At 46.0% G+C, this 71,738-nt stretch overlaps 3 protein-coding genes across 5 annotated transcripts; all 3 read right to left on the bottom strand.

Moving 5' to 3' along the window:
• Positions 1-35,106: 35,106 nt before the first annotated feature.
• Positions 35,107-39,660, bottom strand: LOC136475242 (protein BTR1-like). Its single transcript, XM_066472800.1, has 8 exons — positions 39,429-39,660; positions 37,989-38,227; positions 37,820-37,920; positions 37,318-37,511; positions 36,923-37,044; positions 36,071-36,202; positions 35,688-35,749; positions 35,107-35,616 (listed from the first exon to the last, which is right to left on the bottom strand). The coding sequence occupies exons 1-8, from the start codon at positions 39,526-39,528 to the stop codon at positions 35,529-35,531; spliced, it is 1,038 nt and encodes a 345-aa protein (XP_066328897.1). The 5' UTR covers positions 39,529-39,660; the 3' UTR covers positions 35,107-35,528.
• Positions 39,661-46,058: 6,398 nt separating this feature from the next.
• On the bottom strand, positions 46,059-49,237 carry LOC136478414 (ubiquitin carboxyl-terminal hydrolase 2-like). 3 transcript variants are annotated; one of them, XM_066476861.1, is made up of 6 exons: positions 48,976-49,237; positions 48,633-48,702; positions 48,094-48,140; positions 47,359-47,405; positions 47,173-47,275; positions 46,059-47,087 (listed from the first exon to the last, which is right to left on the bottom strand). In XM_066476861.1, exons 2-6 carry the CDS (start codon positions 48,661-48,663, stop codon positions 46,329-46,331), a joined length of 987 nt encoding a protein of 328 aa, XP_066332958.1. In that variant the 5' UTR covers positions 48,664-48,702; positions 48,976-49,237; the 3' UTR covers positions 46,059-46,328. The 3 variants fall into 3 exon arrangements, with proteins under 3 accessions (XP_066332958.1, XP_066332960.1, XP_066332959.1); XM_066476863.1 differs by having other exon boundaries at positions 48,633-48,695; positions 48,976-49,157; XM_066476862.1 differs by lacking the exon at positions 48,633-48,702 and having other exon boundaries at positions 48,976-49,236.
• Positions 49,238-50,651: 1,414 nt separating this feature from the next.
• On the bottom strand, positions 50,652-53,245 carry LOC136478413 (silicon efflux transporter LSI2-like). Its single transcript, XM_066476860.1, has 2 exons — positions 51,181-53,245; positions 50,652-51,065 (listed from the first exon to the last, which is right to left on the bottom strand). The coding sequence occupies exons 1-2, from the start codon at positions 52,484-52,486 to the stop codon at positions 50,797-50,799; spliced, it is 1,575 nt and encodes a 524-aa protein (XP_066332957.1). The 5' UTR covers positions 52,487-53,245; the 3' UTR covers positions 50,652-50,796.
• Between the last annotated feature and the right edge of the window lie 18,493 nt (positions 53,246-71,738).

Below are 71,738 nucleotides of genomic sequence, written 5' to 3'. Positions count from 1 at the left end.
ATATCATCATACCTCCTTGGTTTGGAAAACTTCCTTGCTTTGTCCGTTGTTGCTATGGTGTTGTCTAGTCCACGCTTTCTTTCCTGATGTCTATTGTTTCGATGATTTTGCTTGTTCGGGTTATCTTGGTTGTTTCTATCCGGGAACCTTTCTCGTGTCTTCTCTTCTGCAGTGATCATTCTTTCCACTGTGCGTTTGAATTCTTCATTGTTTTTTGGGTTCTCTTTGCAGAAGTCCTAAAAATGTCACCTAGCCATGATTCCGTGAGAGAAAGCTTCAATTACTTCTCGTTCGGTGATGTCATGTACTTGAGCTCGTAGTTCGTCAAATCGTCGATAGTAATTTCTAAGACTTTTGCCTCCTTTCTACTTGAGTCCTTTTAACTCTGCGTGGGTGATTGGGTGTGTAATGATACCCGCAAAATTTTCACAAAAAGATCTTTGCAAGTCTTCCCAATTTCTGATCGATCATGGGTTCAATTTGTCGAACCATTGGAGGGGCGTGATCTCCAGGGCCATTAGGAAGAATAAGGTCTTGATGTCGTCATCTCCTCCAGCTAGTTCGATTGATTGTGAGTAGATCCTGAGCCACTGCCTTGGTTCAGTCTTGCCATCATATTTAGAGTGGTTGGACGGCTTGAACTTGTGAGGTAGTCGTATTGAAGCGAGTTTGTTCGCGAAATAGAGGAATCTATCGTGCGCTCTGGCTTCTTTGTATTCTGATTTGCCACCTCCTTCTAGCCAACTGTTGTCTTATCGAGAGTAGTTCTGCATGGCTGTCTAAATGGGTACTCTGCATTCCTAGGTTGAGGTTACCATAGGATTGACCCTCAGTCAGGCCTCCGATTCCAAGGAGTTGATTCAGCAAGTTCCCCGTGCTACCCCGCGGGAAGTCTAATCGGATCAATCGGTGGTTCCGTAATGAGTAGTCGAATACACATTGAGGGGGCCTTGCCTCCTCCTTCCCGCCCACACCTTCATTCTTTTCCTCCTCTGATCTTAGAAAGCATACTAAACTTCACTCCAATCTTTCTCCATTAGCAACAAGAGCTGCTCTATCTATCGGCCCTTAATGAGTAAGCTTAGCTATACCGCTTAGGTTGCAAAGCGGCAAGCTCCCTTCTAATGCGCTTCTGATTTTTCTTGGTTGTTCGACTCAGTGGTTTTGACTATGGTCTCTTCTACTTTCCCCGCAGTGACTTCCACTTGGACCAAGTCTCTCGAAAGCGGACTTCCTTTGATTTTGATCTTCTTGCGCATGAGATGTCGATCTGGTAGGTAGTTTTGAATAGGTTCTTCCATCGTGCGTCCTTAGGGCTGCTGACTGGAGATAGTCCTAGAGTTGTTCCTGCCTTTCACTAGGATGTGAGGTTGCTCTGAGTTCATCTAGTGCTTCTCGGATCCTGTCAAAGGGTGTATTTGCCGTGCATCTTTCTTTGACTTCTTGTTCTGATTTTCTTATATCGTACTCGGCTAGATCTGACTCATATCTGACCCATGCTTCCTTGCATTGTCTAGCACGACTTTGGTGTCCTTGTTTCAATTTGTTTTTTCTTTCTCTGGCTTGTTTTTTATTTTTGGTCTCACCGTCGTGCCCTTGGATAAAGAGTGATATGTTGGACTCAGATTCATCCAATGACCTGATGTCGGGTGCTTCTGGGGGGCCAATGGTGATTGAGGATGGCGAATCATGAATACTTCTCGTGCGTGAGTTGTTCTATCATCAGCATTGGTTTCCGTACTGTCAGAGTTGTTGATAACTTTAGTAGAGGCTTCAAGGTCGCAGATTGAGTCTCCTTCTTGGTAGGGTAGAGTTGTTGTCGTTGTTGTGTCAACTAGCCGGGTACTGCTATCTTTAGGAATAGAACCTGGCCAGTGGATGATATAGTCTTGAGATGTTATGGTTAGTACGAGACCTTCTTGAGCTCCTGTCAGTGGTATTCTGAGCATTGGATTAAGAGATCTTTTGAGTCGTGCCTGATAGGACGTTGCCATGTTGCGGAGACCGAACGGAAAAGGACCCGTCAAGTGTACTCTGAGTTGTATTCTTGGTAGGTTGATGTCGTGTTCTAGAGCCTTGTCGGAAAAGAACTCGATTTTCCAAAAGAACTCAGATAAGACTCTGTCTCGAAAGCGGAGCCTGAGTTTGAATCGGATGCGTAAAGCCGCAAAATATGAATTGGATTAGAGATCACGAGCTGCGTGAATCCTCCAGCAAGCTGATCTATCGTTGTCGCCGAAATGGAAAGGTCTTGATGATGATCCAAATCTTCAAGGAGACAGCCTTGGAGCTTGCCATCATCGCCTACCTCGCAGATCCACGAACCAAAGATGAAGGTTGATCCCTTTGAAAAAATCATGTTGTCGAGGTCCGTCGAGCTCTCGAATGCAAAGTCACCGAAAGCCCCTACCTAGCGTGCCAGCTGTCGATGTTTGACCACAAATAGCCTGCCACGTGGGTCCCCGGGATAGTATGTTTGAGCTTCAACGTATGCTGAACTCGACGGTAAATGCAAGAGACAGCCGATTTATCCTGGTTCGGGCCCTCGATCGTAGATCGAGTAATAGCCCTATGTCCAGTCGGCCTTAGCCTTTTGCGTTGGATTGATCATAAAGTGTTGTTCCAAAAGTCGTCCTAAAGTCCCATCTCTAGGAACCCTGCCCTCCCTTATATAGTCAGGAGGTCAGAATCCTAGTCGGTTTACAATGAGAGTTCCTAGTAGGATTACAGAATAATACTACTACTAAGATTACATGGGAAGAATCCTAGTTAGACTAGATCTTCTCCCTTCCTTGCGGGGTATCCCATGGGTCCCACACCGATAATAACCTCATCAGTCAGACCATTGAGGCTTATGTGGATGACATCATAGTCAAATCCAAACGCACCGACGAGCTTGTAACGGACCTTGAGTTAACCTTTGTGAAACTCCGAGTGAATGGCATCAAACTCAACCCCCGAAAATGCATCTTCAGCTTTCCGTGGGGCATGCTTCTTGGGTTCATCATTTTTTAGCATGGCATCAAAGCCAACCCAGAAAAAATCTCGGCCATCATGAAGATGGGCCTGATACAGAACATAAAGGGGGTACAACGGATCATAGGGTGTCTCACCACACTCAGTTGCTTCATCTCATGCCTCGGTGAACGGGGCCTCCCCTTTATCGGCTCCTAAAGAAAGCTGACCGCTTTGAGTGGACGCTCGAGGCCCAGGAGGTGCTTGACAAGCTCAAGGAGCTCCTGATAAGGGCCCCAATCCTAGTACCCCTGACCGTCGGGGAGCCTCTCCTGCTCTACATCACGACCACCACATAGGTGGTTAGCGTTGTGCTGGTGGTGGAGCGAGGAGAATGGGCATGCCCTCAAAGTACAACGTCCCGTGTAGTTCATCAGTTAGGTCTTGTCTGACTCCAAGACCCACTATCCCTAGATCCAAAAGCTCCTCTATGCCATCCTCATCACCAAGCAAAAATTGCGCCACTACTTTGAGTCGCACCCAGTGATGGTGGTGACATCCTTTTCTCTCGGTGAGGTCGTCTAGAACCAGGATGCGATGGGAAGAATCACCAAGTGGGCTCTCGAATTGATGGGACAAGGCATCTCGTATGTCCCTTGGACCACCATCAAGTCCCAAGCGCTGGCCGACTTTGTAGTAGAATGGACCGAGATCCAAATGCCACCAGTAGTCATCGATCAAGAGTACTGGACAATGTATGTCAATGGCTCGCTGATGAAGAAGGGCGTCGGCGTTGGGCTAGTCTTTGCCTCACCCATTGGGGTGCGCATGAAGTATATGGTTCACCTCTACTTCCCCGTGTCAAACAATGTGGTAGAGTACGAGGCTCTTATCAACGGTCTGCGTATCGCGAGAGAGTTGGGCATCCAACGGCTCGATGTTCGGGGCGACTCCCAGCTTGTCATTGACCCAGTCATGAAGGAGTCAAGATACCACAACCTCAAGATGGCCACATACTGCTAGGAGGACCACAAGCTAGAGGACAAGTTTGATGGCCTTGAGCTCAACCACATCCCTCGATGGCTCAACGAGGCGGCCGACGAGCTAGCAAAAATGGCGTCTTTTCCAGCGATCAACACAAACCCTCGATCCAATATGAAGAGCTAGGGCAGGCTGGTGGCAAGCCGCCCATTTCAGACCCGGGAGCTAGGCGTTCGATAGCTTCGCTCGACCCCTCAACCTAGGGCTCGGGGGCTGGGCAACCGATGACCTCTTCTGACTCCTCTAGCCTGGGCTTGGGAGCTAGGGCCGACAATGCGCTGCTCGCCCCAGGCTCGAGAGTCGGCCCTCCATCGGCCCCATTTGACCTTGAAGCTATGGAGGTTCATGAAGATCTAGTGATGGAGATTGACATCGACCCAGCGGTGGAGCCCGACCCTCTTGTCGATTGGAGAATGCCTTACCATGACTACCTCCTCCGAGAGGTGTTGCCAGTAGACAAGATGGAACCTTGGCGGCTCACGCCGCACCAAATTGTCTATCATCATTGAGGAAGAGCGCTATAAACATAGCTACATCGGGAACCTACAATGTTGTATCCCGATCAAACAAGGGAAGCAGCTGCTGGACAACATCCACGGTGGGGTTTGTGGGCACCACGCCGCACCTAAGACCTTGGTCAAGAACATGTTCCAACAAGGCTTCTACTAGCCGACGATAGTGGCTGATGTTGAGCAAGTTGTATGCACCTATGAAGAGTGCTAGTACTACGCTCGACAGACCCACCTGCCTACCCAGGTGCTCAAGACCATCCCCATTACATGGCCGTTCATGGTCTGGGGGCTCGATATGGTCAGGCCTCTTAAAAAACACTCGGGGGCTACACGCACCTACTTGTCACCATAGACAAGTTCACAAAATTGATAGAGGCTCGGTCGATCTCTATGATCAAATTTGAACAAGCCATGCTATTTTTCCTCGACATTATCCATCATTTTGGAATCCTGAACTCTATCATTATGGACAACGGCACGCAGTTTAATGGGAATAAGTTCCTCTAGTTCACCAATGAGCATTATATTCATGTTGATTGGGCCACTATGGCACACCCCCATACGAATGGGCAAGTCGAGCATGCGAACGATATGGTCCTTCAAGGCCTCAAGCCTAGGATTTTCAACTGGCTAAACAAGTTTGGTGGTCGATGGATCGCGAAGCTCCCCACAGTGCTCTGGAGCCTAAGGACAACCCCCAGCCGGGCCACTGACTACACTCCCTTCTCCATGGTCTATAGCTCTGAGGCCATCCTCCCGACTGACCTCGAGTATGGGGGCACCGAGGGTTACGACGTACAACAAACAGGGAACCAAGGCATCCCTCGAAGATGCCATGGATCAGCTCGATGAAGTATGTGATGTAGCCCTCCTCCGCTCAGGTAAGTACCAGTAAGCGTTGCGCTGGTACCATAGCCGTCGGGTGCGGGGTTAGGCCTTCAACATCAGAGACTTGGTACTCTACCTCATCTAGAGCAACAAGGATCGCCACAAGCTATCGCCGCCATGGGAAGGACCATACGTCGTCGTAGAAGTGCTCCGACCGGGCACCTACAAGCTCAAAACCATCGATGGCCAAATCTTCACCAACGCGTGGAACATTGAGTAGCTACGTCGCTTTTACCCTTAGGTTTTTTCCAAGTCATTGACATACTTGTGTAAAATCATGTTTCTGAAATAAAAAGTACCCTTCCTTATCAGTTTTAATTCGCTTCCCTGTTTCTTAGTGACACCCGACCCCTACAAATGGCCAGGGGTCAGGCCTCACTCGGGGCCTTACAGGGGGATGCTCTCACTCAAAAACTCGCATCCGACCTCTTCCTATGTTAAGGCCTAAAAAGTAAGAGTCGTGGAAATGAACTATGAGTAAAACCGGGTGGACTGCTAAAAGGCCTACACCCCAGCGGCTACGGCGCTTTTGCTCCCCATCGTAATCAAAGTTTTTTCACCGGCTCGAGCTGAACAGAACCAACGACGGAAGGGGATGGGTCACGCCTACTCGCTTTACAATTGAAATAAAAACTTGTTCATCACAAGTTTGCATCACACTCCTTTTTCACCTTTGGAAAAGGACAAACATTTAAGAACGATGAAAAATAATTGTTCATTACAAAACTGTTGGCTCCACGGCCCAAATTCACCCAACTAACTAGCCCCTCCGGGGGAGTACTATGTCTTCAATCTTGTCCGCCAGGTTCTACGAAAGGGGAGCCACCACTGTTTCCATCTTCTCTAGCTCATGGGCTTCATAGCCAGGCGCATAGCCATGGCTCATCGCCTCCAGATCGATGTTGTCCGCATAATGAGAACGAGCAATCGCAAAGGACTGATTGACGCCAGTGTGAAGGGCATTTCTCTCGAGCTGGTGCACTCGAGCCTTGATATCAACAGCATGGGCTGCAAATGAGCTGGTCTCCTCTGACTACACCACTTGAAGGTCATCACAGACCACTCCGAGGGCAACGCTCAGGATACCGAGCTCAACACTCTCTGCCTAAAGATCTCTCCTCACCTTGGCGAGATCTATAGCCAGCCCAGCAGAGACGCTCTCGGCCTCTAGCTTCCGGTTTGTCTCCCTTTCAAGCTCAGTCTAGAGTGAGCCGGCCTTTTGCTGTGCATCATCATGCTCTCGAAAAGCCTAGTCGTGCTCTTAGAAAGCCTGATCATGCTCCTCGCGAGCCGCACCATGCTCCAAGCGGAGCCTCTCTATGGTTTGGGTCAGCTCATCCCACTCCTTGCATAGCTGCTCGATCATTGTGGCATCTAGGCTCGCCTTCTTCTCTAAGGCCATGAGCTTCTCCTTGGCCCCCAGCTTCTACTCTCTTTCCCTCTCAACCTCACCGAGGAGGTCAAGGATCTATTGGTGGGTCTCGACATCCTTTTGGAGCAACTTGTCCCACGCTTTCCTCACCCTAGTGAATTTGTCATTGTCCTTCCACAACCTCGCCGCTAGGGGCTCGAATGCCTGCTCAGCTTGGTTAGCATCTTGATGGGCCTCGACCACCCATGACCGAAGATTGGCCACCTCCTTGGCGAGGGAAGTCAGCTTGGCCGCCCTCTATTGGGCAGTAGTGAGCTGCGTCGTCACCTCCCCGTGCAACCGTGCCTCCTCGACGAGGCGGTCCTAGGCTTCCTTCTAACGATAGAGGAACTAGGATTTCCCTTGGCTATGAGCTATGAGGGACTGCAGGGAAACAATGGTCAGAAAGCAAAAAATATATAAAGGAAGAAGAAGACAAGAAGCAAGATCGAGCAATACCTGGCCAGAGGGAACGATGACTTCGTGCAGTGTGCTCATGGCGTTTTCTAGGGCCTCGAGCATGGTCGCGACCCCCAAGTCAAGACTCTCCCGCTCCATGCTCTCTGTGGCGTCATCAAGAGTGAAGGACACCGATGCCGGATCCTACAGGTCCATCCACTAGAGCAGGGGCGTGCCCCACGCGGGTGAGCCACTGCCTACCAAGGTTAGGGTCAGGAATGACTCCCCACTGGCCTCGAGCATTGCCGACCCCTCTTGGCAACATGCCTCCATCAGAACGTCCCCTCTGGTGGTGGAAGAGGTCAGTGGTGTGGATGCAAGCCTCTCCCCTAGCACCGTGACTTCCGGGGATCCCTCGGCGGCATCCCCATCCATCCAACCCACGTCTGGCGCCGCTGCTTGGGCTACCAATGGTTCGTGCCAGGTTGATACCTCGGTCGATGCTGCGGTCACACCTGGCTGTGACCCATCCATCACGGGCATTGCCACCTCCACCTGCGTTTGTGGAGTCACAACTGGCTGCATCGCACCTACCACGGTCGACGCCACGAGCGCGGTCGGTAGCCCTATCCACCCCATCATCAGCAGCGGTATTGAGGCCATCACTGGCTACTCCACAACTACCGAAGGCGCACCTTGTGTGCCCGTGTTCGTGTGTCCCACCGAGGGCACTAGTGATGCCATGGGCGGCGCTTGATTGGCTAGCAATGCGGCCACACCATTGCTCTTTCTTCCACCGCCTCGTTGACATCATCATCATCATCATCGTCGGTGTCCTCCCCTCGGTCCCATGCCCACTGCCTCCTTTGCTGCTTCCTCTTCTTGTCCTCCTTGGCCTTCTTCCGCTGTTCGGCCTTGACGCTATTCACCACCCTCACTGCTAGATCCCTCGGTAGCGGCGCTAGGTGATCCATGAGGATGAGGCCCCTCAGCTGGTCCTACCCCTCTCCAAAGTCAGTCTTACGGGGTTGGGAAATCAATTGAAAAAGAGGCCAAAGAAAGGGGAACTTACGAAGATGATGTAGCCTGGTTCCAGGTGTGTCAGAGGATGCCCCGGCACCGGGTAGACGTAGTTGAGGGTGGCGCCTACATCATCCTGTAGAGGCTCCATCACCTCCTTGATGTGTTGCATGATCTCAGAGTTGGGAAGTGCTCCCTCGGTGAGTGTCATTCCGTCGCATGATGCCTCGGGCGCCATCGCATATAGCAGGAGCGCGCGCGTCATCAATAGCGCCACCCTCCTCACGTGGTAAGCCCTGATGATGCCTGACCCCTTTAGGCCGCTCTTCTTCAGGATGTGGATGGTAGTGATATGGTCCCAGATTTTCTTCTTGTCCTTCTCTGGGATGCCCCACTTCCTCCACGGCTCTGGGGCCTCCTCGATTAGGCGCCCAATGAACTCCGGCAGAGGGGTGGCTATGTCATTCTTGAGGTAGAACCACTGTGAGTGCCACCCCTTATTGGACGTCGAGAGCCGCATTGGTAGGTACTCGCTGACCCGGTTGTTCCAAAGCTGAATGCTGGCTCATCCCATCGGCATGTGTAGATTTGGCTTGCCGCCCTTCTCCCTCTTCTTCTAGAGGTTGATGGCGAAGAAGTACCTCCATAGATCAAAGTGAACGCTAATCCCTAGGAATCCTTTGCACAGAGCGACGAATGCCGCCATGTGCTGGATGCCATTGTGAAAGTGCATCTAGCCCTTTAGTGGGTTTTGGATGATTGAATGACAACGTGATTAAAGGACTAACCCGTTTGCTAAGTGTAGACAGGAAATTGATTATCTCACAGATACTTGATGAAATTGTATAAAGCCAAGAATTGATGTATTGTTGTATAAACAATCTAGTTCAAGCATAAGACAACAATGCAAATGGAATTCATGTGAAGGCTTATTTATTGTGGGATTTCAATGATCTATGTGAAAGCAAGCACGATAAAAGTTAATTAATGAGACATGAGGGATTGCATATGGAATGGTCTCATATTTGAAGCTTGCTAAATTGAAAAGAAAAAGACAACAATACAAATGAATGGATGATTCAACACAAGATGTGACTTGATGGCTTGAGATGGTGAAGATAGCAAGGAAAGGCTTTGAGGTACTAAGCAAGGGTGAAGGGCAAGCGACGGCTTGGCGGCCGAAGAACCTAGCTAGGGTGAAGAAGGAAGTACTTGCATTTAGTTGAGGTACTAATCAAGCTGCGATAGTCATATTGATGTGGAGGATCAAACCTATATTAGACAAAGCGTTGGAAGTGACTTGATGCATTTGGAGTTATTCATATTTGATGAATGGAATCAAGTCACGTGCTCAAGATGGCTATGCTCAAGTGAAAAGATCAATATCAACATGATTGGCACCCTCACTTGATGAAGATTGGAAAACACGGCTTCGGTTCAAAGAGATCAACTCAAAAGGTTTAATTTCCTTATACTTTTAAATTTGAGTTAATAGGAATGCCGTACTATTAAGAGGGATGCAAGTTTAGGTGGTCTGAGGAAGATAGAGTGCTCAAGCATAATAACTAAATCAATAATGAGACACTCTAGCACTTCACGAGCACATAGAATAATTTTCTGTGACTGTCGGTGTCGGAAGTCCCGACGTAAGCCGGAACTCCCGACAGTCGGAAGTCATGACTCTTGCCGGAAGTGCTGACTCTCAGTCACAGCCTGCGCGGTGACTGTGGATGTCGGAAGTCCCAACGTGTGTCGGAACTCCCGACAGTCGGAAGTCCCGACGTGTGTCGGAAGTCCCGACAGTCAGAAGTCCCGGCCTCAGCGGTGTTGGCTGTTTGTTTAACTGTGCCCGTCGGAAGTCCCGACGTACGTCGGAAGTGATGACCGTCGGAAGTCCCGACGTACGTCGGAAGTGATGACCGTCGGAAGTCCCGACGTTTGTCAGAAGTTCCGACACTGACTTGCACACATGGACTTCTGACCTGTTGTGAACAGTGTTTTCTTCATACGTCGGAAGTCCCGGGATCTGCGTCGGAACTTCCGACGTAGATCTGAACGGTTCGATTTTCACTTGGGGTATAAATACCCCTCTCCTCACTTCTAACCGTTGCCCACTCATTTCATTGCGACAAACACTCGGCCAAACAGCCCCCAAGCATTCTAGGCTCCCCTCTCTTCACTCCCTTACTTCCAACTTCGATTCCCAAAGGGTTTGAGTGATTGGAGAGTGGATTGAGTGAGAAAAACACTTGGAGCAAGCTTGAGCACTTGATTTCTTCGTCAAGCCGGTTTGATTTGCATTTGTTACTCTTGGGGATTTTCCCCTAGCCGGCTAGCGTCGCCCAAGAGCTTCCATCTTGTGGAAGAGCCTTGGGAAGTTTGTATTACCCTTGTTTTCTAGTGAAGAAACTCAAGTGACCTTTGTGGTATCCTTGAGTGAGGCAAGGAGGTGGAAGAGACTCCGACCAAAGTGGTCACCTCAACAACGAGGACGTAGGAGCTCCTTTGTGGGGCTGCCGAACCTCGGGATAAATTCTTGTCTCCCGCGTGCTTGTTGTTGTTGTGATTTGCTCGAAATTACTTGTATTTGGTTGTCTCCCTCTCTCTAGCTATTTCTTAGGGTTTGGGATTCGATCTACGGATTGGTGGCTTATCAACGTCAAGAGAGTGACCCAACACCTTACCTTACCACTAGGAAGTGGGTTTGTAAGTTATCGGCATCACAAAGTTCATTTTAGCACTTGTAGTTCATTTCCCGCAGGGGTCGGAAGTGCTGACAGTTTGCGTTGGAAGTTCTGACTCAAACTGTTGGGACTTCTGACACGTCGGAAGTTCTGACCCAATTGTCGGGACTTCCGACACGTCGGAAGTTCTGACCCAAACGTCGGGACTTCCGACATTAACAGACTAGTGCATTTTGATTCAACTCTTTGGTTGCCGCTGTTTGGCTCCCTAGGTTTATCTAGTATCTTTTATACACTTTGTGGCTAACTTGTGAGGGGTTGTATTACTTTGATTTGGAGTTTCTATTTTGGAAACTCCTATTACTAATCGTTTCCGCATTTAAAGGTGTTGATTTTTTAGAAACGCCTATTCACCCCCCTCTAGGCGACATCCTAGATCCTTTCAATTGGTATCAGAGCGAGGTTCTCACCTAAAGCTTCACCGCTGTGAGAAAAGGATGTCGACGCCTATCGAGTTGGAGCCGGTGCTTCTCCAAAATGATGGTTCAAACTTTTTACCTTGGTCAATTCATGTACTCAATGCTTTTAGACATATTAGTCCTATTGTTGAGCATATTGTGTTTGTAAGCATACCTCTTCCTATAGTTGATTGGAGCAACTATAAGAATTTATCAAAAGAGGAAGAGATATGCGTGCAACTCAATGCTCAAGCTATTAATATCATTTTGAGTACATTGAGTGCAGAGGTTCAAGATGAGGCAATATTCAATGGACAACCACCTCCGGAGAGTGCTCATCTCATTTGGACCAAACTCGTTGAGTTATATGGAGAATCCAAATGCGATGATGCACTTGAGGTCGAGTCAATGGAAAGTATGTCCATTGTGTCTTCATGCAGCAAAGAAGCCTCACAAGACCTCATGAGCACCAAGCCGGAGCAAGAAGTGCAAGCAGCACATGACGTGCTGTCTGCCTGCACATACCGGACGTGTCCGGTATGCCTACCGGATGTGTCCGGTATGGCTAAGGCAGCCGAACAGCAGGCAGTCTGTGATGATGAGGCTCAAGCTCGGCGGCGGCCAAGTGATGAGTCAACCTCAGTATCTCATGATACTCATCACTTGTGTCTCATGGCCAAGAAAAGCAAGAAGAAGGCTAGCAAGAAAGATCAAGCCAAGGAGATAGCACGAGTAGATGATCAAGAAGAGAGTGATATTGAAATTGAAGATAGCTACACTCTTGATCATCTAAGCAACAAAGACAAGCTCATTCTCATGAAGCTAGTTGAGAAGAATGATGAGCTAGAGGAAGAGAATGAGAAACAAGAGCAATCACTTCAAAATCAAGAAAAGTTTCTCATCTCCAAATTGCAAGAGCTAAAGGCCATAAATGAGAGGTATGAAAAATTATCAATTGAGCATGCTTTAGTTACTAACTCCTCTTCTAGTGTTTCACAACTAGAGAAGGAAAACTTTGAGCTCAAGGCAAAATTAGATGAACTCTCAAGCAAATATAATGTGCTACAAGCAAACTATGTTCATCTCAAGTGCTCTCATGAAGAATTAGTAGAATCAAGCATCATGCTTGAGGTGGCTCATGAGGTTGTGATTACAACGGTAAAATCATCTCAACCTCCCACTCACACACTCACTTGTACACAATCTCAATTGAATATTTCTTGTGCTAATGAGTGTGCTTCTCAAGCAAGCCAATCTTCGATTGAGCAAAAATTTATAGAAAACATAGAGCTCAAAGAAGAGGTGAAAAGATTAAAGAAAGATGTGATTCGATTGAAGGGTAAGGAGAAAGCACAACCTTCTCAAGATAACCGTGATAACATGGTGAAGAAGCTTGAGAAGGGTTCAAACCTTGCTTCCTCCAAAACCCAACAAAAGAATCACATTTCAAGCAAGGCCAACACAACCAAGAGCAAGAAATATGAAAAAAGGATGTGCTATGGTTGTGGATTGTATGGACATGAGTGGGCTACGTGTCCACATAAGAATTGGGCCAACAAGGTTGAAGCCGCCACTCAAAAGGTTTCAATCAAAGAGGCCAAGCAAGTGAAGAGTGATGGACAAAGCGCTTGTCTCATGAGCAAGAAATTGGAGCATCCTATCAAGAAATGCCCTATATATCAAGAGTCAAGAAAGGAAGCCCAAGTTGCAACAAGAAGATGCTATGGATGCAATGAGATGGGCCACAAGGTTGATGGATGTCCATACAAGCAAAACAAGCATAGAGCAAACAAAGGTCGCATATGCTATGCTTGTGGAAGAAAGGGGCATCTAAGCTATGATTGCCCAAAAGGTAACGTCCCTAAGCCGAACACATTTGTTTATGATAATATGCTTAGGAAGACCTCAAATGGAGTTAGCACTAGCAAGGTGATGTGTTCACCACAAACTAGTACTAAGGCCATTTGGGTGCCTAAGCACTTGTTGACTAACCCAAAAGGACCCAACAAGAGTTGGGTACCAAAATGTGCTTAGGTTGATAATATAGGTACTTGGTGGTGAGATGAAAGCTTCGGGGTGGTTGAGCAAGCAATTTGAAAATATTCACTCAATCTATCAATCAATTCTTATCATAATCTCATATATGGTTGACCCGAAGATAAATCAATGACCATATCGTTTGCTTCATCTCTACCATTGGTAACAAGTACCTAAAGACCTTATAGGATAGCCACTTTGTGTTTAGTACTCAATGGCTCACAAATAAGCATATTTGTGAAAGAATTGGAAGTGACTAATTAGTTTTATTTAATCATTATCATATTTGCCATGTGATGCTTTTAATGGCTCTCTAGTAGAGCAATGCATTTGTTCAGATGCAGGCATACAAGAAGTACTAGAGCTAAAACGAAGAATCACAAGCAACGCTTCAATTGTTTCTATCCTGCGCCTACTAGCCATGTCCGGTATGGCCAGGGCAGAAAGGAAAAGTGTTTATGTTCTTCACATGCCGGACATGTCCGGAATGTCTACCGGACGTGTCTGGTATGGCAAGAACCAGAGCACTAATTGGAATGTAATTGAGGTTTGATCCATATGATTTCATATATCCTTAATTTGCTCAGAAGCTTGTGATCTATCAAACCTAAGTGGGTTGTGAGTATGTCTCAACGAAATTTAAATATGGCAAATTACTTTGTGTGGGTCAAAATAGAAAATTGACTCCCAAATTCTTAAAAAGAATAAAGTGCTTATTGAAAGTCATTCAAATTACTTGTGGTACTTATTTAGGGGGAGCTCAGTTTCTATTTTGCACCATTGTGGACTAACAAATTTATCTAGCATTACTTGTAGTCCTTTAGATGAAAATTGATTTCATATATGGTATGATTATTTAACAAGTAAGGTCAACATGATGTTGTAATGCCATGTATTATCTCAGTGGTGATACTGTGGACTAACAAATTTATCTAGTATTATTTGTAGTCCTTTGGATAAAAATTGATTTCATATATGGTATGATTATTTGACAAGTGAGGTCAACATGATGTTGTCATGCCATGTATTATCTCAGTGGTGATATTGTGGGCTCAAGGCAAAGGTATGTATTTACATATATGCATTGTAAGTGCATCTAAGGCCCTTTATATGCTAGTGTGTGCATTAGTGTGATATAGGATAGATGTTTTTCAAAGTCCCTAACTAGCATGTGTAGGTGGTGTGGTTTTTGAAAATCATGTGGTTTTTGGGTCTTTGTGACCTAGTCATGTCATATTGTGATTGTTGCTACCCTTGGTTGATTATTTGCCTAATCACATGTGACATGGTTCTCTCAAGTCCATAAAAATCCCTATGTCCGTCTAAAATCTCTCTCAAGTTTTTGAAAATCATAAATTTGCCAAATATTCAAAAAGGAGAAAATCAATTCTTGGCTAATTCATGTCCCCTAAGTGAGAATCCTAAGCCTATTTCAATTGATGCAAATATTATGCCTAGGAAGGTTTGTTATTGTACCTTATTGGTTAGTATTGCAAAAATTCCGCTATTCATACTAAGGCTATGCCTAAGTATGTTGCGTCTAACATGGGAGGACCCAAACTAGTTTGGGTACCATCGAAAAGTGGATGATCGTTTGTAGGTACCATGGCATTGGAGACTTGATTCAATGGAATTATTATTGTTCATCTTATGTTGAGTCAAGTATTGAAGCCTAGTGCAATTCTATCCCAATGCCAAGTCAAAATTGAGTGAAGTCCATATGCTATCAACATACAAGTGTCATATTCAAGTTGTGGGAATTTATTGATATATTTGAAGGCATGCAAATAAGTGGAGTTGAAGCTTGCAAAGATGATCATAAGCTATCAAGGTATATCTCTTGTTGATCAAAGTTTATTTGAGTGCATATGAGTTAATTGAATTGGATATATATGCATATGTTGCTTGCTATGAGATGTTTGAATGGATTAAATGCTTAAGTAATCAAGTTTGAAGTTGGTTTGATTGAATATGTTCATAAGATTTCTTCTAGTAAGTGGTTTGAATGGACATATGTCTTGTGAGAGTATTCAAACAAGTTGATTTCAAGTTTGGTTCAATTTGGAGAAAAATGGCTCAATTATTGAAATCTATCCAATATTGAAAATCTGAGCTAGCAGTGATCATAGACATGTTTGAGTAATCAAATCTATTTGTATTGGCTTGAAATTTGGTCTGCATGCTCTACACTTATGGTATTAGTTGCTGTGCAAATTTCATGAGATTTGGATGAGTGATACTTCGGATTTGGAGTAGATCTTGTCAGCTATAGTGCAGCAGTTTTCAGCATGTAGCAGTGTGAAAAGATGTGAAATCTGGTAGCAATATAGAAGTCAAAAGAAGCTAAAATTTTTACAGCTACTAGAAGACTTAGTGTGTCACATCTTCACCAAATTTCATGGTTTTTGGATATGTACTTTGGGAGATATGATTTATTCTTTGAAGAGTACAGAATCTATCAGGAAAGTGATAATTATTGGATTGATCAAAAGTCACTTAGATTCAAAGGTCCTCAAATTAGAATCATATCTATAAGTGATTGAGGTACCTATGTTTTGGTTTTGGTTTGAGATAGAAGCATGACAAATGATGAGTATAAGACAATTTGTTTGAAGAGTATGTCTGTTACACATTTGGTACTCAAGCTAGAGATCAAGACCAAGATCAAGATAAAGATGGAGTTTAAGTTCTAGTGATAATTGGAGATCTTTTGATAGAAAGAAAAGGACTTAAACAAGTAGAAAGAAAAGGACTTAAAGAATGATTTAAAGTTATTCATCAAATTAAGTCCAACAATATGGATCAATCAAACAAAATCTTTCAAGTGGATCAAGTGATTTTCTTTCAAGTTATTTCAAGTGAGTATCAAGGATGGTTCTTTGGAGAGAGGTCACTTCGCTCTAGGCTTGGATGGCTAAAATCTAAGTGGTAATCTAAAGGGACATTTGAGGTACTTGGTTGAAGAAAATCAAGACATTGGTCTAAAAAGCAAGCAACACCCAAAAGAAAACAAGTCATAAAATTTCAAGTGGTATCATGAAATTTCAAGTGGTATTACAAGTGGTGCATCTTTTAGTTCTCTCAAGCAAGCAATGATCAAAGAAGAAGCAAGCCAACCACAACAAGAAGAGTGCACTTGATCATTAGTGATTCTCAATTCATATGGGTTAAGAATAGGAATTCAAAGAATTGGTATCTATTGGTCTTCACCAAGCTTATAATTGGACTTCATGGTGCTATTGGAGAAATGAATTGAAATCTATATGACTATCTTCCTCTCCAACATAGCAAAGGTATCATTGTATTGTGCATGATCATTTTCATCCCTTACTAGTATGCGGTTAGTGCATATAGTACATGCTTATAAGATCATGCATTACAAATGAAAATTTTTAGATTCATAGACTACCACTATTGCTTGAATGATTATATGATCTAGTGGTTAGTGTATGAGTTTGTTCATGAGCTAGTGAACCCATGTACTTGATCTATTTTGAATTGCTAACAAGTGACAAGTGACAAGTACAACCTCTTTAAGATGACAAAGGGGGAGTGACAAGTAATATGACCCACGCCATGACAAAGGGGGAGAGTTTAATACAAAGGGGGAGAGATTAGTACTAAGTTTGAACCTTAAGCACCCTTTGTGCTTTGTGTGACCCTTTTTTGGCGATAGATGACAAAGGGGGAGAGATATGATTAAAGCTTAAGGAGGAGAGAGATGAAAGCTTAAGGGGGAGAGATATGTTTAAAGCTTCAAGAGTGCAACCTTGTGTCTAGCTATGAAAGGGGGAGACTAGCTATGACAAGGGGAGAGATATGACTTGAGAAATCTTTGTGATGAGTGCTATGTGTGTGATATATATGATGTATTTACTTTCATAAGGACCATGCATGTTTTAGAGTGACTTTGTATGGTGTGATGCTTTATGTTTAGTCTTGTGTGATATATCATGTCATATGCATCACGGGTTTTTTTTTATTTTGACACACACTTGCACCCCACGGATGCAATGATTTAAGAGGGGTCTCCTATGTGCTTTAGTATGTGCAAATTGACATTTGAGGTCATTTATGAATTCAATTCATATTGCACACATTAAGGGGGAGCCTCTCATATATCATTGAATCCAAAAGTTTAAATGTTTATATCATTTTGTAAGCTTTAATCAAGTTGTCATCAATCACCAAAAAGGGGGAGATTGAAAGTGCATCTAGCCCTTTAGTGGGTTTTGGATGATTGAATGACAACGTGATTAAAGGACTAACCCGTTTGCTAAGTGTAGACAGGAAATTGATTATCTCACAGATACTTGATGAAATTGTATAAAGCCAAGAATTGATGTATTGTTGTATAAACAATCTAGTTCAAGCATAAGACAACAATGCAAATGGAATTCATGTGAAGGCTTATTTATTGTGGGATTTCAATGATCTATGTGAAAGCAAGCACGATAAAAGTTAATTAATGAGACATGAGGGATTGCATATGGAATGGTCTCATATTTGAAGCTTGCTAAATTGAAAAGAAAAAGACAACAATACAAATGAATGGATGATTCAACACAAGATGTGACTTGATGGCTTGAGATGGTGAAGATAGCAAGGAAAGGCTTTGAGGTACTAAGCAAGGGTGAAGGGCAAGCGACGGCTTGGCGGCCGAAGAACCTAGCTAGGGTGAAGAAGGAAGTACTTGCATTTAGTTGAGGTACTAATCAAGCTGCGATAGTCATATTGATGTGGAGGATCAAACCTATATTAGACAAAGCGTTGGAAGTGACTTGATGCATTTGGAGTTATTCATATTTGATGAATGGAATCAAGTCACGTGCTCAAGATGGCTATGCTCAAGTGAAAAGATCAATATCAACATGATTGGCACCCTCACTTGATGAAGATTGGAAAACACGGCTTCGGTTCAAAGAGATCAACTCAAAAGGTTTAATTTCCTTATACTTTTAAATTTGAGTTAATAGGAATGCCGTACTATTAAGAGGGATGCAAGTTTAGGTGGTCTGAGGAAGATAGAGTGCTCAAGCATAATAACTAAATCAATAATGAGACACTCTAGCACTTCACGAGCACATAGAATAATTTTCTGTGACTGTCGGTGTCGGAAGTCCCGACGTAAGCCGGAACTCCCGACAGTCGGAAGTCATGACTCTTGCCGGAAGTGCTGACTCTCAGTCACAGCCTGCGCGGTGACTGTGGATGTCGGAAGTCCCAACGTGTGTCGGAACTCCCGACAGTCGGAAGTCCCGACGTGTGTCGGAAGTCCCGACAGTCAGAAGTCCCGGCCTCAGCGGTGTTGGCTGTTTGTTTAACTGTGCCCGTCGGAAGTCCCGACGTACGTCGGAAGTGATGACCGTCGGAAGTCCCGACGTACGTCGGAAGTGATGACCGTCGGAAGTCCCGACGTTTGTCAGAAGTTCCGACACTGACTTGCACACATGGACTTCTGACCTGTTGTGAACAGTGTTTTCTTCATACGTCGGAAGTCCCGGGATCTGCGTCGGAACTTCCGACGTAGATCTGAACGGTTCGATTTTCACTTGGGGTATAAATACCCCTCTCCTCACTTCTAACCGTTGCCCACTCATTTCATTGCGACAAACACTCGGCCAAACAGCCCCCAAGCATTCTAGGCTCCCCTCTCTTCACTCCCTTACTTCCAACTTCGATTCCCAAAGGGTTTGAGTGATTGGAGAGTGGATTGAGTGAGAAAAACACTTGGAGCAAGCTTGAGCACTTGATTTCTTCGTCAAGCCGGTTTGATTTGCATTTGTTACTCTTGGGGATTTTCCCCTAGCCGGCTAGCGTCGCCCAAGAGCTTCCATCTTGTGGAAGAGCCTTGGGAAGTTTGTATTACCCTTGTTTTCTAGTGAAGAAACTCAAGTGACCTTTGTGGTATCCTTGAGTGAGGCAAGGAGGTGGAAGAGACTCCGACCAAAGTGGTCACCTCAACAACGAGGACGTAGGAGCTCCTTTGTGGGGCTGCCGAACCTCGGGATAAATTCTTGTCTCCCGCGTGCTTGTTGTTGTTGTGATTTGCTCGAAATTACTTGTATTTGGTTGTCTCCCTCTCTCTAGCTATTTCTTAGGGTTTGGGATTCGATCTACGGATTGGTGGCTTATCAACGTCAAGAGAGTGACCCAACACCTTACCTTACCACTAGGAAGTGGGTTTGTAAGTTATCGGCATCACAAAGTTCATTTTAGCACTTGTAGTTCATTTCCCGCAGGGGTCGGAAGTGCTGACAGTTTGCGTTGGAAGTTCTGACTCAAACTGTTGGGACTTCTGACACGTCGGAAGTTCTGACCCAATTGTCGGGACTTCCGACACGTCGGAAGTTCTGACCCAAACGTCGGGACTTCCGACATTAACAGACTAGTGCATTTTGATTCAACTCTTTGGTTGCCGCTGTTTGGCTCCCTAGGTTTATCTAGTATCTTTTATACACTTTGTGGCTAACTTGTGAGGGGTTGTATTACTTTGATTTGGAGTTTCTATTTTGGAAACTCCTATTACTAATCGTTTCCGCATTTAAAGGTGTTGATTTTTTAGAAACGCCTATTCACCCCCCTCTAGGCGACATCCTAGATCCTTTCACATTGGGATTGAGGTGTTGTAGCTCGATCTGATAGTAATGCAGCAGCCCCTAAAGGAATTTGTGGGCGGGGTTCATGAGCTCACGCTTGTGGAAGTGGGCAAATGACACCATGTAGCCATCGGACGGTGATGGCACATCCTCATTGCCTAGAAGCAACCACTCCTAAGCCATGGTCCACGCACGGAGGAGGCCACGGCGGACGAGGCCCTCCATGCGCGTGAAGGTGATGTTAGAGCGGCACCATGGATCCATCGGAAGCAAGGGAAGATGAATGCGAGCGTGGTGGTGGCGGAGAAGCAGAAGCAGGAAACCCTAGCTTGGTGGTGGCGGAGATGCAAAGGCAGCAAACCTAAGAGATTGGCGATGGTGGCATGGTTGTGGAGGTAAGGATGCAGGCGTGCGTATGAAACATAAGGGGCTAACCCTTTGGTTTTATAGGGGCAATGGGTGCGAGGAAACCAATCGCCTGCTAGATCTCCACGCCCACCACGACCTATCGTGGAGCGTACGCACGCAAAACTCTGGCCGTCCCCTCAAAAAATGCGTCGGACGTTTTGCCTCCCCAAATGGACCATGACCCGTCATAGGTAATAGGGATATGGACATGAAAATACTCCTACGGCCCATCTAGGCCCAGGAGTTCGAAGGTTGGCCCACCAACAGGTTTAACAACTGCTCCGGGCACCTTTAGAGTGAGGGTGGAAAGGGATGGGCCCGCTAGCGGCCAGCACCTGAGCGCATGAGCGCCGCAGGCATCTCGGCCCGTGTTCGAGTCTCGGCTGGATACAATCCATGGTTTTTCCTCAAAGAAAGTCAGAGAGCCCTTGGGACCATCGAATGGACCCGAGAACTATATGGATTGACCACTGAGAATCTAGAGTCAGTCACTAGCTGACCCAAGCCGGACCCCCACGAATAGGATGTCGGGACCCCACTCAGACTAGCCCATTAACAACTCACCGAGCACCATGATTTGCCCATAGAGGAAAATCATGGCACGGCTCAGTCCCTTCATTTTTATCAGAAAAAATGCTTAAGGGAAGACGATCACAAAGACGAGTCGACCCTCGATTGGACCCTAGCTACGTGCGAGAGCTCAAGGAAAGTTGGACTCGCAAGGAGACCAAACACGTAGTTGCAGAATGATGGAAGGTTAGTCAGACCCCCGTAGGGGTTAGAATCAGGAAAGACCTTTTTCGACCCACAAAATCTCATAGCTATACCCCCGAGAGGTCCAATCACGACAAAAGGGAGTCACCGGCTCTGGGACACGCCATGGGCGACGAAAGAAGGCCAAGGCCCTTAGTGTCCTACCGTTCAAAAAAGCCTCCAAAGGAGTATTCTACTCCTCTGTGAGCTTGGGGGCTACTATCGAGGACCAATATAAGGGTACCCAACGAGGAGGAGCTAATGGTCATCAACATTGATTCTCCCAAGCTATCAAGTGTGTGACTATAGCTCCAACCGACCCCAAGTGCATGGGTTCCGCCTCGCCCAACCGCTAGGGGCAGGCTTCGCCTCGCCCGACCTCTAGGGGCAGGCTCCGCCTCACCCAACCACTGGGGCCAAGCTCTGCCTTGCTTGACCTCTGAGTCAGGGGCTCTGCCTTGCTTGATCACTGGGGCTAGGCTCCGTATCACCTGATCTCTAGGTCAGAGGCTTTGCCTCGCCTAACCCCTCAGGCGTGGCTCCCAATGGAAGCCCATACCGCCGCCATCCACTACGACCAGAAAGTATGACCCAAGGTCAAACTTCTGGCACCGTGCAGTGAGCGTGCGCATCTCATCATGACCCATGCTCATGATATGTCACTCCAGGGAACTCACATCACCAATAGTGATGGACGCATGGTCGCTATGTTGCCTACTCCCTGTACGGTCGCTGACCAGAACGCCGGTCCACCGAGACAGGATGGGACGCCATGACCCGCTGACAAAGCCAGGCCATGGCATCAGCGGCGATCAGGCACCCAGCGTAGAGCCATCCTTGTCACCTTTTGTAATGCCGACAGGACCTGCATAAAGGAAAAGAAAGGCCCAGTGGTCTAAGAGGCCTTCTTCCCCTTGACTTTTACCCCTCTATCCCCCTCTCTCCTCCTCTGTAACATGCTCATCCCCTTGGACTATAAAAGGGAAAGCAGGACGCCCCATAAAGGACACTGTCAATGAAATATGGTCGGCAGTCTACCTAGGGGTATGCCCAAGGTAGTAAATTATCGGTAGACAGGTGCGCAAGCTACGAACGAGATGGTGATGTAAGACAGACACAAGGTTTTATCTAGGTTCGGCCACCGTGAAGGCGTAATACCTATGTCCTACGTCTGATTGTATTGCTACATGTAAATGAGATGATTTTTGAGAGGGGTCCCCTACCCGCCTTATATAGTCTGGGGGGTAGGGTTACAGATCTGGAAACTAATCCCAACCAGTTACAATTGTCATAGGTGGCCGGATAAGGATTCCTATTCTAACCGACCAGGATCTTGCTTGATCTCCAAGTCTGCCTTGATTCCTTGCGCGGGACTCCGAGCAGATCGGTTGGGCCACGCGTCATCTTCTAGTGGGCCAGACCCCCTGGTCTAGGCTGGCCCAAACCTAGCCGTAAGGGTATAGGGGTTAATACCCCCACAGCTAGTCCCCGAGCACCATGTATTATGTTGCGACACGCCGTTTGATCTTCTTCGGCTAATGCGGTCTGTCTTCATGTCATCTCCAACTGGTTGAAACATTGACCAAGCAAATGTGCTAGTATTCTAGTTAGCACAGAGAGTAGTAGACCATGATTATAGCCAAAGATTCCGGTTGTCCAAAGAATGCATGGTGCTCTAAAGAAAAAAGAAAAAGATTTCTTTCCTAATCAAGTGTGCCCACTTGTATTTCTAAAAAGAAATGTAAGTGACCCTTGTACAGTAGTAGTTATGGCCAACAGTCAGAGCGTAGGGGTCAATAAAATAAGCACATTCACCGCAAGGTGAAGTGTGCCCATATAGTCCCTGAGCCTGGTAGTAGGTGACGTAGGCACGTGGTGCCAGGGTCTAAAAAGAATTCCCAGTTAAGTTGAGGATCCAATCGTCGTACAAGCGATACAAGCTGCACCGGCAGGTGCATCGTACCGATGTAGTCCCCAAGCTTACTGGAAGGCGAGGTGTCAGCCTTGTAGCAAGGTCTAAGTGAGAAAAAATAAATGTCTCTCAACTGTATGTGAGTACAAATCACATGTAGCCGAGGAGAGCGGTCCCCGAGCAATGGTCGGAGAGTGGTCGGGGAAGTCCCCGAGTGCAGCATGGGGAAAATGTCGAATCCCCAAGAATAACATAGTCAGGACAGTCCCCGAGCACAAAGGTAGTCGGGATAGTCCCCGAGCACAAGGGCGGTCGAGATAGTCCCAAGCATGAGAGTGGTCAGAACAGTCCCCGAGCACAATGGTGGTCGGGATAGTCCCCGAGCACAAGGATAGTCGCGATAGTCCCCGAGCACGAGGTTCAATCTCAAGCGCCTAAAGGCTGGATACCTGAAGGAGGTAGATCCAAACAAGGCCGAGGAGCTATGGATGACCCAGCTAGACTTGTCGGTGAAAATAATTGGCGATATTAACCTGTGTGGAGGTGTGACACCACTCGTACAAGGAACGCCGTCAACAAGTTAGCTGGGAGCGCCGTCATCTTCAAGCCAACCGGTGAAGCCTGCGGTCTCAACCAGCCAGGCATCGACAGGGCCATCTTCTTCAGCTCGATTAATGCCAGAGTCCTCGAGACCTAAGCATGATGTCAGGCCCAGCGAGCAGCAAGCGCCACGTGCCCCGACCAGCCAATAGTGTAGGCTATAGCTGTAGAAGAAGATGTAGTTAGGTTATTGTAAACTTGGACCTTTTCAGGCAAGCTTGTAATAACGTACTTGTATATCAACATAAGCTTGTTTGTTTTGTAGAAAACGTGTTTAAGCTTGGATATCGTGTTGATGTAACTAAGTTAGAACATGTTGGCATTCTGTTTAGTTGTACCAGTTTAGTCGACATGTCATCCTGAATGGTTTGTATGGCCCTGGTTTGTCTTATGGTCGAAGTGTGAGGTGCGTAGCTTGTGCACACGTAGAAACACACAAGTCAAACCAGAGAGCACCTACCAATCACCCGTAGCGTAGAGAGCAGATCCCATGCACGCGTAGGGAGGAACCGGAGATAGGGCCTGCTCCGAGAACCCAAGAAGGAATGGTGGTCGGTTTTAACTGGTAGAGTTAGAATAACAATAGACTTCGAAGTGACACATTAGAGTGGTCAGAGAAATCATAATAGCTTTATTGAAATAAATCAAAAGTACAAGAGGGGTACATATCTTAGTAGCTAGGCATAGAAACACCTAAGCTTGTCGATGTGCCAGGAATTGGGTACATCTGTGCCGTCTAGGCGAGCTAACCTGTAAGATGTAGGGCGTGTAACCTCCTTGATCATGAAGGGTCCTTCCCATGGGGTTGCGAGTTTGTGGACACCAGCCTGATTCATCTTCCACTTCAGGACTAGGTCCCCGACCATAAAGAACCGCTCCTTGACGTTCTTGTTATAGTACCTGCACAAAACAGCAAGGTATTTGGTTGTATGTATGCAAGAATTGAGCTGCTTCTCTTCTGCACTATTTACTTCTAGCTCCCACACTTCATTGGCCTTATCTTCATTGAAGTTCTCTACCCATGCTAATCTGAAGGCTATATCTGTTGGGAGCACTGCCTTAGCACCATAACCATAAAGTATGGTGATACGCCGGTATTGCGACTGGGCTAGGTTCTGAGACCCCAGACCATGGCTGATAACTCTTTGAGCCATCTTCCAGGAGCTTTGTCATTCTCTCTATACATCCTCTTCTTAAGTGTGTCTAGGATCATACCATTTGCCCGCTCGACCTATCCATTAGCTCTAGGGTGTGCCACCAAGACGTATTTTACTACTATGCTCCTTTTATCGCAGAAGTCCCAAAAAGTGTTCTCAGTGAACTGAGTACCCAGATCAGTGATGATGCTGTTGGGTATGCCAAAGCGGTGGATGACCTGGTCGAGGAACGCGATAGCCTTTTCTGAAGATGCCTTGACCAGGGGCATGTACTCTATCCACTTGGAGAATTTGTCGATCAGCACAAAGATGCATATAAATTTTCTAGGGGCCGGTTTGAAAGGCCCAATCATATCTAGTCCCCAGCATGCGAAGGGCCAAGAGGCTGGTATAGTCTAAATCTCATGTGCTGGTATGTGGATTCTCTTGGTGAAAAACTGACAACCTTCACAATGGCGGACTAGCTTCTCTGTATCGGCTACGGCTAACGGCCAATAGAAACCTGCTCGGAAAGCCTTGCCGACCAGCGTTCTCGAGGCCACGTGGTTGCCGCAGGAGCCAGAGTGGATTTTGTCTAGGAGATGTTCACCATCCTCCTAGGTTATACACTTCATCAAGATTTCCTCCTTCGCGTTCTTGCGCCACAATTTGCCATCGACGAGCAAATACTGCTTACTACGATGCATCAGGCGTTCATTTTCTATCCGATTGGTGTAACCGCTACCATCTGTTAGGTACTTGATGAAAGGTACTCTCTAGCTAGGCTTCTTAGTGGTCGAAGGTGGTTTGATGGAGGGCGTGAGCAGGTCTTGAACAAATACGCCATGTGGGACTTTGGCTTGGGATGATCCAAACTTTGACAGCGCATCTGCTGCTTGATTTTTGTCCTGGACCACATGTGTGTACTCGATGCCATAGAACTTGCCTTCCAGCTTTCTGACCGCTTTGTAGTATGTGTCCATCTTTTCGCTGGTCGTATCCCAATCCTTGTTGAGTTGGTTGATGACCAGAGCTAAGTCTCCATGGACATAGAGACGCTTGACACCGAGCTCTACCGCAATGCGCAGACCCTGTAGGCATGCTTCGTACTCGGCGACGTTATTAGACGCCGGAAAATAAATCCTGAGGATATATCGAAGCTGCTCCTTGGGATGGTGATACAAAAAGGACTCCTGCTCCTACACCGTCGATGTTGAGAGAGTCATCGAAGTACATCTTCCAATACTCGGTGGGCCCCTGAGAGGTAGGTGTGCTTAAGTCTATCCACTCGACGATGAAATCGACAAGTGCCTGAGACTTGATTGTAGTATGGCTTGCAAATTCAAAGGAGAAAGGGCATAGCTCCATTGCCCATTTGACGATGCACCCGTTTGCATCCTTGTTGCGAATGATGTCTCCTAGAGGGTACTCGATCATGACCACCACACGATATCCGTCAAAGTAGTGTTTCAACTTTTGGGATGTAATTAGTATGGCATAGATCAGCTTCTGAATCTATGGGTACCTGGTCTTGGATTCACTGAGCACCTCACTGATGCAATAAATTGGTCACTGTACCTTGTATACGTGGTCAGGCTCATCACGCTCGACCACCATGGCAGTGGAGACCACTCGATTAGTTGCCGCAATGTAAAGCAGGAGGGTTTTGTCTTCTCTGGGAGTAGTGAGGACCAGAGGTGATGTAAGGAATTGTTTCAGCTGTGTAAAGGCAGCGTCTGCTTCCTCCGACCACTCAAACTTTTCGGATGCTTTGAGCAGCTAGAAAAACGGTAGTCCTTTTTCACCTAATCTAGATATGAAACGACTGAGGGCAGCCATGCATCCGGTAAGCTTCTGAACATCCTTCACCTTTTTGGGCGACTTCATGTCCAAGACAGCTTTTACTTTCTCTAGGTTAGGGCATATGCCGTCATGACTGACGATGTTGCCGAGCAGTATACCAGATGGAACACCAAAGATGCACTTCTTTGGGTTTAATTTCCATTGGAATGTGTTAAGGGCTGCAAAGGTACGTTCTAGGTTGTCGACAAGGGTGTATGCTTCCTTGGTTTTAACAACTACATCGTCAACATAAGCCTCGATGAGGTCATCTTTTATCTCGTCTTTGAGGCAGGTGTATGGCGCATTGGTAGGTAGTCCTAGCATTCTTGAGCCCGAATGACATGGTCATGTAGCAGTAGGCACCAAAGGGCATGATGAAGGATGTCTTGATCTAGTCGTCCTTTTTGAGAGCAATCTGGTGATAACCAAAGTAGCAATCGAGAAAGGAAAGCGGCTCGCAACTGGCAGTTGAATCTACGACCTCGTCTATGCGAGGTAAGCCGAAAGGGTCTTTAGGGCAGTGTTTGTTGAGATCAGTGTAATCAACGCATATTCTCCATTCCTTATTCTTTTTGTGTACAAGAACCGGGTTGGCTAACCACTCTGGATGATACACTTCTTTGATAAATCTGACTGCTAAAAGCCATGTAACTTCAACCCTAATAGCCTCCTTTTTGTCGCGAGCAAACCGTCGTAGCTTCTGCTTGATGGGTTTGGCCTTGCCATTGACATTTAAGGAGTGCTCAATCAAGTTCCGAGGTACACTGGGCATGTCAGCGGGTTTCCATGTGAACACACTCACGTTGCTCCTCAAGAACCTAACAAGCACGTCTTCCTATTTAGGATCCAGGTTGGCCTCGATAAGGGCTATTTTGCTAGGATCACCATCGACCAGTTGGATCTCTTTGTGCTCTTTGGACTTGATGTTCTTGCATGGGGCCTCAAGCTCTAGGATCTCCAGGTGGTCGGCTGGGGTCTGCTTGGCGTCGAGCGTGGTCTCGGCCATGCGAATAGAGAGGTCGTGAGCCTCTGCTATTTTGAAGCTATCATCCTCCCAGGTGTAAGCTGCGTTGAAAGGTCCTAATATGGCTAGAGGGGGGGTGAATAGCCTATTTAAAAATCTACAAATTAACTAGAGCAATTTGATTAGTATGACAAATAGCGTAATGCAAACTTGCTCTAGCTCTACAAGGGTTGCAAGTCACCTATCCAACAATTCTAGTTGCAATGATTACTTAGGCACACAAACTTGCTACTCCAAAGAGCTCAACTAGATGAATGTAAATAATAAAGCAAGCTCTCAATTCTAATTACACTAAAGAGCTTGTATCAACTAGTTTGCAAGAATGGAAACAAGTAAGTAGGGTGATTATACCGCCGTGTAGGGGATGAACCAATCACAAGATGAAGATCAAGCCAATCACCGGGAGAATGCAAATGATAAGAGACAACCGATTTTTCTCCCAAGGTTCACGTGCTTGCCAACACGCTAGTCCCCGTTGTGTCGACCAACACTTGGTGGTTCGGCGGCTAAGAGGTGTTTCACAAACCTCGTCCACACGATAGGACACCGCAAGAACCGACCCATAAGTGAGGTAACTCAATGACACGAGCAATTTACTAGAGTTACCTTTCGGCACTCCGCCGGGGAAGGTACAACTCCCCTCACAATCACCGAAGGCGGCCACGAACAATCACCAACTCGTGCCGATCCTTCACCGCTGCTCCAACCGTCTAGGTGGTGGCAACCACCAAGAGAAACAAGCGAAATCCGCAGCGCAACACGAATACCAAGTGCCTCTAGATGCAATCACTCAAGCAATGCACTTGGATTCTCTCCCAATCTCACAATGATGATGGATCAATGATGGAGATGAGTGGGAGGACTTTGGCTAAGCTCACAAGGATGCTAGTGGGAGGACTTTGGCTAAGCTCACAAGGATGCTATGTCAATGAAAATGTGCAAGCGTTATCCTTTGAGCCAGCCATGGGGCTATAAATAGAGCCCTCATCAAATAGAGCCGTTATACCCCTTCACTGGGCAAAACGCGCTCTGACCGGACGCTCCGGTCATACTGACCGGACGTTGGCCCTCAGCGTCTGGTCGCCCGATGGACGCCACGCGTCACCGGCTTCGAACGCTGTTCATCAGATTACAACGGCTACGAAGCTGACCGGACGCTCTGGTAAAACTGACCGGACGCTGAAGCCCCAGCGTCCGGTCGTTTCCAGTAAGCTCACCGAGGCATTTTTTTCGACCGGACGCGTCCGGTCCACCTTGACCGGACGCAGACCAGCGTCCGGTGCTCAACCCTAGCGACTGTGCAGACCCGTCAGTTTGACCGAACGCAGAAACCAGCATCCGGTGCATCTCAGGTCCAGCGTCCGGTGTAACACCGAAACTGGCGACCTCTCTGCCAGCTCGACCGGACGCAGCCTTTCAGCGTCCGGTCGCTGAGTGACCTAGCGTCCGGTCAGTAGACCGACGCCAGCATCATTTTGACCAACTCCATTTCAACTCTAACTTCTTCACCCTTACTCAAATGTGCCAACCACCAAGAATTTTGCATCCGGCGCAATAGAAAATAGACATTTCATTTTCCCGAAAGCGCCGAATCTCGCCTCGCAAGCTCGGCGGGAGGGAGAGAGGGACCCAAACCCATCTCAACCCTACAAACACCTTGTGCACATGTGTTAGCATATTTTCACAAATATTATCAAGGGTGTTAGCACTCCACTAGATTCTAGATGCATATGCAATGAGTTAGAGCATCTAGTGGCACTTTGATAACCGCATTCCGATACGAGTTTCACTCCTCTTAATAGTATGGCTATCTATCCTAAATGTGATCACACTCACTAAGTGTCTTGATCACTAAAACAAAATGGCTCCTATATTTTATACCTTTGCCTTGAGCCTTTTGTTTTTCTCTTTCTTCTTTTCCAAGTTCAAGCATTTGATCATCACCATGCTATCACCTTTGTCATGATCTTTGTCATTGCTTCATCACTTGGAGTAGTGCTACCTATCTCAAAATCATCTTGATAAACTAGGTTAGCACTTAGGGTTTCATCAATTAACCAAAACCAAACTAGAGCTTTCATGCGTATACGTTGCCCCTAAGAGTTAGAACCCCCTTCTCAGTAGGCATCTTGAGCACCAAATACCTGTAGTGAGGTATGGCCATGAACTTAGTGAGCGCTGGTCGGCCAAGGATAGCATGGTAGGTGCCTTCGAAGTCAGCGACCACGAAGTTGACGTAGTCGGTGCAGAAGTGGTCTGGGTACCAAATTGCACAGGTAGCGTGATCTGCCCAAGAGATATGGAGCTCTATCCAGGGAGAACACCCCAGAACTGTGCCTCGTATGGCTTGAGATCATCCTGGGTTATCTTTAGGGCTAGCAAACTATTCTTGAACAGTATATCGATGGAACTGTCGCCGTCAATCAGCACTCTATCGAACTGAACCTTATTGATACAAGGATCGAGAACCAAAGGAAAATGCCCTGGCTCAGGTATTGCAGCCCATTGGTCCTTTCTGCTGAAGGAGATCTCGCGGTGAGACCAAGGAGGGAGCCACGGATCGGCACTGAGGTTGTCGGCATTGGCCATGTTCAAGCAAGCACGGGCAAGCAGCTTGTGCTCTCGTTTGGTCTCGATGGACACTCTGCCCCAATGATGGTGTGGACATGGTCGGTTGGCTTGATGTACTTGTGATGGGGATCTACGTCTTCATCATCGTTGTCCTCGTTACGCTGCTCCCCTGCGTCGTTAGGCTTGTCGGATTTATCCGGAGCCTATTGGCGCGTGTAGATGGATTTGAGAACACGGCAATTCTCCATAGTATGGTTTAACTTGGGATGGAGCTGGCAGGATCCTTTCAATGCTTTGGCATAGTCTTCTTCATAGTTGCGACGTCCGCCACCTTTTTTAACGATGTTGACTTCACCGTCATCTTCCCGAGCACGCTTGCCCCTGTAATCGTCACGATGATTACGTCGCTGATTATGCTGGTCGTGGTGGTCGCGAAAATCGTTGTGCTGGTTATGGCGATCAAAATTGTCATTCCGACCATGGTTGTCGCGGTAGTCGTCGCGGTGTGGGGGTGGTCGAAGCGTGGAACCCTTGCTGCTTCTTTGATGATTATATTTTTAGCATCATCGGCGTCTGCATATTTTTTAGCAGTAGCTAGGAGCGTTGTGACCGATTCAGGTCTTTTGCGGAGGAGCTTGTCCCTTAAGGCATCGTGGAAGCGGAGACCAGTGATGAAAGCTTCGATTGCCTCATTGTCGAAGATTGATGGGACCTTGATGCGCATCTCCGAGAAGCGTCGGACGTACTCGCGCAGTGGCTCATCTTTGTGATCTTGAATCCGCTGCAGATCATATTTGTTGTCGGGTTGTTCGCAAGTAGCAATGAAGTTGTCGATGAATGCTTACTTGAGCTCTTGCCAAGAATCAAAGTAGTTTGCTGGCGAGCTGACCAGCCATTGGTGGCCTGCATGGCCGACGGCGACTGGGAAGTAATTAGACATGATGTGCTCATCAGCCATGGCTGATCTACACACGGTTTCATAGAGCATGACCCATAACTCGGGGTTCTCCTTGCCGTCGTACTTCTAGAGTTTTTCGAGCTTGAAGTTTTTTGGCCACATGACTTGGCAAAGGTGAGGAGTAAACTGCTTCAAACCCGGAGGGCCATGGGTAGTATCATATTCCATACGACGATAGCTTTCGTGGGATGCACGATCGTTGGCTCTTTGGTTGATGCGATCGCGCAGATCGTGTTCTCTGAGGGAATGGCGAAGATCGTTATTGCCATCACGGCGATCCCGATTGCCACCCTAGTTGACCCCGCGATCGCAGTTATCATGGCAATTGTCGTTGTTGTCTCATCGATTATCATCCTAGTTGTTGCGGCGGTTGTCATCCTGACCACCATCATGACCATCGTTTCTGCCTTGACGGTTGTCTGATGGGTCGTTGTTGTGCGAGCCACGTTGGTTGGGTGGCTGTGGGCGACTTGAGTACTGGAGACTGTGGCTTGATTCAACTGAGACGGACGAAGCCCGAGCTTGGTTTGCAATCTCTGCGATCTGGGCTATAGCAGCCGTCAGGTAGGCTTGTACATCATCATGAATTACCTAGATTTTCAGGGTATTGGGTAGTCGTTGCATTGTCGCCATAGCAACAGCTACGTTGGCCCTTGGAGTCCTGAAGACCTGCTTTTCCCCTACCCTATCAAAGGCATTGTTGAGATCGTGTGGCTGGAACCTTATGCGTCGTGCCTCCTCTTCTGCCTTGGCTTCGGCTTGTCTGCGATTAAACCGGTCAATATTGCGTGCTTCGCGTGCTAGCCTTTCTTGTTCTGTTTCGCCAACTGCCGATGGTTCATCGTTACTAATGTCATTGATCAAGTCTCCTCGCCTTGGTAGGAAGGATGGGAATTGTGGGAACCCCGAGGAGTGGTCTGGGATATCCAGATCGTATTCAACTTCTTCATTGTCACGATGCTGAAGCTCAGTGTGGACGAAGCCATTAGATACGATGTTGGACGAGGAGCTTGAGCCGCCCTCTTGAAATGTGTGGACCGATCCTTCTTGATACTCCTCAATCCGAACCATGTTGACGAAGTTGCGTGGCTTTGGCCGAGGTCGATGTATAAAACATAGGTCCAAGCAGCGTTGTATATTGTACGCGTAGTTGGAAGCAGTGTTTCGTAGGCCGTAGGGCTGAGCCTGGTAATTCCCCATCAAGGCTTCGCACTCGGAGAGCTAGAGACCTGTTGTAGGGGCTGGTCAGCGATGAACGAAGCGCCCTTCAGGAGTAGACGTGACCACGAGATCCGTACCAAGTTGTGCAGGACGACTGGCCCGAGCTGGTCGGGTAGATCTATTGTGGGTAGTGGTTACCTGCTCGGTAGGTTGATTTTGAATCGAATCTACCAGAGCTAGGGTTTCAGCAAGCTTGGTGCTGACCTGATCGATGGAGTCAAGCAGGTCGGTGTTGCCGATCTGCCTCCCTTTGTAGCGAGGAAGCGAACGACGGGTTGACGGCGTGGCTGAAGACGATGCTGGTGTGGCTAGAGCCAGATCCAACGTGGTCGGAGCCGTAGCTAATGCTAGTGAAGCAGTGGCCGACGCAGATTGGATCTGCGCCTCCTCCGTGGTCATAGTGATGAAGTTGTCGGAGCCAGTGGTCCAGGTGATCTGGCCGATGGTGAACGTGAGGCCGTTCGGCGTAGCCATGGAACCAGGGATGATGACCATCTTATTCGTCTGGGGAGCAGTACGCACACCCCCTACCTGGCGCGCCACTGTCGATGAAATATGGTCGGCAGTCTACCTAGGGGTATGCCCAAGGTAGTAGATTATCGACAGACAGGTGCGCAAGCTACGAACGAGATGGTGACGCAAGACAGACACGAGGTTTTATCCAGATTCGGCCGCCGTGAAGGCGTAATACATACGTCCTGCGTCTGATTGTATTGCTATATGTAAATGAGATGATTTTTGAGAGGGGTCCCCTGCCCGCCTTATATAGTCTGGGGGCAGGGTTACGGATCTGAAAACTAGTCCCAACCAGTTACAATTGCCATAGGTGGCCGGATAAGGATTCCTATTCTAACCGACCAGGATCTTGCTTGATCTCCAAGTCTGCCTTGATTCCTTGCGCGGGATTCCGAGCAGATCGGTTGGGCCGCGCGTCGTCTTCTAGTGGGCCGGACCCCCTGGTCCGGGCCGGCCCAAACCTAGCCGTAAGGGTATAGGGGTTAATACCCCACAGACACGAAAACATACGACTCTGCACGGCAATAGACACGACACATCCTAGCAACACACACACACGCACCAGAGACTTGGGATCACATCCCTCTCTCGTCCGTTTGTAACCCCTACTGCAAACTTTTAGTGCCGGTAACACGAGCAGCGCCGAACTGGATGTGGGGACATTCAGCCCAAACCAGTACAAATCCTTGCGTCTTTCAAGCACACCATCCGAGCCAGACGCATAAATATAAATTTACTAGTTGGTGACTCGAAACACCGACAAGTGTATCTATTTAATATCATGAATGTTGGTGTTTTTTTTTCAAACTTTAGATAGTTTGGCTAACAAGAAACAAGAATTGCATATTCTTTTCAGGACGACTATAGTAGTTAAAGCCCTCGTAGATTGCTTCCTGAAAATTATCATAACATATCGGTTAAAGTTTCAGGCTATCAGCTCTCTTTTTTTCAAACAAATGGCAACAACTCCCCTTTCGCTCAAGAAGAGGGTAGCACGCCAAAACTCTTATGTAGACATATAACATTTGTAGTTCGTTGTTTTAACATTGTCCCAATGCACCCAGGCTTGTTTGCTTGTTGCCTAGAAATATAAAGTTAAGCAAAGATCTGGATCCTAGCTGGATTTCCTTGCCTGGCTCTAACAGCATTTTAGTCCTCTAAGAGCAAGATCAATAATAGAACCAAATTGCTTGGCTATAAGATAAGTTATAAGAGCCAAGCTATACAATAAGTGTCTCATATTTATCTTAAAAAAGTCTATCTCTTCTATTCCTCCTCACAACACTTGCTATTTAGACCCACTAATGCATATGCTTCTGTGCCTAGCTTGGTGCTTGCATGAAAGCCAAGCTCTCATCTCTTCTCTCTTCCACATCAGTATTGGCTTGGCTATAAGCCCATTATTATATTTGCTCTATGAACCTATTATTATACTTACTCTAAGCAAATAGCCTCCTAGGGCACCAGCGTCTTGTCCAGGACATTCGGTAAGTCCTTGTCCAGGACATTCGGTAAGTCCGGTCTTGTCCCACATAGCATATGCTCCTTCTTCTGTTCTAAAGACCGGTCATTTTAGTTTTCCTACATACAAAATAGTCTCTTTATCATGTATCTAGATATTATAACATATATCTAAATACATAGCTATAATAAAAAAACGACTTATAATTTAGGATGGTAGAAATACTTTCATAAGCGACAGCTAGATGCTACTCCTATCTCCATCTCAAAAAGGATACGTACAATGCTAGAATAGTGTTGAGTCAAACGTTCATAAATTTAACCCAAATTTGTATAAAAAAATGTTATTATTTAACATAATAAATATAAATAATTAAAGTCACCAATAAATATATTTTCCATAGTACACCCATTTAAAGTCGTAGATATTGATATTACCTTCAATAAACCTAGTTTAAGTTAAAATAATTTGACTCTCAACAGATAAGAATGACATCCTTCCTAGAACGGAGGGAGTACGGTAGACATGCGACAGCAGATACTTGGCTCTCAATCTCAGCCCCCGGCAACCCTAGTTCGCACCGGGCACAAGAGTGAATGGGAAAAGCTGAAAGCTTTCAACAATGCTCTTTCTGGTCACGTGAAAGAAAGCAACCCTAGCCAGCAGCACACATCTACATACATACACAAGACTCAAAAGAGCAGCAGGAAATCAACAGCTCTGCAAAACCAAACCAGTCCTCGGGTCTCCTCTATCAATATTCTTCTATCCTTGAGCAACGGAATCGAATTGTCAACCTACAAATAGACACAGGGCAGGCAGCACTAGCCACTAGCACAGAGCAGGGCCTGCCTTGTTATGGCATCCATGGGATATAACTAAGCCCTATTCCCAAATCAATTCAAACGCTGCACCTAATTATCTTCGACTACCAGTTTATACTAACATAAAACCATTGGTCGGACGCAACACAACAAACAATAATAACTTGATCTTCTCTTCTCGAGCTTGCTAGGAAAAAGAAAAAAAAAATCAAAGCAGTTCCCACATCCTTCTAACTTGCATCAAACATGCTGCTCGGACTCAACAATGGCCCACGTCCTTCCTTCAAAAGGGGCTCATCACCTCTCTGAACTGGCTGACACCCTCTGCATGATCATGGACTCCGCGGTCCGGATAGCTTCAGATGTTCCAGTAATTGTCACCTTCCTGCACCAGTGGGTAAGATTTAGCAAAAACACATTATTTACTTATTGGAAAAAAGGTACGAAAGAAAATACCTGTCAGATGTATCAGATATGAAGTCACCCCTATCTGATATCTTGATCCGAGCACCACTAGCCTGCATGGACAACAAATTGCAAGACGTTATTTAGCTACTAATTTTAGTGAAAACATAGTGCACACACCAAGGGCCACAGCAGTTTATCATGGGTTGTTCAAAACCTTTGTACTATCGATGATCTTTTGTTCCTAAAAGTAACAATGGCACAATGTATTGCTTATACTTCTCTTAAGGGCAATCTACTTGACCAAAACAAGTTTTGAGAGGCAGAAGCAATTAGTGATACACATCATACAGAGAGGATGGGATCTTAGCTTATGATTGTCTGACTGGCCACATTACTGCTATCGTAAAACCAAATGCAATATGTACAGTTACCTGAATGATCTCTGTTATGTTCCTTCCAGCACGACCTACAACAGCACCAATGTGTTCATCGGCTATACCAATGGTCAAAGATTCTTGGGCTTCATTACTAGCAGTAGCAGGCGACCTCATAGGTGTACTGGGCTGCAAAGTGTCAACAGCAAATAGTCAACTCAAATTTATTCAGCAGTGTAGATATGTATGTCAAAAATATGAAACAATTAAATTGTAACAATGGGTGAAGTTCTTTCATGTTTTCCACCAAAAGCCACACTTTCCACGACATGCACAACATCAACCAATAAAAACTACATGATGTTCACAGAAAACATAATAGCATTTCAAACATCTCAGCATACGAGCAGTATTACCAAGTCATGACATGTAAGCATATAAATGTCAAACTGCAAGAAAAATAGCATATGCAAATTAAATCAAACATCTACACCGGTTCATTAACATCATTCTAATGTTAGGTTGCACTCTGTAATCACAACAATTCAGCAAAGATCAATAGTGCCCACGACAATGCTAGCACAATATTACCTTAAATTTATGAGACCTCCAACTTCTACTATCAAAGTTTGTCTCCATGAGATTTCTTTGAATTTGTTCAGAACAGAAAATATAACAGGATTACACTACAGAACAGTGTTTCCATTAGATAACATGACATACATATCAGCCCTCCAGGCTCCAGCCTACCTCTCTAATGCATAACAAAAGAAAACATAGAATAGCTCAGTTTCAACTTTCAACAAAGATGGACTGAATGCATGCATATTGCAATGCACCTACAGAATAAATCCTACATCCTACAGAATAGCGTGACAACAAGCAGAGCAACCCAGAGAAAACACTAACCTTGTTGTTTTGGTACCTTCCTCCGTACCCATTATTAGGTCCATAGTTCACAGCATTATTATATGGCACCTGCGGAATCATATAACCAACAGGAACACCAGGGTAGCTTGGGAAAGTAAGACCTGATTAAATTTAAAGAACAGAATCAATCACAGAAAGTTGTGATTCAGTATAGAATCGAAATGCCAGGCTTGACCATGACTGGGAAATGGTACTGCAAATACCACATGTCAATATGCAAGAAAGCTCAACTATGTTTCCAAGAAATGCATGCTGTCATAAAGTGTGAAATACAGATGCTATACATAAAAGACAGATGCAAGGAACAGGTCATAAGGAGACATTTTCAGATATACATGTAGTAACATCAAGTAGTCATAGATGCCAGGATTTACCTGCATATGGAAATGGGGAACTCAAATTAGGTGGGTAGTGAACATCCTCAGATAACTTCTTCAGTATCAAATCTATCGCATTCATCTGATTATCAAAGGTTCCTGTGACTGTAACAAGCCTATCATGCAAACCAACAAAGTTGTTATCCTGAGGAGAAATTTTGATTCCAGCATGTGATTCTTCAATAAATGACCTGTAGAGAAAAGAGAACACACCAACTTTCAACATGCAGAGTAATGTAAAAAAGAACAGCCATATAAAATGGGAATATAAATGAGTCAAAAGATATTTAAGACTGGAAAAACAAATTTAGCATCAAACAACTAGAAGATTATTTGCAAAAGTAGGAACAGTATGCTTCTTGCTTAACTACTGAAGCATCATGGTTAATTTGTCGAATCATCATATATCACCGGCTTGTAAATAAAATTAACTACCACAATGGGAACAAAACCACTGATAACACAACAAAGTAGAACAAGTCTATGAAGATATACATACTTTATTGTTGCTCCACCTTTACCAATTATCCCACCACATGAGCTGTTAGGAACTACAAGTCTAACTTTAGGTCTAGCTTCAGCTTCATTGAATTCTTCACCCTGATAAAGTAACTGGAGAACATCAATCATCAATCATGGATCAGTCACTTGCAAATAAAATGCTTTACCTCAGCCAAAAGTTTCTCAAGAATCAACTCCATGGCCTTGATTACTTCATCAAACAGCCCAGAAACCATGATGATTCTGTCATTTGTACCAGGGAAAAACTCATGGCTACGTGATAACTGAATACGAGCCCCAGACTGGGACTGAAAGTCATTAATAGTTGATCCACCCTTGCCAATGATACATCCTGCTGCCGTATTAGACACCAGAAACCTCAAATGTGTTGGTTTCTCCTTGTCATCTGAGAAGAAATATCAATTGAAACTTCAGAAATATGTTGAATCTCAATAGTTAAACCATTAACAGCACGGTTGATGCATATTGCAGTTGAAACTGGAAACCACCAGTACACGTATTAACTCAGTTGAAGCCTAAGGATGCTATGGTTTAAATAATTTCAGTTAAAAAAATCACGATTCCAGAAAACAGTAAGCAAGTAAATCCAAATTGCCCATACACAGAACAGAACCAATGTACACAACATACTACGTGGAATAGGACATAGGATGGAGTCTTGAGCTGACAAAACTATTTCTCCTAGTTGGTTGAGGACTGAGGAGTAGGCCACAAGCTTTATCCTACCTTCTGGCTTCTAGTGGGTTCATATAGGTTACCAACAGAACTGACTACGTGAACAAGTGTTTAATTATGCGCAAGTACTTGCACAGAGTCACAGATCCCAAGTACCATGGTTTAAGCATCACCAATTAGCATATTTTCACAAACATAACCAGTTGAAAACTTTAGTATCCCAACATTTTCAGGATAGCAGACATTGTAGGCTAGAGTAGCTACAATATGAATTTGGCATACTTATTTCCATCCAATGAACTACACTTAATTCAAACAGGACCATATCTGTAACTGAAACTTCTCTTTAAACAGAGAGGAGGAATAATTTACAACACTAAGCTTCGGCGGTGCCATCATTATACTAACTATTATGAACTAAGTGTCACATTTATCACGGCATCCAGCATTTAAATGTCCTAAGTTAAGCCTGCCATGCCCACATAATAACCAGCATCATTGTCAGCTTTCAGTACATGATGTGCAACGGCGTCAGCAATCCAACTGAGGACAAATATTATTACAGATTAAACCAGCTCTGAACCGAACGTCCTCCGCAGTGACGTTTATCATTAAGAGTGGAAGTGGAGACAACAAAGCAAAGCAAAGCAAAGCGGTACTAGGGCAACCCCGTGAAGGCGATCCTATGGGAAACGCAGCTCGAATCGCAGCGCACCGATGGCGACGCGACACTGGCGCCAACCAACTGCTTACAGATCTCGGCATCGGGGCGGGAAGCGGAGGCCCAGATCTCACGGATCCAGGCACGCTGCAGCCGGGCACGCGAACTCAGGGGCCACGTACATACAGACGCCGGGGAAAGCGAACCCGCGCGCGCGACGGGACGGAGAAGAGAGACGCGTGGCAGTTACCTCCTTCCCCGGAGGTAGGCTGCTGCTGCGGAGGGGAGCGGGGGGCACGCTTGGGGGCGGATTCCGGCGAGGAGGCGTAGGGGGAGCCCGGGGCTTCCATCCTTCCTTCCTGCGGCGGGGCGGCGCGGGGGCGGTGGGGGGCGGAGGCGGATGCGGGAAACTCTAGCTAGATCTCTCTGGGCCTACGCCATGGATTCCAAGTGAAGTGCGGAAGGAGAGGGAGGAGGGGGGCTGGTTGGGCTTTTTTGGACTTTATTATCCGCCCGTCCACCCGTTTTCTGTTTTTGGGCTTACCGCGACAGAGCTACTAGCAGTATAGGACTCCTTATTAGGGAATTTTTTTTAAAAAAAATAATACATATACGTATGGTTGAATATAAGATAATTGTCCACCTCTTTCCATCACCTTAAGCTTTTGGGTTGAACTGGTCGGTATATGCAACTCAATATGGTATCAGAACCACATGTCTCGAGTTCGAATCCTGGATAGCGTAATTCAATAAAATAATTGTTGCTTGCTCCTATTCCACGTCTAAGGCACGAGGGAGCCTCCACGTGAGGGGGAGAACTGCCCACCTCTCCTCATCACCTTAAGTTTTTAGGTTGAACTGGTCGTTGCATGCAACTCAATACGTATTTCCACACAAAAATAAAAAAAAGGGATGTATATTAAAATATGTACTTCCTCCCCATGGCAACTTTCACATTACTCCCTTGAAAATATGTATACTTTCCCCAAGTTTTTGTTTACTCGTCTTTCATGACTTTCACCCTTTTAGATTTGATCAAATACATATAAAGATACTAATAAAGTATGATGTATAGTTAGTGTCGGGTTCATAAAACCGGGGTTCCTCATGGACCTGCTTCCCAGCAAAAGCTCGCCCCAGCAGACGACGTTGCGAACGACGCGTAACTCTTGGGCCAGCCCAAAAACCTAACGACTGGCCAGAAGGGCGATCTAGTCTCCGATCGAACGGCCTAGCCAAAGAGAGGACGACGCTCACTTCCGACTCCGGCCCGCCCCTCCGACCGGAAGGCCCGGCTAAGGAAGAAACGACGCTCACTTCTGACTCCGGCCCGCCTCTTCTACCGAAAGGCCTGGCCAAAAGAGGACTGGCGCTCCCTCCGACTCTAGCCCGCCTCTCCAACTGGAAGGCCTGGCCGAGAAGGGATGACGTTGTCCGCCTCTCTGATCGGAAGGCCCAGCCAAGGAGGAACCACGCTCGCTTCCGACTTTAGCCCGCCTCTCCGATAGGAAGGCCTGGTCGAGAAGGGACGACGCTCGCCTCCGACTCTGACTCGCTTCTCCGACCAGGAGTACATCGAACCTCTGCTTACGGCTCTTCTCCGACCAGGAGGCCAGAGCCGACTAGGGAACAATCGACCGGGGACGCTCGCTCAGTGAAGACCCAGAAAACAGACAGAGCAAGTAAGGCAGAGCGCTCCAGTCAACCGCAATATCAGGGACTGTACCCTGCACACCTGCAGGAACAGTACTGTCAGGCCGTGTTAGAAGGATGCACCGCAACATTCTAGACATGTCTGAACGTGAACAATGTTGTGGGCGCCGATATTTATCCTATAGTGTGGTTGGCGTCGACATCTGTCATACCAGAAGAAGACGGTGGAACCAACCACATGCATCCAAACCCAACAGTGTTATGGGCGCCGATAAACTACCTTGCACCCGACGACGTGGACAACAAGACTAGAAAACACACACACTCTCTTTCTCTCACACTCTCTCTTATAAAGCCACCCCCTTCATCTATAAAAGGGGATGCGCTCTCTCTAAAAAGGGGGACGATTTGACCACCAGGATCGATTCACGAACGATTCGAACAACCTACGACTCAATCGATTCCAACATAGCACACACTCAAATACTTAGCGCACGTAGGAGCTCCCGTCTCTCTCGGCCCTTCGGTCCAGAGTCCGACCGGACCTCTTGCACCCCCATCTTACTCCCTCTTGTTTATAACCCCACAGTAAACTTCAAGCACCTGGGCTCAGGAATAAAGTCACCGACCGACTCAAACTGGACGTAGGACACGTTGCTCGAACCAGTATAAACCCTGTGTCATTGAGTGCTATGCCACATCCGATCATAATGTACGGCAAACTATAAATATTTACGTGTTGGTCACTTTCTACATTGACAGTTAGTATCATTAGTTAATAATGAAATCTCTTTTCATAGCAATAATAAACACATTAGAAGATACAAATAGTGATAATAGTTTCTATAATTTTGATCAAATTTAAAAATTGATTTCTCAAGAAACAAGATAAAATAATTCCTTGCAAAACAAAGATATGCAATTATTTTACAACGAAGGGAGTATATTAAAAAGCTGGTGTAGGTAATCGAAGATAGCGGTAAGGATTAATGTATAATCCAGAGTGTTGTATATATTTCACGGTCTAAATATTTGTTTCTTTTAGGAAGCAATACAATATCGTTGTGTTGCACTGTAGCCCCATAAACTTTTTGGCAAGGCTCCGCTCCGCATGCTCCAAGCCGGAGCGGAGCCCTTCTACATATTCCAAAAATCACAGCTCTGCCTACCGTACGAGAAAATTGCTCCTACCCCATTCTACGGCTCCTCCTCACTGACCTGCATCTAGGGGTGAAAATGGTACGAATATTTTTCGACCGTATTCGAGATCGAATCCATTTAGAGGGGTTCAGATTTGTCCATATCCGAGTCTAGGTATTCAACATCCGATACCGTATCCGTATCCGAATACTCAAATCGCATATTTATGATGTCAATATTAAATCATATCATATCCGACATGGTTGCCATATTCGAATATGAATCCGAACAGAAATATAAAAACAAATATAATATCAGTAATATCCATCCGTATCCGATCCGTTTTCATCCCTACCTGCATCGTTTGATGCAGCTCTGCTACCGAAGCTAGAGATGGAGGTGAAGCCCTTCTACCGAAGCCCGAAATCGTAGCTTCGCGTGCCGTACGAGAAAACAGCTCCTCGCCCATCAGTCAGGTTCCTTAAAGAGACAATTACCTGTACGCCATTATAAAAGTTTGAAATGATCTACGTGCCATTGAAATTTTGAAAAGTTCCTCAGTACCCTCGCCCGAAGTTTCTTTTACCTACGTGCCACTTTCGTTAGTTTTCCTTGTAACAGCAAGCAGAAAAGACGATTTTGTCCTCAGTTATAGAATGCATCAAAATTTTCATTCTTTCCTCAGGTGCCACTGTAACATCCTGTGATTCAAAAAACTTTACTTTTTTCTCTGTACCATTATGAAAAAAATCATGGTAACAGCTTGTACGTGTGCATGTGAAAAACTTTAATAATTATAATAAATTCGAAATGCATCTGTAACTTCCTGTGATTCAAAAAACTTCACTTTTTTCTCTGTACCATTATGAAAAAAATCATGGTAACAGCTTGTACGTGTGCATGTGAAAAACATTAATAATTATAATAAATTCGAAATGCATCGATGCATTTCGAATTTATTATAATTATTAATGTTTTTCACATGCACACGTACAAGCTATTATCATGATTTTTTTCATAATGGTACAGAGAAAAAAGTGAAGTTTTTTGAATCACAGGATGTTACAGTGGCACCTGAGGAAAGAATAAAAATTTTGATGCATTCTAGAACTGAGAGCAAAATCGTCTTTTCCGCGTGCTGTTACAAGAAAAACTAATGAAAGTGGCACGTAGATAAAAAAAACTTTGGACGAGGGTACTGAGGAACTTTTTAAAATTTCAATGGCACGTAGATCATTTCGAACTTTTATAATGGCATACAGGTAAGGCCCTGTTTGGTTGAGCTGTGGCTGTGGAAAAAAGCTGCTGTGAGCTGTGAGCTGTGGAAAAGCTGCTGTGGGCTGTGAGCTGTAGAAAAGCTGAAAGCTGTTTGGTTAAACAAGTATAAAATATACCTTTTATCTTTATCTCTCTTAAAACAACTATGGAAGAGCTTTTTATTCCACCAATTTCGAAAAGCAGAAAGCCAAAAGCTAAAAACAGAGTCAACCCAGCTTTCAAAAATAAACTACGAAAAAACAATTGCTTTAAAAAAACACCCTAAAAAACAACCCCTTTAATTAAGCTTTTAGCTTTTGAGGCCAGAAACCAAAGCCACCGGCCCAACCCTTCCTTAAAACCCACCGCACATTGCTGCTCCCTCCGCGCTTCACGCCCGAGCGGTGCCTCCGCGCGTGGACACGCATCCTTGGACGTTTGTTATAAAAACCCTCCTGTTTTGCCAAAAACAAACCCGCAGTCCAATTCGCCCGTCCTGTACAGTGACCACGTTGCAGTTTGTTTCGCTTTGCCCCCTAATGTAAGTTTTATTTTAATGTGAAAAAGAGAAAAAAGGGTATTTCGCCGTTTTCGCAGAAAACCCCCGCAGGTAGTTTTGCGGGTACCCCTCGACCCAGCGGCCCGGCCCAGCCCAGCCCCTCAGCCTCATCCTCTTCTCCGCCGGCGCCGGCGCCACCGACGCCCCCGTCGCTGCTTGCCACGCACGCCTCCCATCGCCGCCTCCACACTGACACGGGCTGCGTCGTCGCTCCTCCGCCTAATGCGATTTTCCGGAGCCGGATCTGTCCAGAGTCGCTGTGCTGGTGAGTGGTGACCGACGGAATAGGCGATGGGCACAGGCGTGGGGAGCTGATGATGGCGGAGGGGATCTTGTGTACCACGGGTGATGGGTCCTCCAGCATGTCGGGTCTACGGCGAGCGGCTCTGGCACGGTGGTCTCTGCCGGGCGAGCACCAGGTCCCCTCCCCGCCCCGGCATGGTGATTCAGCGAGCGGCTGTGCGGTGCCATCAGTACTGCTCTGCTATCAGCTCTCACATATGTTACAGTTCTGGTTTCGTTTTCTTTTCTTTTCTTTTCCATGACATCAATGTTTTCTTGTGGACTTCTGTGGGTCTTTAGGTTTCATTTACGAATCACCTGCTTCATCTGGAGTATTATCCGTTGGAGTGAATGGCCTTCAAAAGGACAGTGAATCATACTCACTTGTGGTTAGTTTGTGAGGTAGAAGCCATTGGAGGAAATGTCTCTGCATCAGCTTCCTGTGAGCCATACCTATGATGCATTGGAAGAGCTATACACCAGAAATGGTTGAAGTTCTCATTGACAGGGTGAGGGCTGAGGAATCCAGCATTCCTCGAATGGGTTGGGAGGTCAAAGAGAAGGTTGCTTAATTTAAGTTGTTTTGAGGTGACAGGTTGCAAAACAAGGCATCCTATTATCCTGTCACTTATTTGGCTGATAGTTATATAAGAAGCTGACACTATTTCAAAAGTTGTTTTCAAAAAAGACTTTCATGATTTGATTATATATGGCCATAGTTTTTCTCCTTTAGAAATGTATGTCGTTCTTTTCATTAGCAAATAACTGACATACCAGTACAATGGTTTGGTTTGTTTTGAACTTCCGTCTAAGAATGCAGGATGACTGAGATAGTATCAGTTGTGGCAGATATCCAAGCATAACTTTTAAAGAGGCAGCGAGCAGCAGCTAAACATGAGCGAGCCATGGCATATGCTCTTACACGTCTGGTGGATTATCTAACTTCTACACTAACATATGAATAAACTGTTTAGAATCACCTTTTGGGTATCTCCAGCATTGTTACATGCAGTTTATTAAGGAAAAAACACACATCTACTTAAGTGGTTCCATTGTTTTTTCCATGGCTGGTCGACTTCGGAAAATACGAATCCATCTTTTTTAGGTGACCATATGCAACGTAAATGTTTTTCCCCTTAGTCCAAACAGAGAAGGGAATATATCTGATTTCTTTGAGTCAAAATGTGTGTATGTGTTAAAAGTTTAGGCTGAACAGGGGATCAGCAAGATTTTGCCATGATTGCACCCTTGCCATCAGTTAGCATATAGATTTTGCATAAAATGTATATCAATTTTTGACATAGTACTGCCTTGACAGTAAACACCTTCATACGATTATTATCATCCTAATTTCTTATTAGTACTGCAGCTGGTGCTATAACAATCCCATTTGACATTAAACAGCACCATAACCAATTCATTTTGTTAATTGTTAGATTCCCAGGATGCTGACTCAGAGAACTCTCCGAAGGAGATGCTGGAGTCTGCGATGCAGATGGTTTAGGGCGTAACGGGGAACTACCAGATGGTGCTTTGGGCTCTGTTTGCAGACTATAGTTTTTTCTGAGAGTTTGATTTCTTTCAGCCATTACATATATAATATGATATAGCTTTGGTTTGTTGTGATCTGTGATGGTGAAACTTGGGTACTGCATATGAATTTAATGATTGGTCCTACACATTAGCGGTCTCATATTTATTTTTTGTGTAAATGATTTGCTGATGAATAAAATGCTTCACGATCCACATCCATGTTCTTTATTAGGTGAAAGGAACTGGAAATCAATCTGTTTGGTAGGGCGCCGCGAAGCGCGCATCCTTTTCTAGTTCTATGAATGGAGCACTCCGACCTGCATGGTTTGGTGCGGCTCCCCTTCCGAAACTGGAGCCGGAGCCGCACCTAACAGGCGCTTAGTTCACATTTCCCAGTGGCTAACCCCGACAAGTAACATGGATCCCGTACTCAACTAGCAAGTGGTATCTCAAAAATATTACCCAAAACGATCCACAGCCTTCAACGCGTTTTATAATCCACAGGGACAATTAACCTGACACAAAAATAAACGACTAAAATTGACCACTTCAACAACGTACGTACTCAGCAAAAATGGCGTAGCTGCTGACACAACACAGCGTGCAAAATGGTCAATAACCTTGGTAATAATTTCTCTAAGCTGCCAACTAGGCAATGTGTTCTGATGAGATAACACGCTCACAGAGGACATCGCAAAAGCTACCACAGTATATGACATTTCACCATCATCTTGTGCTAGGGCTTGATGACTTTTGCTGTTTGGCTTTCTCGACCAGAGGTTTTAGTTGCTGCTTCTCTGCAAGCATCTTCAGCAAGTTGAAGAGGAAAGGGATGTAGTTATGCTTCCTCCGAATGTTCTCCGTCTTCCACTTCTTGAACTTCTCTTCTTCCATGATCATCTTCTCTGTGACGGTTTCGATTGCCGATATCACCTCTGTAAGAGAGTTGTTCAAGGATTCTGTGGCGGAAGTCTTGTTCATCTCCTGCAAAATCTGCTCCCTTCTCTTCTCCAGTTCCTCCAGCTCAGCACTGTACACCTCTTTCCTGTTCTTTATGATGGCCATAAGATTGAACCTGATCTCACTCTGTGAGTAGCGCTCGATCCTTTCTTGAATAACTGGCTGCACCATCCGTAGCCAATCAAGGTCATCGGCACCACCGCACTGCCCAAGATTTACAGGCCCTTCCTTCAGCCCATCCAGCTCATACAGGACACCTTCAAAAGGTAAATAGCTTATGAAATGGTAAACATCATCATCCTTAGTCGCGGCTCTCTGCTCATCAGAAATAAATGGCTCTGGCCTTGCAAAGCTGTTATGAGCTATCCGGATAGATTCGCTGTTGCTGATAGCTAAGCCCTTCAGATCAGGTGTGAAAGCTCCTGTGAATTCCTTCAATTGTGATAATTCTGGACCGATGTCAATTTCAGGGCGATTCATGAGAACTGAGAGAATAGCTTGAGTAGCACATGCATTAGTGATGACCTGAAAATAAGCAGATAGATTGGCTGTTATTGTTAAGCACAAAGTAGCAAACATGGTAAGCTAAACGGGCCAGAATGGAACTAACTTGGTGTGCAAAGAAAAGGTTTGGATTAGGATCTCTGACAACAGGCCGTTCATCCTTCTCCCCAGGTATCCACTTGAAGAGAAAAATTAGCCCATATACTGGCCTATGAAAAGTGGAGAGGAAGAACATGTGTTCAGGGCATTCAGATAGCAGATATTGATGACATAAAAGAATAAAGATTCTCACCGCAGTTGACTAAGAGAGTCCACATCAAGAGAATAAAGCTCTTCCACCTGTTCAAAGAACATCCCAAATATATAAGGTAAGCTCTTCCACCTGTCTTACCAGCATTATCAAACTCAAGAATAAAAGCATGACCTCAAACATAGTTGGTAGCTGGCATGTTGTCATGTGACTAGAGGTCCCATACTGAACGAGTGCAAGTGAATAAGCAAGTGTAGAACAAAATCTCACTCAAGGCCTCTCATTTGAATTTGAGTTGACAGTTGCATAAAAAAAGGGCGTACCCAGTGCAGAGAGCTCCCGCTCTGTGCGGGGTCTGGGGAAGGGTGTTAGTGGCAAGCCTTACCCTCGCCTGTGCAATGCGAGGAAGGTAAAAAAAAGTAACTATTGACAACAAATTATCAGTTATTCTTCTTTAAACTAAAGTGCATGTCTTCACAATCTTGTTGACATACAAGTTTACAATCAGCTACATGCCATATATTAACTATGCTTATCCTACAGTCATATAATATGGCAGTAAGGCAGTTCCTAAAATGAGAGTTCCAGGTTGCTGTCAGTTTCACAGCATGAGGACGAAACAAATCTTCAGAAGAACTAGTGTACACTAGTGAATGAACAGGTCTGAGTGCATACTGCCATTGCAGATGCAATAATAGTTCAAAGGATGAGAAAACAAACAATTGATAGAAAACAAACAGTTTAGGCAAGGAACACAACAGAGCCCTGGAAGCTAACCTGTACACCTTTCACTTGCATTTGCTGAATCAGCTCGGTGAACACACCTGCTCAAGTAAAACATAAGCAATGGTTTAAAACACCGATAAGAACAACAAATACAGAAGTACAAATGGAAGCAAGCATAACAAAATGCGTTTCAACTCATCAATGGTTTGCTGTTTCATGAAAGTAGAGAGAAAGTAATATGCCAAAGAACAGAGCTACCAATTGTCGGTAGATTATTCAAAAGTGTGATGACTGATGATATAAGTTGTTTTCTCACGCTACTATTAGGAACGGTGAAGAGCACATGCTGAATGACTTAAAAGATGATGACTCTAAAGGAAAACTATCCCCTTGAAGATATACCAAGTATAACCGAGCCCACTACACTTATGAGCAAAACACAGAAAATGCATGATATACGGAGCTGGAAGGGAAGGAAAAAAAAATAAGGGAGTATCCTGCCCGTCGCTACCATGCCATACACCTCCCATGAATCGGAAATTACAAGGAACAGTACATATAGTCATTGATGAGACCATGCGAAAACTCACCAGGATCAGACTCAATAGTGCACCAGGACATCCTTGCGAAACCACTGAAGTATCCTGGTTGCCCTGGCCCCTGGCACAATCAATCATAGCAAAAACATGGTAAATACACGCGCGGCACCAAACAGCTTTATACTAGTAAGCTGGGGTGAACGCAGGGGCGGACCCAGTAAAAGACGTGGCTGTACACATGTACACCGATAATTTTTGCAAAGCAATCGAAGTTAGTAGGCATAATACATGCACATACACTTGTAGTTAGATCAGATCCGAATACAAATAGTAGGTTAGGGTTTGGGTGCTCAGTTTCGCACAGCACGAAGAGAAGACCAAGAGGCGGGCGTACCTGATGGTGCTCGTCGACAGCGAAGGGGCCGAAGAAGGCCTGGGCACCTGGCGAGTAGCGCGGCAGCGACGGCCGCCCAGTCGTCGTCGCCGCCGTCGCCACGAGAGAGAAGAAGTGGGGAGGGAGAGTGCAGCGCGCACGCTAGGTAACGGAAGGAGAAAAGGGAGGGTCGCAGGCTTTGCAGCGAATAAGCAGGTCCGGTCCGTGTAGGGCCATTTACATGGGCCTGAGCCTGGACTTTTACTGGAACTATCGATGGCCAAACGGGCTAAGCCTAGTCAGCGACACGAGGCCCAGTTCTATTAGACATGAATCTTAAACTATTTTTGACCTTCAACTTTTAGGATCGTCCGATTTACCCTTCTCGTTTACAAAACCGACTTTTTACCGTCTTAACTTTTCAAATCATTTGGGTTTTGCATCTATTTAGTTTTGTTGACGTGACACCACGTCAAAGGAGGCAAATCGAACTAAGTTAAAAGTTTGGGGAGATAAATCAGACTAGAAATATTATTTTTAAAAAAATGAATTCAAAATTTATCGAAATATTTTTTCCATAGGAAAATAATGCAATTAAAAATACCTTAGATTTGGTTTAATCTAAGAAAAAATTGTTTTAGCGTGGAAAATTCCGTTATTTCCCCTAAAAACATGCTCCATCTTATAGTGCTTAGCTTGAAAATGTTCGAATCTTGATATACTCATTTTTGTGCTATTTGCTAGTAGAAGCTCTTGTTATCTGTATTATAAATTAGTCAACATTGACCGTACGGATTATGTAGAAGTGTCAGCGGGAGAGCGTTGTTAGGACCATAGTGGGTGTTGGTCCCATGCCTGATAAATTTTCAAAGAGGGTTGGGAGCTCTGCTATTCACTTAAGAAGAATAGAATTGTCTCGTTTTATAAGAAAAGCTAGGCCCAAAACCCCCCCTAACACGACATCCCACTAACCCTGAGTAACTCTCAAACGCACAACGGCAACCCCTCAAAGATGGAGGAGCCCACAGTAGCACGTACTAAATTCATTCTAAATTATAAGACGTTTTGTTTTTTCTAGATACATTGCTTTTACTATCCAGATATAGTGTATATCTATGTGCATAGCAAATGCAACGTATCTAGAAAAACCAAAACGTCTTATAATTTTGAACGGAGGGTGTAGTTACCAAACTCACCACAGAAGCAGCTGACTCATTTCCTCTAAACAAACAACAGTTGGACCATTCGACCATGGCTGAGATATACATACATAATCATATAAGAGGAAGAAGAATAACTCCATCGGTTTTGGCTTTAATTAACCCGTTTCCTGCTATCTGTAACATTATTCGATTTCAATATACTTGACTGGCTGATTACACGTAGAAATACATAGAATGCTAAACGTGATATACAACTTTTTCTTATGATGTGCTAATAATACCTGCTGCTCCAGAATGTACAGCTTTCTTCAGTACTTACTAGCAGAGTGTGTATGTACATCCCAAAACGCCTCCAGCTCCGAGCAAGCACCATGCTGATCTCTATCTCTATGGTGCTACGCTTCTCAGCATTATAATTTGTAGGAGAGGAGGCAACGACGATCGTATCATGTCCCCCAACCAAACGAATCTTGCAGAAATTCAATACAAACAACAACAACTAGAACAAAACGACCTGTCTGTGACGATCGATGCTGAGATGAGATGCATCCTTCTTCCCCAGACCGAGACCATCTTCCCTTCCTATACGCAATGCCAATTGCCAATTGCCAATTGCCAATTGCCAATGCGTGCGTGCATGATTTTGCTGCTGCTGGCGGCGGCCATCCATCACCATCAGTCAGTAGGTTCTGATGAGAAGCAGGCCGGTTCCGGTGACGACGAGCGTCGCCGGGAAGCCGAACTGGAGGTGGCTGAAGAAGGAGAGCGTGTAGCCGTACTGCTGGGATCGGCGCGCCTGCTCGCACACGATCAGGTTGGCGGCGGAGCCCAGCAGGGAGAGGTTGCCGGCCACCGTGCTCGTCCAGGCCAGGATGAGCCAGGCGTTGGTCTCCGCGGCGGGGGAGATGGCCGCCGCCGACGCCGCAACGCGCGCGCCCAGAAGCAGGACTGCGTGCATGTCAGAGTAATTTCAGCCAGTCTCAGTTGTTGGCAATCATCATCATAACATAATAATGCAAATCATCTGTTCTGAGGTGATCGAGGACACTGAGGACTGACTGACCCGTCGGGACGTTGGACGCGACGTTGGACAGCAGGAGGATGACGGCGGCGAGCACGGCCGTCCCCGTGGGCGTGTCGATCCGCGCGTACGGCTCCATGAACTCCCAGAACGCGCTGGGGATGCCCGTCTTGTTGAATCCGTCCACGGTGATGAACATCCCGCAGAAGAAGAGCAGCAGCGGGTACGACACCTTCTCCAGGCAGGGGCGGGCGTCCTTGAAGTCGAGCACGATGAGCGCCAGCGCGGCGGTGATGGCGCTCCACGACATGTTGAGACCCAGCAGCAGCGCCACCAGCATGCCCAGCGTGATCACGTACACGCACGTCTTCCACGCCTTGCTGTTCCAGTCGTCGGCGTCGGCGTCGTCTTCGTGCAAGGGATTGACGGGGTCCTTGCCGTTCACCACCGCTGCGGCTCCTGGTGCGGTCGTGGTACCGTTCTTTCTGTGGTGGACGCCGTTGGCCGGCTTGACGGGGTCCTGATGCACCACCACCGGCACCGGCACCGCCTCGTCGTAGCCTGCGGCCCCCTGCTGCCGCTGCTGCTGGGAGCCGCGGCGGAGGAGGTGCGACATGGTGGCGGGCGAGAACCGGTGCGACGTGACGTCCTCCTCCTCCACGACCTCGGTAGGCACGGCGACCACCTCCTCCGCTCCACGTCCACCAGCGGGCTTGCATCCACCGTCCAGCTGGTTCCAGTACAGCGCCAGCAGGACGGCCGCATTCACGACGGAGCCAACGAGCGTGGCCGGGAGGATGCCGAACACGAACTGCCCGAACGAGATGCCGCTCTGCACCGCGATCACCAGGTTCTGCGGGTTCCCGATGGGCGTGGCGGCGGAGCCGATGTTGGCGCTGGACGCCAGCGCCAGCAGGAAGGGCCGCGGCGGCAGGTTGTTCTGCCGCGCGATCTTGAGGATGAACTCCGTGAGCACCACGCAGCAGGTGTCGTTGGTGAAGAGCGCCGAGGACAGCGCCGACACGGCGCAGGTGCGCACCAGCAGGTCGCGACCGCCCTGGCTCCGCCACGAGAGCAGGCGGCCCAGGTGACGGAACATGTCGGCGCGCTCCAGGTACACGCTCACCACCATGGTGCCGAACAGCAGGCCCAGGATCGGGAGGTCCACCGCCGCGTACGCCTCGTCGGCGCTCATCACGCCCAGCAACACCATCAGCATGGCGCCGAGAAGGGAGCCCGCCGTGCGGCCGATGGGCAGGAACGGCACCGCCGGGAACACCGCCAGCACCCAGAAGACGGCGAACGCCGCCGAGCCTAGAACCACCTTCAGCACGGGCTCCATGGCCATCGCTGCTCTGTTTGGGTTGGAATTGGATTGCCTTGCCTTCTCCTCCTCCTCCTCCTCCTCTACGAATCTTGAAAGGGGGATCTAGCTGAGCTGGCTACCTAGCACGGGGATCGGACTCTGCCCCAAGCCACCAACCACCAAAGAATTGAAATCTAGCCGGGAGCCGGGAGGGGGAACCCTAAGATCTGACAACTGATGAACTCGCGTGCGATCGATCGGCTGCGTGCGGCACAGCTAGCTGGCTAGCTCTCACATCAAGTGGCGATCGGATTCGGAAGGCAGCAACAACCAAAGAGAGGAATTCAAGAAGGAAGCTGGTGCTCGCTTGCTGGTCAACTAGCTAGCATACTCTACACGCATAAAGTAGCGTACATACCTCGATTATCTTGTCTGTCTCCATCCAAGAGCTGCTAGCTACAACTACAAGAATGAATGCAAGTATGGAACAACGGAGGAGGGAAGGAAGAAGAAGAATTGGTACGAGCGAGCAGATTGGGAAGAAGCTACTCCCTCCTAGGTGGGAGTGTTCTTGCTTGGACAGACGTCACGAGGCGACAGACAGGCAGGCAGGAACATGAACATCCAGGTAGGATGGGATTGGGATTATTTGTCTAAGGAAATGGAAGAACACATGGCCTGGGATGTTCCAAGGAGGCAGCGCACACTTCGGCAATCTCCACATGGCCCTCTCGCTTGGATATTTTCTTTTCTTTGGCTCCTCTCTCTCTCTCTCCCTCTTTCTTTTCTTTGGCTCCTCTCTCTCTCTCTCTCTCTCTCTCTCTCTCTCTCTACAATGATGAGGGAATGCATAGGATTTTTTTTATTCGGTAAATAGAAACGGGGAAATGGACATGATTGCAATTTGCAACAAGAGTGAAGCACTGTTGCAGCGGAGGTCGACAGGCAGGCCTCCATCCATTGGAGCCTTTCTTGGACCATCATCTAGGAGAAGGACTAGTCCCTTGGATCCTTCCTAGTCACCGCTGGAATAAAAAATATAAATATATATCTCTAGCTTAGTCCTAGAGAATCTTTGTTAATTCTCTCTATTTGTCTCAGAGACTTGGAACTTACTCCTATCTGTTACTAAGTTAGGTCTGGTTTAGTTCTCAAAAATTTTCACCCTAAACTAATATATCGAATCTTGCAGCATATGCATGGAGTATTAAATATAGACGAAAAAAACTAATTGCACAGTTTGGTTGGAAATTGCGAGACGAATGTTTTAATACTAATTAGTCCATGATTAGCCATAAGTGCTACAGTAACTAACATGCGCTAATGATGAATTAATTAGTCTTAATAAATTTGTCTCGCCGTTTCCAGGCGAGCTATGTAATTAGTTTTTTTATTAGTATCCAAAAACCCCTTCCGATATCCCCGAAACATCCGACGTGACATCCAAAAATTTTCATTTCGCAAACTAAACGCAGCCTTAATGTAGTTTTGACAGGATTTTAGATATCCATCCAAGTATGTGATTTGTGATGTGATGATGTGGTGAATAGGTAAACTACGCTCTTAATTACCTGAAGAGACTTGTCGTCAGAGGTTCAGTGCCACATGCGGTGAAGCATGTCATTTTCCTATGCCTACTACGTTCCCCATGCTATTATTGACAAGCAACGATCAATAATTGATGCTCAATTGCTCGTATAGTCAGACAGATGCTTCTCCTGGCAGAATAGTGTGGTTAGGTCCTGTTTATTTTCTTTGGAAAAACTTTTGTCCATCACTTTTACCTAATGTTTTGGACAAATGAATCTAAACAGGTGGAATAAAAGGGGCTAAAGTTTTGTCATTTGCAAATTGGATTAAAAGTATTGAGGGTGTGAAGGACACCTCATTTTGTACTTTTAGCCTAAACTTTTGCCATGAATCTAAACACCTCAAAGCAAGACTAAAATTTAGCAGCAAAAATTTAGGGGCTAATCTTTTGCCATGGCAAATGAAACTAAACAGGGTCTAAATTTCGTAGAGATTTTTATATACAACTTATCTCTTGGTTTGTTGACTTTTCCTCAAGCACACTTTTCCATCTCTCGACTATTATTAAAGTGACTGTTCTAGTCCTTGAAAATTTTCTTTTGGGGATCAATCCCATCCCTCGTTCTAACCTCATCAGCAAGCCACCAAAGGATTCGTGATGTCCATTCAGACGCTCCCTTGAACTAACAGCAGATCCAATCCAAGAGAAACTTGAACTTACCTTCAACCTAGCACCATGCTTTCACTCGTTGTAACACTGAGCTAGAGCAACCAAGAGCAATGCGCCTCCACCTAGTACTCGTGAGTACCTACACTTCGTGCCTCCTCGAGGCTATCTTATCAGCCTCATGTGTACCAGCCCAGGGGCGGATCCAACACCGAGGTAGGGTGGGCTTGAGCCCCTACTACCGATGCTCGGACCATGGAGCCCCTCCTATAAATTTATACCTATTCAAGCTTGGAAGGAGAGACTAAGGATGAAATATTATAAGATAAGCCCCTCCTGGCTTATTTTTCTAGATCCGCCACTGTACCAGCCATAGGAGAGGATGAAGAAATGGGATGCAAATTTGATGCTGGCCATCGGGCTAGCCTAACAGAGATACGAGAGGGCAAAAGAGTCTATTCATGTTCGTAGTTTCACCCAATAAAACTCCTTAATGATGTGCTTGGGTGTGAGGGTTCATGAGGTGGGGCGCTTCCAGGTGAATGCCTTGCCTGGCTCTCTGTCACGGCCAGCAATGGTGACGTCTTTGTTGCCACGCTACTCGTTGGAGGTGTTGTCGTGAGGCCTTTACCTCCTAAGGACATTACTCTTGCCCGTGGTTTTTTGAAAGAAAAAAAGAGGACAAAGGACGAGATTGAAATGAAAAGAAACTTTTAGAGGAGGGCTGAAGCAGGCACTTTGATAATAGAGGGACAAAATTGAGCTTCACGTGGAGTATTTTTTAGAGCATGATACGTAAATTATACCTAAATAAAAGATGCACTGAAATGTATAATTTGATCCGGTAAAGACGATCGTACACCATGTACGGTAGAGGGATGTCGTGCTCGTACCACTAATTGCTAATTGACGGATTAAGACTACTCTCTCTCCCCTGTTGCCTAATTTTTTACAATTTGGCCTTTTTTGAAAAAAAATTACGTTTAGCCCCCTAGGAGACTTAAACTCATCTTTGGACCCTGGGGTCGGCGCCAGGACTCATGGCATCGAGGTAACACGTCTCGGCGCCATAGATCTTAGCGCTGAGGTGCCTGCCCGAGCACAACGGTCCATCCTAGGTGGCGTTCACATGGTCGGTACCTTGGCGCCACAGATCTTGGCACCGAGCTCAGCGCCATGATTTCTAGCGCCGAGCATTGTTTCAAAACCCATGGCCACAACTCTCTCTCTCTTGCGCGCTCTGTGTCTGCCTCTCACCACCGCCATATACGCCCTATCCATGCCGCCGTCGACCGCGCCTCCTGCGCCGACAGCAGGCCACCGTCGGCCGTCCGGTCCCTGCGCCCTCTACCTTTCCCGGCTCCTACGCCCCCGCGCGACCTCCCATAGCAGGCCGCCGCCGCGCCCCCCATCGCCGTGCGAAGCCTGGCCGCCCTCGTCGCCCCTTCCCTCCTCCTCATCTCTGTCCGTCGGTGAGGGCGGCCCGCCACCGCTCACCGGAGCTCCCACCGGCCGGCTGGGCTCCGGGCCCTACGCCCCCTGCCCCTCTGGGCCCCTGCGCCCCCTACCCCTCCGGGCCGTGCACGAGCAGCCCATCTAGGTTTTTTAGTTAACTTAAATTAGTTAATGTACTTTAGATAATTTAGTTAGTATTTTTTAGAATGTTTAGCAAATTTAGTTAGCAAATTTAATTACATAGGTTGAAAGTTAGATGCTTATTTATTTAGTTATATTATATACTTAGGAATATATGTATGTAGCTTATTTAGTTAGATTAGATTGTTAGAGACATAATTAGGGAGTTAGTTACCTATTGATTTAGTTAGCTAGTTAGTAAGTGTAGTTACCAAATCTCTTATCTTATTATAGAGATAGTTAGACAGTTAGATACTTATTTGTTTAGGTCGATAGTTAGGTAATTTAGTTAGCAAATATAGTTAGATATTATGGTTAGTTATCTTATAATAATATACCCGTAATAACTTGGTTGATGTGCATACCAACTAGATGGACAATGTAGTCACCCTATATCATGGAGGAAGTGTGGAGGAAGATGAGTTTGGTAATGTCAGTTTTGTTGGAATGCAAAGCGTGCCAGTGATATTCAATGATCGGCCATTGTTTTGTGAGTTGTTTGGTAGGACTCGTGATGAGCGTAAATGCAATTCAAATGAAGATGCCATCTTAGTTGAGGGGGTACTTCACCATGGTAGGTCAGGGACAACTTTCGAGGTGGTTGGTCCCAATTGCATCAGAGGCTCAATGGGACAAATATGTCAAAACTGTCATGAAGAATGAGTTTCAATGTTTGGATTTGGTTGTGTAGAAGTTGTCCAATGATCCCACCCCTCATGTTTATTCACCCCCTCATGGGTTGTCGCTAGCACCAGAGAATCCGACACCCTATGAGCCTCTGTTACCCAACCGTGAGGTGGATGTGGAAGATGCGGTTGTGGTGCCCGATGCTCAATCTGCCCCCAATGAGGTTGGTGTATGTCCTGGTGTCCGTGTAGAATGTGGGACTGATGATATTGTACATGCCCCTAAGGAGATCCCTTTGACCCAGAATCATCCTAGTAAGTGATTTAGTAACACTTTGGCTCTCCTTATTCTTTGTTCATTCCATTTCTTTTTCTCAGTGGTATCCATATTTGTGCTTTAAATGCAGGAGACAATACTGATAATGATGGTTGTGCTCCTGTTCCTCCATCAGCCAACATAGACCCAGAGTTTATGGCCTCTAACAGTGTAGATGTTGATATTGTGGATGATGAGGAGACTTATGGCACAACAAGGGCCGTTGATTCTGATGATGACCGCCCAGTTGCAGCTTTGAGCGAATAAGAAATAGAGCTCATCAGACACTTGTGTCTTGATCATGATCCACTGGTTCATGAATTCAGCGACCTTAGTCATTCTCAACATGCTTATGGAGAAGGAAGAGATGACAAGCTGCTAGAGACTCCTGAGGCTGATGGCAGCGTGGAAATTCAGTTGGGCATGGTCTTTAAGGACTTGCCCACCTTAAGAAGGTGGCTACAGGAATATTCTATGAGACATAAGAGACCATTCAAGGTGAGGCACTCCCATGTGGAGCGCCATTACACGGTGATGTGCGAGATGACAAATTGCAATTGGAGGGTCTGTGCTCACAAACAGAAGGCCACAGAGAAATTCAAGATCACTAAAATTGTAGGTCCACACACTTGTGCCCAGACAAATCTAAAATAGAAGCATAGACAATTGACCTATACCCTCATTGCCAGAAAGTTATACACAACTTTGAAGGGTCAGCCCAACTTAAAGGTCAGGACAATTATGGAGATGAGTAAGGAGATATTTAAGTATGACATAAAGTATGGAAAAGCATGGAGAGCAAAGCAACGGGCCTAGAAGATGATATATGGGGACTAGGAGGAGGGGTACGAGCAGTTGCCTGCAATATTCAATGTAATGAAAGCAGCAAATCCAGGCATGCATTACGAGTATATCCCGAAGCCAAATGAATGGAAGGATGGGAGGCAGATATTCTTTCATGCATTTTAGTGCTTTCTCCAGTGTGTCGAGGCCTTTAGGCACTGTCGTCCAGTGTTATCCATTGATGTTACTTTTCTGCTTGGCAAGTACATGGGCACACTTTTGGTAGCCTTTTCCTGTGATGCAGACAACGCATTAGTTCCTTTGGCTTTCACTTTGGTGGAGAGGGAGAACAAAGATAGCTGGGGATGGTTCTTGTGGCTTGTTAGGATCCATGTGGTTGGCCCTTATAGGGAGGTAGGTGTCATATCTGATAGACACCAAGGCATACTCAGTGCCATACAGGAGCAGATTCTGAGGTATGCACCTTTGCACCACCGTTGGTGCACTCGACACCTTGCCGAGAATTTACTTCAGAAGGATGGTACGAAGGACAACTTTCCTCTATTCAAGGAGGCTACTCGCATGCTTGAGGTGTCATTCTTCGAGAAGTTGGAGCAGCTAAAAATGGTAACAAACACAGAAGATAGGCAGTGGCTGAGAGGATTGATGAGAGAACTTGAGAAATAGACAAGAACCTACGACGATGGTGGATGGAGGTACGAGTTTCAGACTAGCAACATGGTGGAGTCATTTAATAGTGTACCCAAGGGTATACGTGCCATGCCCATCAATGACATTATATCATTCACCTTTTATAGGCTAGTTGTATGGTTTAACGATAGACACGCTCACGCAATGGCACTATAGAGTAATAATCAGAAATGACACCTAAACCTAAGAAGCATCTCGACAAGGCAAAGGAAAGGGTTGTCACACATGACGTTGATTGCTTTGACCACAGCACCGGCAAGCACCAGGTCATAGAAAGGGGTGGTACAACATCCGATGGTGAGGTCCGGCCATCAAGGAGTTATATTGTGGTACTTAGTAATTTCTCATGCCGATGTGGGAAAACCAGACAGTACCACTTCCCTTGTTCTCATTATGTTGCAGCATCTCAGCATCGCAACTTTGCCTATGAGACCTAGATACCATCGGAGTTCAGTGTTGACAGCCTTGTACAGACTTGGTCTCCCTGTTTCGAGCCTTTCCTAGATGAGGGTCAGTGGCCACCTTACACTAGGCCAAAATACATTTAGGATCTAGGTACTCATTGGGACAAATGTGGAACCTGGAAGAGGACGAGGCACAAGATGATCATGGACCAGGTTTTTGGTAGAACGAGGCGAGGGAGAGCAACCCCCTTTCTTACTAATACTGAGCAGAACCAATGTGGCAAATGTGGTAGACTTGGGCATAATTCACGTACATGGGATTGGCCACTTAGTCAGGTGTAAATAACTAATGTTTCACATGCATGTTTACTAGTACCAAAAAGTTATTTATTTGTTCATATAAAACTAATCTGTACTTTGTCATTATATTTTGTAGGATGGAGCCGTTCCACCTGCTGGAGCTGTACTACGAGGAGAACCACCGAGGATGACTCACCGCGGAGGCGGAGGTAACGACTTTACTTCTGCATGTTATTTTTCCTCTGCACATGTACTTTTGTTCACGAATTAATATAATAATTTCTATTCTTTGCAGGAACTGAACCCTCTTCATCCTCGTTCCCACGATAAGTTCAAGGACATGCGGTACGATGATAGGTACACTCCTCTCCTTGAGAGGACTGGACTTGACATTGTATCATTCTAGGTTCGCCATGGGATGCCTGCCTTCAACCCCATGGCGATCTCAGCTCTAGTCGACAGGTACCAAAATTATGAACAGACTCACTTCCATTTATATTTTCGGTTGTCGATGTGCATATAACCTTAGTACTTCTTTCTTGTTTTGTAGATGGAGGCCGAAGACGCACAGCTTCCACCTACCTTGTGGAGAGATGACCGTTACTCTTCAGGACATGCAGAAGTTCCTGGGTGTCCGTATAAGTGGTTGTCCTGTTATCGGCCCCTGCACTACTACTGTTTAGAGAGGTAGAGTGGAGGCCTTCCTTGGAAGAGAGCTTCCTCTAGAGACACTGAGTGCCCGCTCCTCTGGAGTACTCATTAGTTGGCTGAGGCAGAACTTTGGTCAGTGTCTTAATCATGTAGACAAGCAGATAGTTACCTACTACTGCAGGGCATGGATCATGCATCTTTTTGGTTGTGTTATGTTCCCCAACGTGACAGGAGACACCACGTCATGGATGCACCTGCCCTATCTTACGGACTAGGACACGGTGGGGGGCTACAGCTAGGGTTCCACAATGCTAGGGTACTTGTACTAGCAGCTTTGCGAGGCTTGCCACCGGAGTTCGGTGAACTCTTCATTAGGAGGATGTGTTTACCTGCTTCAGCTTTGGATGTGGTCTCATCTACCGGTCGATCAGCCCCAAGTTGGTTATCCTCGTCCCTGGTTCGAGGTGCATGGCCTTCGACGTTGGCCGACGCATGCCTACCTTTGGGACCAGGTTAAGGGTCCCTTCGCCTGGAATAAATGCACCTACATCGAGTTCACGAACGAGCTTGATGCACTCACGCCAGGGCTGGTGAGTTAGCTGCATTTCACATACTAATTTGTTCTCCTGATGTAAGCACTACGTGACTGAAGAATCAAATGCAGGTTACTTGGGAGCCATATGATGATGAACAGTACAAGCACATTAGGTTCAACATTATGTGCAAGATGGACGAAGACATGTACCTGATGCGGTGTCCATTGATCTGTTTCTACACAGTTGAGTTCCACCTGCTACACTAGGTTGCTGGGGTGTTGCATGCCCAAATTTTTTATATTTTAGCCCTTTTTTTAAAGTTTCTCACAAATAGACCCCTGGCGGAAAGAATTTAGAAAATGGATCCTTAACTCAGCGCCATTGGTGCTGGCGCCAAGCTAACACGTCTCGACGCCAGCATCTCTGGCGCCGAGCTCCTAGGTACGGTAGATGATATGGCAGTGAGCGGCGCCAGAATGACTGGCGCCGAGCTCACTGCCATTTAACCCCAGCCAACCTTCTTGCCCGAGCATTCTTACTCTTCTTTCTCCTCCCTCTCGGGTTTTTCTCTCCCCACTTCACCCTACCTCATGAATCGACATATTGGACCTTGGACACTTTGATTTGATCTGTAGATCTTTGAGAGCAAGGTATCCTCGCTCCCCTCCTAGTTTTTTTCGCATCGATTCGGTATGTATTAGTCGGATTTTTGAACGTAATAATCGTCATCACTTAGGGTTTCATTGTATCCATCAATATATGTATTATACAACTGTAGGATGATGCTAAGGTGTGTAAAAGCTAGCAAACCTAGGCGCATGTAGTTATGTTATGGGTTCATTGTTGTGCATCAAATGGGAAACCCTAGTGAAAGGTCCTAATATGGCTAGAGGGGGGTGAATAGCCTATTTAAAAATCTATAAATCAACTAGAGAAATTTGATTAGTATGACAAATAGCGTAATGCAAACTTGCTCTAGCTCTACAAGGGTTGCAAGCCACCTATCCAACAATTCAAGTTGCAATGAATACTTAGGCACACAAACTAGCTATGTAATTACTCACTAAGAGCTCTCAACCTTGCTACTCTAAAGAGCTCAACTAGATGAATGTAAATAATAAAGCAAGCTCTCAATTCTAATTATACTAAAGAGCTTATATCAACTAGTTTGCAAGAATATAAATGAGTGAGTAGAGTGATTATACCAACGTGTAGGGGATGAACCAATCACAAGATGAATATATAGCCAATCACCGGGAGAATGACAAAGAAGAGAGACAATCGATTTTCTCCCGAGGTTCACGTGCTTGCCAACACGCTACGTCCCCGTTGTGTCAACCAACACTTGGTGGTTCAGCGGCTAAGAGGTGTTTCACAAACCTCGTCCACATGATTGGACACCGCAAGAACCGACCCATAAGTGAGGTAACTCAATGACACGAGCAATTTACTAGAGTTACCTTTTGGCGCTCCGCCAAGGAAGGTACAACTCCCCTCACAATCACCGAAGGCGGCCACGAACAATCACCAACTCGTGCCGATCCTTCACCGCTGCTCCAACCGTCTAGGTGGTGGCAACCACCAAGAAAAACAAGCGAAATCCGCAGCGCAACACGAATACCAAGTGCCACTAGATGCAATCACTTAAGCAATGCACTTGGATTCTCTCCTAATCTCACAATGATGATGGATCAATGATAGAGATGAGTGGGAGGGCTTTGGCTAAGCTCATAAGGTTGCTATGTCAATGAAAATGTGTAAGAGTTGTCCCTTGAGCCGGCCATGGGGCTATAAATAGAGCCCCCATCAAATAGAGCCGTTGTACCCCTTCACTGGGCAAAACACGCTCTGACAGGACGCTCCGATCAAACCGACAGGACGCTGGCCCTCAGCGTCCGGTCACCCGATGGACGCCACACGTCACTAGCTTCAAACGCTGTTTGTTAGATTTCAACGGCTACGAAGCTGACCGGACGCTCTGGTCAAAACTGACTGGACGCTGAAGCCCCAGCGTTCGGTCGTTTCCAGTAAGCTCCCCGAGGCATGTTTTTTCGACCAGACGCGTCCGGTCCACCTTGACCGGACGCAGACCAGCGTTCGGTGCTCAACCCTACCCACTGTGCTGTCTGACAGCTCGACCGGACGTAGCCTTTCAGCGTCCGGTCGCTAAGTGATCCAGCGTCCGATCAGTAGACTGACGCCAGCATCATTTTGACCAACTCTATTTCAACTCTAACTTCTTCACCCTTGCTCAAATGTGCCAACCACCAAGAATTTTGCATCCAGCGTAATAGAAAATAGACATTTTATTTTTCCAAAAACGCTGAATCACCTAAACCCATCTCAACCCTGCAAACACCTTGTGCACATGTGTTAGCATATTTTCATAAATATTTTCAATGGTGTTAGCACTCTACTAGATCCTAAATGCATATGTAATGAGTTAGAGCATCTAGTGGCACTTTGATAACTGCATTCCGATACGAGTTTCACTCCTCTTAATAGTACGACTATCTATCCTAAATGTGATCACACTCACTAAGTGTCTTGATCACTAAAAAATAGCTCCTAGATTTTATACCTTTGCCTTGAGCCTTTTGTTTTTCTCTTTCTTCTTTTCCAAGTTTGAGCATTTGACCATCACCATGCCGTCACCATTGTCATGATCTTCGCCATTGCTTCATCACTTAGAGTAGTGCTACCTATCTCATAATTATCTTGATAAACTAGGTTAGCACTTAGGGTTTCATCAATTAACCAAAACCAAACTAGAGCTTTCACCTAGGTTTATGGTTTAATGTTAACTACTTTGGGTTCTTAGAACAAAATTTGTTGTATTATAGTTATGGTTCTCATTGACATTTATTTGTGATATTTGAATTTATGTTTATTAAATTACATCCATTTTGTTAGATGCAAGAAATGTTTTGGGAGGAGTTTTGGCGAAAACGGGGCCGTCCTCGAGAATTATACCCCGACGCGTCTAGCAAAGATGCCCTCATCCCTTCTGACCTCCCTGTCCCTAACTATGACTATGGTTTCCTGACCCATGTTTTTCAATCGAAACGTCTAGACACAGCGGCGCGTTGCTTCTACACATGCAGTCGTTTTAATGTAAGAAATTGTTTCCACTATCCTTTTTCTTTATTTGTGTAAGTATGCTACTAATATTTTGTTGGAATCTCATTGTGTAGGACTATGAGAGGTGCTTTTTCTTTTAGTGGATCAATGGTGCAGACAAGTTTGATCCTAGGTACCTCCTTTTCGACGATTGGTTTAGAAGGAGACATCCATGTGAGCACTTCAAGCGGTGGGTTCCACCCCCTAACCCTCCACCAATGACGGCTAAGGAGAAGCACCTAGCCGTAGTTAGATGACTCAAGGAACCTCCTCTATGCAATTATGGTGATCGAGCTGTGATAAACCCTGATAATACGTTAGAGTTTGTGTGTCCAAACAAGCATGAAGTAAGTGCAAAGTGTATGTGTTGAAATGTTGAGCTATATGTGTTCATATACTAATGTCTACTTATTTAGGTGTTTTCAATGGTGAAGTGTCATTTCAAGGAGTGGTTGTATGGTCCTAAGAACCAATGGCCGAAAGAACCTCGAAAGGTTAAGGAAAAGAAGAAAGAAAGGGTAATTTACAAAGCACCTCCTATCATGTGCGAATGTGGTGTTAAATCCAACTATGGCCTAGTCCCTTCGGAGCTTGGAATAGGCCATTATTGTGGCCATATGGTTGAGTATGATGAGGTTGGTTATTTTTGTGGTAAACATGAAATCATATTTTGTTTCTTTTGCTAAGACATATATGATAGAATTTGCTATTTGAACAGAGCACTAGGAAATGCAGGTGAGAATGTTATGATGGTCAAGCTAAGTTCTTGGATGAACTAAAGAAGAGGCAAGTAATTGCACTAGAAGAGGGGATATGCACCTGACTACGTCAACCTATTCGTTAAACATCACAAAGAAAAGATACGTGAGTTTGCTAGACAGCGCGGTATATGTAACCCGATCGATGTTGGGCTTAACAAATGGGGATTGGAGAGGACGGATGACGTTACAGGAGGAGAGGGCAAGGGAGGAGACAAGAGTACAGATGTCAGGTCTTGAACGAGCATGTTGTTGCATTATGTGGCAATGAGTGCTTGAAAGCATTTTTTTGTTGCATGATTTTAAATGAAATATAATCGCTGTTGCTAACTGATTGCATTTTATACATGAAGGGATTGGTTGCAGCTGAGAAACATGCCACAGAGCTAGTCATGCAAGGTATGAGGAGAAGAAGTTAGATGAGCATAGATCTCGAGTTGGTCGCACCGTTCATTCACCGATTGTGTTGTCTGATGAGGGGGACGAGGATGAGGACTGACACTAGCAGACTGAGTGAGCTCATTGCTCTAGCAGACGTGGGCTTGCAGGCAGTAGGAGGCTGAGGATGATACTAACAGACTGAGTGAGCTCATCGCTCTCGCAGAGGTGGGGTTGTAGGTAGAGCAGGTAGAGGAAGACACTAGCAGACTGAGCGAGCTCATCGGTCTAGTAGAGGTGGGCTTACAGACGGAGGAGGATGACGACACTGTTCTTCACTTAGGCCACAACGGCTGTAGATGAAGTGGAGGCCACTTACTATAGGCTGATAGGTAGGTCAGAGAAACCTAGGTGAGCCTAGCCATAGCAACAGGATTGTAGTAGAGGACTGGTACTCGGATGATGAGTTGCTTACTCAGTACTATTTTCAGACTGAGGATTTGGAAGTGCATTTGCCCCCATGTCTACTGTCGGCACATACTTCTAGTATTAATATGTTGTGTAATGTGGCATAGTATTAACTTTTCATTATGTGGTTGTTTTCATTATTATAGGTCTTAATATTCCAGCTTAGTGATAGGGACGTATTGAAATATGAACACATGCTACAAATAAAACCTAACGACATACGACATTATATAATTCAACACACGAAACAAATGAAATGGCATATGAGAACATGTACCGAACCTAGGTACAGAGTTTCTTCGACTAAAACCTAACATGTCCTTAGGTTATTAAACCAAACAACAAACAACATAGATGTGGCATGTGAATAACATAAAGTAATCCTAGTAGTGTGGCCACATAGCAAATTATATTGCACCTTCTCCATAGTAGCCTCCCGTTGTTGTTGTTGGTGGTGGCGGGGGTGACATGGGGGAGGCCCATTGTTCTTGTGGTTAGGGTAGGTGCAATACTGAATCATTGCAGAGTGCCTCCTGTGAATCAGCACCATTGTTGTTGTCGTCCTGTCCGTCGTCCTTGTAACCGTTGCTAACTTCCCTTTCTAGATCGAAAATATGGTCCTGCAGGTAGTAGATGTACTCCACATGTGGATAAATAGATTGAGAATCAACCCACCTACTGAACCCATAGTTGTCTTTGGCCAAGGAAGACTACAATAAGTAAGTCATGTAAGTTATATACAAGAGGAATATATTGAAGAAACAAATAGGAAGAGCAATTACCCATGCTCGTGGGCATTTGAAGAAACGATGACCTCCATCTATTCCCTTGGTGAACATCTGCACTAGGTAGTCCTCACCATGCATGTATTTTGGCCACTCTTCTTTCCTTTCATCGTATTCTCTCAGTGGTGCCTCTTTGGTGAAATCACTTGTGCTCTCCCGACTCATGCCAGAACTTCTAATCATCAGAACTCCCGACTCTCAAGGCATTTGAAAACTAGCTATTGGCCTCTGGTCGTCCATACCGGACATGTCTGGTATGACCACCACAGTGAACTCTCTAAGTCAGTTAAAGCGCGAGACGTCGGAACTCCCGACGATTGCCGAAACTCCCAACCATCGGAACTCCCGACGAACCAACCCGAGAACAACAATTTTATCATTGCTGGGCACATACCAGACACTGTCCTAATATTGCCAGACCAGTAAAACACAAGTTAGCTCTTTTGTCCCTCAAACACTCAAAACTCACATGGGTTGGCTTGAGCACTTATGAAACAATATCTACCAACATGATGCATCCCTCTTAATAGTACGACATTCCTATTAACTCAAATTTAAAAGTATAACGGATTTAAACCTTTTGAGTTGATCTCTTTCAACCGAAGCCGTGTATTCCAATCTTCATCAAGTGAGGGATGCCAACATGTTGATATTGATCTTTTCACTTGAACATAGTCATCTTGAGCACATGACTTGATTCTATTCATCAAATTTGAATAATACCAATTGTATCAAGTCACTTCCATCAAACACTCCAATAGTGATTTGATCCTTCACATTGACATGACTATCATAGCTTGATTAGTACCTCAACTAAATGCAAGTACTTCCTTCTTCACCCTAGCTAGGTTCTTCGATCGTCCAAGCCGTCGCTTGCCCTTCACCCTTGCTTAGTACCTTAAAGCCTTTCCTTGCTATCTTCACCATCTCAAGCCATCAAGTATGTGGACGACCATGCCGACAATCTTCACCATCTCACCCTTGTTCCGGCAATCATCGGGAGTTCTGACATCTCGTGCTTTAATTGACTAGGAGAGTTCACTATGGTGGTCATACCAGACGTGTCCGGTATGGACGACCAGAGGCCAACGGCTAGTTTTCAAATGTCTTGAGAGTCGGGAGTTCCGACGTAAGTCAAGAGTTCCAACGATTGGAAGTTTCGGCATGAGTCAGGAGCTCCAACACCTCACATACTTTAACACCATCACATACTTTAACTAGAGGCCTCCACTCATGCTCTCCAGCCCTATAACCTGCACTGCTCGATGACTAGGTTGCCTGTGAATCCTTAGGCCTAGCATCTTCTGACAGTCCTAGAGCATGACTATCATCTCCCCAAAAGGTAGGTGGAAGCTGTGAGTCTCCGGCCGCCACCTATATTAAAGACAAAGCAAGATTACTTGTCAAAAAGTCAATCATATGAACAAATGGCCATAATGGAGGCAATGATTCAATTTAATAGCTGTCAACCAACGCAGTTATGATCGCTGAGTTGAACTTGGGCAACCCACTGATGGACCTGAAAAGGGATGACATCTAGTACAACTCTTTGTAGGAAAGGAATGTACCTGTCGTCGTACCGCATGTCCTAAGAACCCATTGTGGGTTCTAGGACAAAGGAGCGGAAGGTCCTGCATCGAATAAAACATAGTCTCCTATTACTTACTGAACACATGTACGCTCACCAAATTTTAAACACAACTTATAGATTATTACCTGTCCCAGCGCTATGAGACGTCCTCGGTGGGTCGCCTCATACGTCGGGTCGAGCAGGTGGAATTGCTCCATCCTAGAAAAAAGTGAATGAATTAGAATTTCAATATACAATGAAGCATAAACTTAGAAATGTATAAGTAAGTGACACAAATACAAGCATAAATTGAGACATGCATAATTAATTAAATGAATATGACAAATATAAAATAATAAAATCAACCAATAGTCCCACATCACTAATCTGCCAATGGAAACTTCATGAATTGTGGCCAAGTCTACTGCACTTGCCGCACTCGTACTACTCGGGGTCAGTAACAAATGGAGTTCCTCTCCCATGCCTCATTCTTCCAGGTATCTGATCCATAACTATCATGTGCCTCGTCCTCTGCCTTGATCCACACTTGTTCCAACGGTAAGCTAGATCCGCAATGTACTTCAGCCCATCATTTGAAGGTCACTCTCCAGGGTCCTAGAAAGGCACGAAGCGAGGGCTCCATGTGTGCACAAGCATGTCGACACTGAACTCATGAGGTATCCTCCTCTCGATATTATAGTTGCGATGCCTAGCTGCTGCCACCAAATAAGAACATAGAAAATGGTACTGCCTTGGTTTACCACAAGTGCACTTGAAATCTTGGAGGACAACCACATGTATCCTCGACTCTCGGACCTCACCAGTCGGACATTGTACCACCCCTATGCTCGACCTGATAAGTCCCTAGTGGTATGGTCAAAGCATGTAACCTTATGTGTGCCAGCCCTTTCTCTTGCCTTCTCTAGGTGTGCCTTTGGTTTCAGAGCCCATATCTTTCCATCACTCCGCAACTGCAATGCATGAGCGTGTCTATCGTTGAACCAAGCAACAAGCTTATAGAAGGTGAATTGAACTGATTGCATTCATGGGCATACCACGTATCCCCAATAGCAACTTATTGAATGACTCCGCTATGTTGTTGCACTAAAACTCGTACCTCCATCCACCTGGCATCGTGAGCTCTCAGTCCTATTTCTCCAAATCCATCATCAAATCTATGATCCATTGTCTACCTTCTGCATTTGATGCGGTTCTGACCTACTCCAACTTTTCCTGAAAGTACTTGTCCTCAAGCTATCGAGCAGCCTCTTAGAACAAATCAAAGTTACCCTTCACACCATCCTTCTGGAGTAGATTCTCGGCAAGGTGCCAAGTATACCAACGATGGTGCAAAGGTGCATACCCCTCTATCTGCTCTCACACAACATTAAGTATGCCCTGGTGCCTATCAGATATGACGCCAACCTCCCTGCCAGGCCCAACCACGTGTATCTAGACTAGCCTCAAGAACCATCCCCAACTGTCATTGTTTTCCTTCTCAACCAAAGCAAATGTCAAAGGAACCATCAATGGAGAAGATAAGACGACAGTGCCTAAAGGCCTCGACACACTAAGGAAAGCACCAGAAGGCACGGAAGAATATCCGCCTCCCATCCTTCCGTGCATTAGGTTTTGGGATGTACTCATAATGCATGCCTAGATTCACCGCTTTGATTGCATTGAAAAGAACTAGCCGTTGCTCATACCCATCCTCCCAGTCCCCATATATCATCTTCCATGCTCATTGCTTAGTCCTCCATGCTTTACCATAAGTTATCACATATCCTCCATACAACGCCTCAACGGTCCCGATAATTGTCCTCACCTTCAAGTTGGGTTCTCCCTATAAAATTCCCATCAACCGCTTGGCAATGAGGGTAGATGTCAACTGTCGATGCCTCAGTGTCAGCTCATGGTCAGCATAATTGTGTGGCCTAACAACTTTTGTGTTCTTCTATTTTTCGGTTACCTATTGCTTCCTTGCACAAACCCTCCATGGGCAGCATTCCTTGTCACACACAACTGTGTAAAGGCGCTCCGCATATGAATGCAATACCCTATAAGGCCTTTTTCGTATCACTGCAAAAGCCTACAACCACCTCTTCAAAGCAGGGAGGTCATTGAACACCCTCCCATTCTTAATTACCATGTTAGGACCAGCCTCAGGAGCTTCTAGGAGCTCATCATCATGTCCTTCTACAAATGCCTGATCAGAATGAGCAAGATTGTTGAACTCGTGAACTCTAGGATCGCGGCGGCCGAAAAAGATACGCCTCATCATCTCAACATCACTCTCCGTCAGCTCTCCAACAGGGTGATCATCATCAGAATCAAGAGCACTAGCCATCTCATATGGCTCTGAATCATGGATAATTTCAACACTATTGGAGCCACGGAATCCATCTCCAAAGTGTACTTGCGCAGCAACAGGGGGCACATCCACATTCTCAGGAATGTCTCCTGCAACATCAGTAGAGAAATAAGGAAAGAATGAAAGAAAATGATGTAAGGAATGAGGTAAGCTCCCAAAAACCATGCGGTTAAGACACTTACTCGGATGATTCTATGTCAAAGGGATCTCATAAGGAGGATCTGCCATAGAAATATGAGTCTGACAACCATCTCCAACTACCGCATTAGGGGCAGATTGAGCATCAGGAACCGTAGGTGCAATCTGCACATGCAGATAAGGTTTCAGAACGGGAGGGTCGATGTGTGCCTAATGATCCATTGCTGGGGTAAACCCATGAGGGATGGGATCAACTAACACCCAACACACAACCACGTCCAAACATTACAGCTGGCTCTTCATAGCCGATCTCACATAGCTCTCCCACTGATCCGCACAACCAATTGAGATCATTCGCCTGAATATGTTGGGAGGAGAACCTAGGTGCAGTACACCATCAACCACAATGCCATCATCTTCCAAGGCAATGCAGCTCCTCCCTGAGCCCTTGCAACCATCTCACTAAATGAAGGCCTATCATTGAATAGCATAGGCACGCTTTGCATGTCAACAAACTCAATATATCCATAGTGATCGCTTTCAACGGTGCCTCCATGATATATGGATGACTAGGTTGTCCATCTAGTTCAAACACATAACGAAAACACATGTCATTTAGTCCAAATTAGACGATAGATAGTACCTAACAAGTACTTTCTAACTATAAACTAAGTAAATAAGATAATAACTACGTATATATATACAGTGTACTCACTAAATAGCTAGATCATATGTAGTTAACTAATATGTAACTACATATCTAGTATCTAACTATCTATGTACCTATGTATCTATGTTTCTATCTATCGACATATATATCTCACTAGATCACTAACTAAATCAACTACCTAAGTCATCACATTAACTAGTAAATAACAAATTCCAACTAAGTAGGTACATTGTATATTCATAATTTTTACCTTTCCAACGACTGATCCACGGACGTCGATGGAGTCGTAGCAGACAATGGGAGTGGGTCAGGCCGACGATCTGGGCTGGCGGTGGCACGGCCGGCCACTGCAGGTGGCGGGGTCGGTGGTGGCGCGGCCGACGACAGCGGTGGCGTGCGGGATGCCCGGGGCTCCGCGCGGCGAGTCCGGCTCGACGGGCGTGGGAGGCACGGCGGCCGCGGCCGAGGGCGGCGGTGGAGGGCGGCAAGGCGGGGCGAGGCCGGCGGTAGAGGGCGGCAAGGCAGGCCACGGCCGAGGCTGGCGGTGGAGGCCAAGGCGAGGCTAAGGCGAGGACGGCGATGGAGGGCGGAGGACGGCCGCTGGCTGCGGCGCGGGCGGCCAGCCGCGGGCAACGGCGCGGCGTGGCGCGGCCTCGGGCGGCCGCGAGGCTCGGGGCGCATGGGCGAGGGTGGCCGGTGGAGGCAAGGGCGCGGGCGGCGGCGGAGCTCGGCTCAGCTAGGGCGAGAGAGGGAGAGGAAGAGAGAAAGAGAGGTGCGGGGCCCATAGGTATTAAAGGCTCGGCGCCAGTCACTCTGGCGCCGAGCTCGGCACAAAGATCTACGGCGCCGAGCTCACTGCCATGTCATCTACCGTGCC

This window comes from Miscanthus floridulus, chromosome 8 (assembly GCF_019320115.1).
Source record: "Miscanthus floridulus cultivar M001 chromosome 8, ASM1932011v1, whole genome shotgun sequence".
Classification (NCBI taxonomy): domain Eukaryota; kingdom Viridiplantae; phylum Streptophyta; class Magnoliopsida; order Poales; family Poaceae; genus Miscanthus; species Miscanthus floridulus.
Note: the sequence above shows the minus strand (reverse complement) of the source record. Positions and strands in the feature narration are given on the sequence as shown.

Bases quoted from the DNA above. Each gene is read 5' to 3' on its own strand.
- LOC136475242 (XM_066472800.1), bottom strand. From the start codon at position 39,528: ATGGAAGCCCCGGGCTCCCCCTACGCCTCCTCGCCGGAATCCGCCCCC. The intron at 37,512-37,819 runs GTATGTATATCT...TTTTCTCTACAG, and splicing joins AAAGGTGGAGCAACAATAAA to GTCATTTATTGAAGAATCAC. The intron at 35,750-36,070 runs GTAACTGTACAT...TTGTCCATGCAG, and splicing joins ACATAACAGAGATCATTCAG to GCTAGTGGTGCTCGGATCAA.
- LOC136478414 (XM_066476861.1), bottom strand. From the start codon at position 48,663: ATGTCCTGGTGCACTATTGAGTCTGATCCTG. The intron at 48,141-48,632 runs GTGAGTTTTCGC...TTACTTGAGCAG, and splicing joins CACTATTGAGTCTGATCCTG to GTGTGTTCACCGAGCTGATT. The intron at 47,088-47,172 runs GTTAGTTCCATT...GCTTATTTTCAG, and splicing joins ACCTTTTCTTTGCACACCAA to GTCATCACTAATGCATGTGC.
- LOC136478413 (XM_066476860.1), bottom strand. From the start codon at position 52,486: ATGGCCATGGAGCCCGTGCTGAAGGTGGTTCTAGGCTCGGCGGCGTTC. The intron at 51,066-51,180 runs GTCAGTCAGTCC...ACATGCACGCAG, and splicing joins CGCGTCCAACGTCCCGACGG to TCCTGCTTCTGGGCGCGCGC.